We start from the raw sequence: 70,430 nt of genomic DNA on the forward strand, positions 1-70,430 counted from the left end.
TTTTTTTTTTGGGAACTCTAGAGCACAGTTGGTTTGGACCCTCTACACCAGAACCTTCTCAGCTTCCTGGCTTGGCAACTACAGCAAAAGCATCCAGATCTTTCCCATTTCTTCATCTCTCCAGGCTCCTTTTGCTCCCTCATGTTAATTGAAAAAACAACACCCCAATTAATAAACCCTGCAAGAATCCTGAGGGCCTCATTAAAATCCTTCCCTGGGAGGGTGGGAGGCCCTGGCACAGGTGCCCAGAGAAGCTGTGGCTGCCCCTGGATCCCTGGCAGTGCCCAAGGCCAGGCTGGATTGGGCTTGGAGCAGTCTGGGATGGTGGAAGGTGTCCTGCCCATGGCAGGGAGTGGAACAGGATGGGATTTAAGGTCCCTTCCAACTCAAACCATTCTGGGATTCTCTGATGTTGATCCATCCTCATTAGTCTGATTTTATTCCTCTTTCTGCATTATTGACTCCTTTACTTCTGTGGGAACTGGGGCAATTTATATTCATATATTCATCTATTCATGTATTCAGGGGAGCAGTTTTGGTGACTACTGATGGCCCTTCCCAACAACACCTTCTCCAGATGGAAAAGATTTCCCAAAAGATGCTTCACTATTTTGACCCCTGAGCAGTCGATTTGGGGTGAATTTTGCTCTCCAGAAAAAGCCACCATGGATCACATCCGTGCTAGGAGACACCCAAGACAGATTTCCCAGATTTCCCAACAAAACCGAGCCATGGTTTGGCAAATTGTGCACTCAAAATGCCTCAAAAACAGTTTTGGACTAAAAAGCCCTTTTTCTGCATGTTCTGCAATTATTTCACTCCAACACTGAGCTCAATTAATTCCAGAGTACACTTGAGAGAAGAAAGGAGAGAAGATGAAACCTGCACTCTAATTTTCCAGAGCATTAGGCCTGTGGCAAAACACATCTCAGCTAAGCCATCCGTGGGATTTGCTTCCCAATCCCAGGCCAGGGAGTTCTCCAGAGGACACATGGGCAAGGAATCCCAGCCTGGGAATTCCACTGGGATTCAGAAGTGCTTTTTCCTAGAAAATGCCAACCCAGTGCTTTTCCATCCTCTGGGTGCTTCAGGACCCCATCCTGGAGTGTGTTGCTCCAATTCCCCAGTTGCTGCCATGACCCCGTTTCATTGCTTTAATTTGTGATGTTTCCCACGATTTTGTATCGATAGAAATCCTGGCATCTCCTGCTGGGGATCCATGACGGAACTTGAAGGAGTTAAGGTTGGAAAAGCCCTCTAAGGTCATCAGACCCAGCCTTTAACCAGCACTGCCAAGCCCACCCCAAGTGCCACATCCACAGGGATCTGTAACCATTCCCTTCTCCACATTTTATTTTTGCAGATCTGAGCAACCAGTTTTCATCCCAGGAAAAAAAACTCTGGGAGAGGAAAAAACAGGGAAAAGCATCACCTGCAAAAAAAGGGTTTGCTTGGGCCCATCTCTGTGAGGAGCCCACAAATGAACTGTTGCAGGTGGAGGGTTTTTCTCCATGCCTTGGATTGCTCTTGGATGTTTGGAGTTGCACCCTGCCAGGATTGCTGGGAGCGTGCTCCATGTTTGCAAACTCGTGTCAAAAACACATTGGAATCTGCCAGGAAACAAAACTCCAAAGAGAAACTGGGGTGAATCCTGGCCTTTTATTCCAGCTCTGATTAAAAAAAAAAGATAACCTGTCTTGTCATGGGAAGTTTGTCCCTAAAGGAAAAATCAAAACATGCCCTGGTGAGGAGGGTCAGCCATATTCCCACAGAACACCTCGGTTTTGATGGAATCATCCTTCTCTGCCAGAAAAAATCCCTTTGTAACAAAATCCCAGCCCCTGGGAGATAGGATGTGACAGATCCCATCCATCAGGACCATGCCAAGGAGGAGGTGGTACTGGGGCTGCTCCAAGGGCGTGCTGGGAGATTATCCCAAGTTTACCTTGGCTCCAGAAGACCCTTGCAAGTTATCCATGTGTCTCTGAGCTGACATTTAAAGTTTGGGAGGTTCTGGCTGGCTACAGATCTCTGATCTAATTCCATTCCAGTGTTTTCCTTGTCATGAGCTCGTTCCTGGCCTGATCCAGAGTCATATTTTCTCCGGGAACAGTTGTGTTTTGGATCTCCTCCTTGTCAGAGGCTTGTCCCAGGAGGGCTTTGAACCAGAAGGACTTTTTCCAGTTTTCAGGACTCGCAGTGACCTCATCGTGTTTTCTCGGCGCGGAACAGAAGTTGAATGTCAAGAAAAATAAAAAGTATTAATCCAAAGATTAGGCTTGCAGGGAACGTGGAAAAGCAGCAAGCTGGGAAAAACAAGCCAGAAGACATGAGAGTATCAGTTCAATACCACAAGAATTAAAAAAAAAAACCCAACCCACAGACAACCTCCCCCTCAAAAAAATGTGAAGAATTCCCACTGCTTCACAGGAAGTTTGTAATGCTTGTTGTTTTCCTTTCTGAAGACTAATATTTTGATTTTTAAAACTTCTGTCATGAGCACAAGGCCACCTGCTCCATGCCCGAGAACAACCAGCTGGGTTTTGGATAGGATCCCTTTGGACAGACCTGGTTTTGGGAGCTGCCAAACAAACTCTGCTGAGATCCTCACCCACGGGCACAAGGCAGGAGAGGTTGGGTTGTGTCTGCAGCCAGGTGCTGATTTGAGCTGGAAATTTGGAATTTGGGGAGCAGCATGAATTTTCATCCCAGCTATCAGCCCAAAGTGGGGTTTGATGCTGCTGCTGCTTCTGCTCGGGCTGGAGATGACACAAACACCCCTGGGAAGCTCTCAAAAGTCAGCTGGGGCTAAGCTCAGCCCAAAAAGGGTTTTTTAAATGTTTCTTTCTAATTACCATGCTCTTCAGCAACAGCAGAGCAGGAGCAAGGGCTGCTTTTCTCTCCCCAGTCATCTCAGTGCCATCTATCTCCCAACAGTTCGTTTTAATTATGCAATTACAGTGTGTACAAAGCTTTCTGTGAGCTCCAGTGGATAATTAAAACAGATGGGGAGCTTAATGGGACCAACTCCTTTTTCTTCTTTTAATTAATGTGTTAACAGTTTATGGGCCAGCCTGTGGAGATCTGCTCCTCAGCAGCTCTGGGGGGTCCACAAGTCCCCCTGGGGTGTGCAGCCCTGTCATGGGCATGGAGGTGTTGTCCCAAATGTGGTGGTGGTCACCAGAAGGTCCCCACACACCTCATGTGTCACCTCCGTGGTGTCCTGCCACTGGTGAGGCATGGACACCCTCCAGGTGGTGCTGGATGGATGAAAGTCTCCCAGGAATGCACAGATCTCCTGCAGCTCCAGGATATTCCAAGCTCCTCAGGAGATCTTCTCAAGTCTCTGCTGGAAGAGCAAGAGGCAGGCATGGAGATGGGAGTTCCAGGACAAAACCCACTCCAATTCCAACCTGTGGGGATGCAAAGAGTTTTTGGGGACAAGCTGTGGGGCCCAGCAGTGGTGGAAGACCAGGGAAGGGATGGGGCAGGATAGAATCATGGAATCACAGAATGCTTTGAGTTGGAAGGGACCTTAAAGTTCATCCCATTCCTCTCCTGCCATCCTGCCATGGCAGAGACATCTCACTGTCCCAGGCTGCTCCAAGCCTTGTCCAGCCTGGCCTTGGGCACTTCCAGGGATCCAGGGGCAGCCTCAGCTGCTCTGGGCACCCTGTGCCAGGGCCTGCCCACCCTCACAAGGAAGGAGCCCTCTGTTTGCCCAAGGTGACTTGGAATTCCAGGATAAGGCAACAGGAGGCTGTGGAATCTTGGTGGCCTTGGGAATTAGGAGCTGTGTCCAGTTCGAGGTGATGCAGAATCAAACAGGCATCAAATGATGCAGGTGAGAGCCCCCAAAAGAAGGGGAACCCCCAAATTGCCCCTATTTAACTTGCTGAGCTCACAGAACACCAGGAATGCCAATGGTTTGTGAGGGTACTGGAGAAGTTCATGGGATAAGAATCCACCAGGTTCCTGAACTCTCAAAAGCCCCATCAGGAAGCCTCTGAGCTGGACAAGTGAAATGAAATATCCATCTCTGAGTGACTCTCATGGGACAGGGTGGAGAATTAAAGGTCTTTTCCAACCTAAACAATTCCAGGATTAATTTAATCTATAACCAACTTCAGCAGGGCAGTGCATGGTCTGCAGGCAGAAGTGCAAAGCCTGAGAGAAAGAAGGAAGGAAGGACTTGGAGAGCAGCTCCCAGCCCTGTGGGTGGCTGGGGGCACATTTCAGGAGTAGCCTGATAAACTGATAATATTTTATAAACTGGCCCTGATTGCAGCAACAAGCAGATCTGGAGAGGAATCCCCTCCAGCCACTGGACTGGGGATAAATCCCAGCATTTCCTTGGGCTCCACTGGCCCCTGGGATGAGCTTCCTGAAAGAACAGCACTTTTGTGGGAATGATCCCCGAGCAAAAAAAGTGTCACTTGATGCCATCTAACAGGAAAACCTCCCTGCAGAGGTTTGCTTTCACAGAATTCACAGAATTCCCAGAATCACTGGGTTGGGAGAGACCTTCAAGGTCATCGAGTCCAACCCAGCCCCAACCCCTCAACTCAACCCTGGCACCCAGTGCCACATCCAGGCTTTGTTAAACACACCCAGGGATGGGGACTGCACCACCTCCCTGGGCAGAACATTCCAGAACTTTTTCACTCTTTCTGTAAAAACTTTTCCTGATATCCAACCTCTACTTCCCTTGGTGCAGCTTGAGACTTTGCCCAAGTCCTGATGCTCTTCCAGGCTTGGAGTGCTGAGTTCCCACCAAGAGCTCCCACACCAAATTTTTCCTGTCAAAATCACGGCTGAGGGATGAGCAGGGCTGGTCTGAGCGAGCTGACCAGCTGAAATAATAATCCCATGGCCAAGGGGAAAACAAGGAGTTATTCCTGAGAGCCTTAGGGGTGTTGTGTGGATTTGATTTCAGGATTTTCAATGGCAGAGTGCAGCTTCATGGAGGTGCTCAGGGATGTGCACCGAGGGCAGACAGGGCTGGAGGGGACAGGGACACACACACAGATGCTGCAGGCTGGCTTTCCCAACATCTGCAGCCCAGCTGTTGGGCCACAGCTCAGCATTGCACAGCTTTTCCAGCTGAAAAATGTTAATAGCAGGGAGAAGGACACCTCAGGGAGGGAAAGCACAGCTCAGCAGCTGCATTCCAGCACTGGGAGAAGATTTGCATGGCACTGGAGGCATTTGGATGCTGGGGTTTTGGACTTGGAGGAAAGCATCCAACCACAGGGATGTCCTCAGCCATGCCAAGCACGCTGTCCCCAGTGAGGGTCACTGAGCTGGGCCAGAATCAATCATCCTGTTATAAGCCCTGTCCCCCATCCCAGCTGTCTCAGTTGCCCTCCTGCCCCTCTCCAGCCACAACCCCCAGCCCTCCCATTGCACAAGGAGCTCGTTGCTACAACAGGAATTGCAAAAACCCCCATGGAAACTGCTTGTCAGCCAAGCCCAAACTTCGCTGTATATACAGCATAAAATTTAGTTGCTTCAAACTTGCATTTTTTGGCTCAACTCTCCTGGCCACATCCTGAGCCTGAATGGATTGAATTACTGAGCACAAAATAAATTCCATCTGAGCAGGCTGCAGCCCTTGTCTCCCTGAACAAAGGCTGAGGTGTTTGCTCTTTGCCTTTTTTTTTTTCCTTTTTGGAAGAAAACGAACTGACTTTGTCCACGTGGAGGGAGAGAGGCTGGGACACTGGGGAGAGCCGTGTTAGCCACAATTCCCTGGCACCAGCCAGAGCTGGAGAGACACCATCCATTGCCTCTCGGTCAGTCCCGGGGCTGTGATGATACTGCCACCAGCATCCTGATGTGGCAGTGCCACCTCTCTGTGTCCCTTTCTCCTCCTTTAGAGCAGGGACCACGCTGCACAAAGAGGGGAGGACCCTGAGAGTTTGGGAAGGAGGGACTGGGCTGCTCGTGGATTCTCTTTTGTCTTTAAATTGGGCAGGAGAGCGAGAGGGAAGGAGAGAGGGGTGGCACAAGAGCTGGAGGGGAGCTGCCAAGGCAGACACGGCACACAAACCCGGGCAGGGAATGATCCCAAAGATCCCAGCGCTGCCCAACCGGGATGGGGCAGGAGGGGCTTGTCCGGACTCAGGCACGGAATGGGGCGCACAGAGCTCATCCCCAGGTGCACCCCAAACCCAAAGCAGAGAGGAGCCAGGGCGGCCCCTGAGCGCTGTCTCCGGGAGGGAATCTCCGGGCCGGGCGTGGGAAGCGGCTCCGCCGGCTCTGCCTGTCCCGGCGGCCGCTCCGCCCCGAGCGCCGCTCCCCGCAGCCTCCTCTGCTCCCGCACAGCCGAACCGGGCTCTCCTCCATGGAAAACACCTCCCCAGGGGCTCGTCCAGAGGGCCACCAGACCCCTGTCCATGCTGGAATAAACCCTCCAAGAGGTGTGACCTCAACGGAATCCTAAATGAGGGAATCCCCAAAAATATGCTTTAGATAATACCCCCCTGCTCATCTCGCAGCCCAGCTCCTGCCCTGGAACTTCATTTCCCCAGAAGTGTTCTAGGAGAGGAATCTCTGGCGAGTTTTCCTTGTTGAGCCCTGATTTGCTCATCATGAGCCCATGGAAAACACCTCCCCAGGGGCTCATCCAAAGGGCCACCAGACCCCCTGTCCATGCTGGAATAAACCCTCCAAGAGGGGTGACCTCCAAGCAATCCTAAATGAGGGAATAAGCCTATCAAGGGGTGTGACCTGTGACCTCAAAGCAATCCTAAATGAGGGAATCCCCAAAAATATGCTTTAGATAATACCCCCCATGCTCATCTCGCAGCTCCAGCCCCTGAACTCTTCCAGAAGTGTTCTAGGAAAGGAATCTCTGGAGAGTTTTCCTTGCTGAGCCCTGGTTTGCTCATCATGAGCCCATGGAAAACACCTCCCCAGGGGCTCGTCCAGAGGGCCACCAGACCCCTGTCCATGCTGGAATAAACCCTCCAAGAGGGGTGACCTCCAAGCAATCCTAAATGAGGGAATCCCCCGAAATAGGCTTTAGGTAATACCCCCCATGCTCATCTCGCAGCTCCAGCCCTGGAACTTCATTTCCCCAGAAGTGTTCTAGGAGAGGAATCTCTGGCGAGTTTTCCTTGCTGAGCCCTGGTTTGCTCCGAGGAACCAAAATGTTTTGTGATTTGTGCAATTAACTCTCTGCTGAGGACACTTCATGTGCTCAAGGAGAGCTGGAGAGAAAAACTGGAGCATGTGTCTGCCCAACATTCCTTGGGGATGTTATTTATTGACTCTACTATTTATTGACTTCACTATTTACGATTGACTTATACATAGATAGTAATTATTATTAATTTATTATTATGTATTCTAAATATTATTATATTATATATATTATATTTATTATTTATTTATATTATCTTCGTTCTAGTATATTATATTATATTATATTATATTCTCTTATATTCTATTATATTCTATTATCTTCTATTATATTCTATTCCATATTATATTTTAGTTATTTATTTCTACTATACTATTTTCCACAGCCAAGCTTTTTTTGGAGGGGGAAAAAAAAAAGCCCAAGCAGGCTCACCACTGGCACCACGGGGTTTATGTTTTGCTAAGGCTGTGGTGTCCATGGTTTGGTGTCACCCTCCAGCTGTCCCCACTGTCACTGTGCTTTCTCACAGCTTCCAAAGTCAGCTGGGAATAATGGGACAATGGCTGAGGATGTGGGGATCATCTTCTGGCATTGATCACATCCTGTTTGGCACAGTGAAAGGGCAGGAATCTCCTCAGGTCTTGCCAAGAAGTGTTGGATGCCCTGGAGCAGGACCATCCCTTGTGGGTGGGCAGAGCCATCCAAACCCTCTTGCCCATCCAGGTGGGGCTGAGCCACGTGGAGTGAGCTCTTCCTCACACTTTCTCAGGCCTGGCATTTCATGAGGAATTAATAACCACCTAATGATTTGCACACACGCCGTGGAGGCGGAGCAATCATCACCCAGCTCCTTTATCAAACCCCACATCTGCTCAGGAGAGTTTGGCACAGCCCTGGCTTTGAGCCCAGCTCCCCGGGACTGCCACACCCCAGCACTGGGTCACCTTCCCTGGTGTGCCATGGAATGATGGAGCAGCTCCCAGTGAGCTTTTCCCAAATCACAGCATGGCAGTGACATCACCACTTCCACAAAATCCCAGAGTCGTGGAATGGTTTGGGTGGAAGGGACCTTAAAGTTCATCCCATTCCACCCCCTTTCCATGGGCAGGGACATCTTCCACTATCCCAGGTTGCTCCAAGCCACATCAAACCTGGCCTTGGCACTTCCAGGGATCCAGGGGCAGCCCCAGCTGCTCTGGGTACCCTGTGCCAGGGCCTGCCCACCCTCCCAGCCAGGAATTCCTTCCATATATCCAAGCCAAATTTCCTGTCTTTCAGTTTGAAGCCATTCCCACTTGTCTTATCATGACAGTTCCTGATGGAGAGTCTCTCTCCAGCTCTTCTGAAGCCCCTTTAGGCCCTGAAAGGGGCTCCAAGGCCTCCCTGGAGCCTTCTTCTCTTCTCTTCTCTTCTCTTCTCTTCTCTTCTCTTCTCTCTCTCTCTCTTCTCTTCTCTTCATGTCTCTTACTCTTCTCTCTTTCTCTTCTCTCTTCTTCTTCTCTTCTCGTTCTTCATTCTCTTCTCTTCTCTTCTCTTCTCTGCTTCTCTTCTCCTTCTCTTCTCTTCTCTTCTCTTTCTCTTCTCTTCCGCTCTCTCCTCTCCCTCTCCTCTCTCTCTCTCTTCTCTCTCTCCTCTCTCTCTTCTCCCCTCTCCCCCAACTGCCTCCACTGGAAATGGTTCTCCAGCCCTTGGAACATTTCCATGGAGATCTCCTACATCCAGGCTGCCCCAGCCCCTCTGTGGTGAGCAGGTAAGGCTGGAGAGAGGATGTCTGTGAAAGAAAAATACTTAAAATAGCAGAGGGCAGAGGGCTCCCTCCTCTTCCTAATTCCCTGAATCCCCTTTTCCAAGCAGTGCAAAGCTGTCCTGTAAAAGCAGGGCTGTTATTACAGTAAATGAGTTTGCAAACAAGGATGAGAAAAACAAACAAACCCAAGGGCCAGCCCTCCCTCTTGTCATGGAAAGAGGAAAACAGCAACTCCCTGTGGCCTGTGGCCTCCCTCCCAGCCCCCCTGGAGCCACAGCCAGCATTCCAGTAACTCCAGCTCTCCCAGAGGCCTCGCTGCTGTGACCCCATCCCAAAATCCCAGCACTGGGAGCAGGGCTCTGCTTGCTCCGTGCCTGCTGTCCTGCAGGGCTGGCACGGGGTGAGCTCCAGCTCAGCAGTGGGACAGGAAAAAAATCCACCATGGAAGTGGAGGGAGGATGAGGGAGCTTCTCAAAGAGGAGGTTTCCAAACATCAAACACAATCAAATACCCACTGCCATCCAGCACAGCCGAAACAACATCCCACGGGCAGAATTTGGGGATCAAATGGGAAAGTTCATCCAGTGAATATTGGGATTCTGCTCTAGGGAGAGAGTCTGGGGTCTCCTCTGGCCCCACAGCCATGGCACAGATTTGTTGTCCTCAGGGCTTGGCTTTCCCCAGTCCCAGCAGCAGGCACAGCACGAGGTCAGGATGCACCCCAGGAATCCGGGAGCTGGGAAGCTCCAGAGGAATCTTCTGGCAGCCCCAGCAGGAGGGATTGAGGGAGCAGCCCAGCTGCAGCCACATTCTGAGCACACAAAAGCATCCTCCTGACCCCTCATTATCCATGTCTGAGGAGCTGGTACATATTTAAATAATCCCTTCAAAGAGACTGGAGGAGACGAGCACTGAAGTATTGATGAGCCAAGCTGGCACAGGGATTGATCTTGATGGGTTTGTGAATTTTATTCAGAACTTTAGAGAGGGCACCCAGCACACAAACACGAACCCCTCGCTGGGCTCTGAGGGATCCCCATCCCAGGGTGAGCCAAAGGTCCCCTGATCTGACCCCAGGCTGGTTCTGCCTCATCTGCTGCTCTCAGAGCCTTGGAGACAGAGGAACAAACAAGAGATAAGGGCAGAATTTGATGCTGCAGATAAACACCGACTAAAATCGGAGGGGAAGAAAGCAAAGCTTCAAACGAGACTCCAGCTCTGCCTCCTCTGGCTTTTCTCATGGAAATCCCCCACATTCCCACCTTTATGTGTCTGCTCCTCCTAAAGCCAGGACAGCCTTTGCTCCAGCAGAGCATCTCAGCACCCAGGAGAGGCTCTCACCACTCCAATGGAAAAGGTTCTTCCCCCAGAGGGTGCTGGCACTGCCCAGGCACCCCTCCAGGGAATGGGCACAGCCCCGAGGCTTCCAGAGCTCCAGGAGCTGCCAGGGATGCCCAGGGTGGGATTGTTGGGGGTCTGGGCAGAGCCAGGAGCTGCCCTGGATGATCCCTGTGGGTCCCTCCCAGGTGAGGATATCCCACATTCTATAATTCCACAATTCCATGACCCTGACCCAGTGCAGCTCTGCTCTGCTCTCCTCCAGAATTCCTCTCCTGATACAGATCAGAGAATTTTCAGGACTCTGCTGTGAGACTTGCTGTGTCTTGTTTCCAGGCTGGCTTGTGTCTGCTGCCCTGGCTGGGCTTCACAGAGAGGCCAGATGGGCATCAGCAAGGGTTTAAAGTGACCCCCAGTCCTTCCTGCAGATAAACCAGGGTTTGGGGGGGAGCCTTACCAGTCCCACAACTCCTGGGCACTGACAAACATTGAAATCACTGAAAACTGCAGCACAAGCCCAAATTGTCTTCACCTGCTCATTTTAGGGGCAGAGAGGGAGCAGCTGCAGGAATCCCTCAGGAACCTGGAGTAGGATCTCCCCTCCCTGTGCTCCTGCCCTCACCATCAGCTCCTCTTTCCCCAGGGAAACTCTGTCCAGGCCCATGGAACTCCCCATCCTCACACGTGGGAGAACGAGGAGGCAAAGAAAGAAATGTCCATTATTTCCAGGATCTCTTCAGTGCCTGGATTGTCTTTTTCTCCCCCTATTTTTTTCAAAGTCACAGGTCCATCTCACTTGGTTCTTTGGGAGCAGAGCTCTTGCAGCAAAGCCAAGCCTGGTTTCCATGTGGGAGCACCCTCGGACACCCCACACCCCCCCAGATCTGCAGCCCCCCCAGTTAGCAGGTGACTCCTTTCATGACCTCTGATCCCTGCCCTTGTAAATCCTGGGAATGCACCCAGGGAGCCACTGGAATGAGGCCACCTGGGGCTGCTCTGACTCACCATGGACAGACCCCAAATATGGGAGCAGCCCAGAAGCACCATGAGCAGTGATTTACAGCAGGGCTGCAGCTCCCTGCCAGCTCCAAGGTGACTCTGTCTGTGCAGGGAGGACATTTATAGAGCCAGAGCTCTTTCCTCCCACTCCTGAGCTGTCCTGGGAGTGACACAGAGCCGTGTTCCTGGGAAGGCCAGGGCTGGAAGGGACCCTAAAGTACACCCAGTCCCACCCCTGCCATGGGACACCTTCCACTATCCCAGGTTGCTCCAATCCCCATCCAACCTGGCCTTGGACTCCTCCAGGGATCCAGGGGCAGCCACAGCTGCTCTGGGAACCCTGTGCCAGGGCCTGCCCACCCTCCCAGCCAGGAATTCCCAATCTCCCATCCATCCCTGCCCTCTGGCACTGGGAGCCATTCCCTGGTTCCTGTCCCTCCATCCCTTGTCCCCAGTCCCTCTCCAGCTCTCCTGGAGCCCCTTCAGGCCCTGCCAGGGGCTCTGAGCTCTCCCTGGAGCCTTCTCTCTCTCCAGGTGAGCACCCCCAGCTCTCCCAGCCTGGCTCCAGCCCTTGGAGCAGCTCCATGGCCCTTCCTGGACTCATCCCAACAATTCCCAGCCCTCTGTAGGAGAGCAGGGAGCCTGTGATGCATCACCCACAGCTCATGGCCCTGCTCTGCCAGCTCCAAGCAGGATGTCACATTCCCAGACGTGGTTTCCTCTCCCCATTCCATGACTCCCTGACTCTTCTCCTGGGCTGCATTTGAACCCCTCAGCCCTGGGGCCGTGGATTATGCAGTGACTCAGATCCCAGGATCAGGACTCAGAAGGAAATTTGCAATTCAGAGCAGCTCCAAGACTCTGAGAGTCTCAGTTGGGCAAGTGGGAGAGAGCAAAATGTGAGACATGGCATCGGTGACAGGGACAGACACAACTGTGAGTGTTCAGCCAGCTGGATTCAAAGCAGTGACACCTTCAGAGCTTCAGCCCCCACCATTCCCACCAGGAATTCCCCTCCATGGGGGATCCAGGTGCCCCATGGGATGCTGCAGAGCTGGAGAGGATGTGCTAGGGTGGGAAACCTTCTCTTAGACCAACTTCCAGCCCCACTGAGAATGCCATGGGATGCTGGAGGATTTGGGTGGGGGCTCAGAGTCAGCAGGACTTGCAGGAAAACCTGGATAAAGCCAGGCTCCAGGAGCTCCACCTGGCAGCACTTTTTGGATTTACTGCTGAAGGTCTGCAGGCATCCAGTGGGAGAAGATCCCCATCAGGTGCTGCTTCCTCAGCCTTGAAGAAAATAACTGCAAGAACGAGTGAGCAGCTGACACAGAACAAATTAATTTGGGAGATAAAGCACAAGGGGTGAGCTCTGATGAGAGGAGGAGGAGGAGGGTGAAAGTGTCAACTCCCCCAGGGTGAGGGATGTGACAAACTGGGGGAGCTGAGGTGGGGTTTCCTCCAGAAAGGAGCAGTGACAAGCTGGTCACAAAGAGGAAAGGAGAAACAAAATGGGAGGCTCCAGAACTCAGAATTTCTCCTGAGTTTGGGTGGGGATGTTTGTAAGGCAGATGAAGGAAAAAAGAACAAATCACAGGAGAAAAATCTACCCTATCAACACTTTTTTTTTGGGCACTGCTCCAGCATCACATGTGCCATGGGAGAGCCCTGGGGTGCAGAGCAGCTCTGGGAGGTGCTGGTGTCACCCTCCAGGTGGGCACCACAAGGCTCTGCACAGCTCCAGGCCTGGAGTTCTACAGGAAAACCTGGAAAAGCAGCTGAGAGCTGGGCCTGGGGAGCACCAGAGGAGGCAACAGATGGTGACCCTTGCTGTGTGATAAATATTGCAGGAGAGCCCGGGCTTGCCTGTGCAGATGTCTCTCCACAGGCTGGCAGCAGGGATGAGGGAGGCAGGGCACTGTGCTTTGGGAATGGCCATGGCACAGGAGGGGAGATGCTGGAATACCAGGAGGAGCTCCTGGCAGAGCCCAGCCTGGCACAGCTGGTTCTGTTGGTGATGGTGCTCCAAGGAACACAAAAAAGTTGGGAATGAGGTTGGGATGTGCTGGTCTGTGGCTGTCCCAAGAGGAAAGGGAGAACAGACTCTTAGGGAATCATGGAATTGTTGAGGTTGGGAAAGCACTTGGAGATTGATGAGTCCAATCATCCCTCAGCACTGCCAAGGCCACCACTGCCCCATGTCCCCAGGTACCACATCCACATGGCTTTTAAATCCCTCCAGGGATGGGGACTCCACCCCTGCCCTGGGCAGCTGTGCCAGGGCTGGATGAACATTTTCCAAGAAGAAATTTTTCTCAATATCCAATCTCAGCCTTCCCTGGTGCAGCTTAAGGTGTTTTCCTCTTGTCTCTGTTCCCTGGGAGCAGAGCCTGGCCTTGCTCCTCCCTCCTGCCAAGGAGCTGTGGGGAGTGAAAAGGTCCCTCCTTTCCTCCAGACTAAACAGCTCCAAGGGCTTTGAGCAGCCCAAGGGGACCCTGAGCAGCATCACCTGCAGGAGAATTCATGGATGTTGTTCCAGCAGCAAAGTCTGCTCTCATCTGCCTTCCCAAATGCTCCCAGCACCTGCTCAGAGGGGCTGGGAAACATTTTGGGTTCTCCAGAGGGCTTTCCTGAGGAGCAGGATCACGGATCCAGGTCTGCACTGGGACACTCGTCCCAGAACAAACACAGGAGAGGCACCCAAGAGGTTTCAGCAGGAGGCACCTTTGTGCCAAGGCCTGGGAAAAGCCCTGGAAATCAGGATGTGGTGGTGGCCACAGGGGTCCCAGGATGAGGGAAGAGATGAGAATGTGGACTCCATGTCTCAGAAGGCTGGTTTCTCACTTTATGGTATATATTATATTAAAACTAATAATATTATATTAATAGATATAATATTTTATTAATTAATATCTATTATTAGGGGTCCCAGGATGAGGGAAGAGATGAGGATGTGGACCTCATGTTTCAGAAGGCTTGATTCTTACTTTATGGTATATATTAGATTAAAACCAATACTATTATATTAATATATATAAATTATGGATATATATTAACCTACATTATATAATATATATATAGATTATATTATATTATATTATATTATATTATATTATATTATATTATATTATATTATATTATATTATATTATATTATATTATATTATATTATATTAATATCTATTATTAGGGGTCCCAGGATGAGGGAAGAGATGAGAATGTTGACTCCATATTTCAGAAGGCTGATTTATTATTTTATGGTGTATATTATATTAAAACTACACTGAAAGAATAGAAGAAAGGATTTCATCACAAGGCTTGTAAGCAAAGAAGAATGGAATGATAATAAAATCTTGTGGCTGACTGAGACAGTCTGGACAGCTGGACTGGGATTGGCCATTAATTAGAAACAACCACATCAGACCAATCCAGATCTACTTGTTCCATTCCACAGCAGCAGAGAACTATTGTTTACATTGTGGTTTTGAGGCCTCTCAGCTTCTCAGGAGAAAAAGTCCCAAGGAAAGGATTTTTTAGAAACTATCATGGCTACATCAGGGACACAGGGATGTTTTGGCTCCAGCACCACCTGGACAAGAGCTTCCCAGTGAAGGAGGGAGTGCAGTGAAGCCAAGCCAGCGGAGGGAGGCTGGGAGCTGCCCACTCTGCCAAGGATTCCGGGCCAGGAGGGATTTCCTCCATGCTGGAGCCAAGTGATCCTGATCTCCCTTTGACAAACAGGGCTGCATCCAAGAGACAAAGAAAAGGAGCAGTGAGAAGCCAGGCTCTGCTGAAGGTCTGCAGGCATCCAGTGGGAGAAGATCCCCATCAGGTGCTGCTTCCTCAGCCTTGAAGAAAATAACTGCAAGAACGAGTGAGCAGCTGACACAGAACAAATTAATTTGGGAGATAAAGCACAAGGGTGAGCTCTGATAAGAGGAGGAGGAGGAGGGTGAAAGTGTCAACTCCCCCAGGGTGAGGGATGTGACAAACTGGGGGAGCTGAGGTGGGGTTTCCTCCAGAAAGGAGCAGTGACAGGCTGGTCACAAAGAGGAAAGGAGAAACAAAATGGGAGGCTCCAAACCTCAGAATTTCTCCTGAGTTTGGGTGGGGATGTTTGCAAGGCAGATGGATGAAAAAAGAACAAATCACAGGAGAAAAATCTACCCCATCAACACTTTTTTTTTGGGCACTGCTCCAGCATCACATGTGCCATGGGAGAGCCCTGGGGTGCAGAGCAGCTCTGGGAGGTGCTGGTGTCACCCTCCAGGTGGGCACCACAAGGCTCTGCACAGCCCCAGGCCTGTGGCTCCACAGTGCTCGTCCCAACAGAACAAGCCCCTTTCCAATGGGAATGCAGTGGCAGCTGTGGAATTTGGGGGGAATCAAGGCCCAGCAGGGACAATCCCTGCTCTGACAGCCACGAGGTCTCTTAATGCCACACCTACAAGCAGGACCCCTGTGGAAAAAGGTGCTGATGAGATAAGAGACAGAGGTTGACAATTTCTGCTGGCTCATCATGGACTCAGTGGTCTTAAAGGTCATTTCCAGCCTTAATGATTCCATGATTCTCCTCTTCCTTTCCAAAACAAGGAAATTTCCAAGCGCGATCGCTTTGGTCCAATGAATAAAATAAATAAATTTTAAAATCAAGCAATTCAGCACTAGTCTGGTTTAATGTATTAGCACTGACAGTGCTAATGACAAATGTGATTATTCCAAAGCTCCTACATAGATCAGGGAAGTGAAACTGCAGAAATTGGCAACCCTTGGGCATTCTTCTTCTCCACCTGCCATTAAATCAATTTAAAGCTCCCATCTCAATCTATCAGAATTAATTATGTGTTTTCAGGCAGCAATTACTGGAAGAAGTCCTTCATTTTGGGATTGTTCCATCTCCAGGGCCCAGAGCAGGAGGGGGATGCAGGGACCAGGGTATTGGGGGTGGATTTTGCATCCCTCTGGGGTTGTTTTAGCTCTGGAGGGTCTGAAGGTGCTCCTGGACTCTGCCCAAAACAGGGACCTGAGCTTCTCTCATCCACAGCAGGAGCAGACTGGAATATTTCAGCTGGAAGGGACCTGTCACAATTATCAAGTCCAACAGCTTGATCACCTTAGGCTGACCAAAAGTTAATTTTGAGGGAATTTGTGCCTCTTAAACATCCCTGGAAATGTTCCAAGCCACACTGGATGGAGCTTGGCGACACCTGGTCTCGTGGAAGGTGGAATGGGATGGTTTTTAAGGTCCCTTCCAATCCAAACCACTCTGTGATTCCATGGAATACTGACAGGCTCATTAAGGAGCTCTCTGGGCAGCTTCTGCTCCCTGCACACACAGCTCCAGCAGAAGTGGAGTCATTCCTGCCCAGAAAAAATCCATTCCTGGTGCATTTCCAACTCGTGTCATGTGCTTTGGGTTTTTTTGTTGGGTTTTGGGTTGTTTTTTTTCCTCCTGCCTATTTTTTTTTTTTTTAAACAACCAAGTTTGGAAAGTGGCAGGAAATAAAAACAAGAAATTGCTGACAAGTGTCCCACTGTAATTGAGTGAGAACACAGAGCTCAGCTCTACAGATTCCCAGAAATACAGCCCAGATGTGGCTCTCCACGGTGGCTCAGCCAAACCACAACCCCTGAAATGACATCCCTGGCACTGGGAAACTTCCTCAGTGCCCCTTCCACTGGTGCCCAAAACACACCCAGCCAGAGATTTGGGAAAACACAGAGCTGGCAGCAGAGCCTGCAGGGGTCCTGTCAGGGCTGAGGGTCTGCAGCAAGAATCGTGGAATGGTTTGGGTTGAAAGGGATCTTAAAAATCATCCAGTCCATGGCAGGGACACCTCCCACTGTCCCAGGTTGATCCAAGCCCATCCAGCCTGGCCTTGGGCACTGCCAGGGATGCAGGGACAGCCCCAGCTGCTCTGGGCACCCTGTGCCAGGGCATCCCCACCCTCCCAGGGCAGAATTCCTTGCAGAATTCATGGCAGAGGGATATGTTTGGTGTCCCAGCACTGGTGCTTTGCCTCCCAGCCCCACAAAAATGGGGAGAGGGGAATTGTCCCCCGCCCTCTGCGCCCTCCCATGGGACATCACAGCCCTGTGCTGCTGCTGGGGCCCATCTCAGCAGGATTCACCTGAAATGTGAGCTCTGCTCTTCCCAGAGGGATGGGAGAGGTGTGCACTGACCCATCTGAGTGGCTTTTTTAGCTGTTTGAAACCCAGGAGTGTGGTGTCAGGGCAGCCAGAGCAGAGCTGTGCTGCTGGGGACATCCCTGCAGTGCAGGGTGATGGGCTTTGCTTCCAAATTAAATAATGGAAGAGCATCCAATGGTTTTGCGAATTTTTCTCTCCCAAAATGGTTCACTGAGTGTGGCAAGGAGAGGGGAAAATCCCACTACACCACATAAAGGATGAGAGAAATGCCTCGAGTCTCCACCCCTGGAGCTGTGGTGCTCCTGATCCACCATGGGATCAGGGATGGGCAGAGGAATCTGTTGGCAGAAAACACAAAAACACACAGGTCTGGCAAGGCTGGGCTGACCCTGTTGGTTGGGGCATTCACATTCCCTGGAAAAATCCTGAAAAAGCCCAGGATTTTTCTCCTGGGAAGCTGAGAAGCCTCAGAGATAAAGGAAAACAAATTCTTATCTCATTTGCTTCTCCTGTGTTGTGCTGCTTTGGAATTTGTTTGGAGATTGTTCACCCACAGGTGATTGTTCCATTGGTTTTCTGTGAATTGTTTTCACTCTTTGGCCAATCAGGGCCAAGCTGTGTCAGACTCTGGAAAGTATCAGAGTTTTCATTATTTATATTATTATTATTATTATTATTATTATTATTATTATTATTATTATTATTATTATTTATTATTATTATTATTATTATTATTATAATATTATTATTATATGAGTTTTCATTACTATCTTTTATCTTTTTATTATTATTCTTATTATTATTAGTAATGAATTTTCATTATAATCTTTTATCTTTTATTATATATTATTTAGCCATGAGTTTTCATTATTATCTTTTATATTTATTATATTATTAGTCATGAGTTTTAATTATAATCTTTATCTTTTATTATATAATTATTAGCCATGAGTTTTCATTATTATCTTTTATATTTTATTATATTATTAGTCATGAGTTTTAATTATAATCTTTTATCTTTTATTATATTATTATTAGCCATGAGTTTTCATTATTATCTTTTATATTTTATTATATTATTAGCCATGAGTTTTCATTATTATCTTTTATATTTTATTATATTATTAGTCATGAGTTTTCATTATTATCTTTTATCTTTTTCATTATTATCTTTTTTTATTATCTTTTTAGCATTGAGTAAGTATCTTTTCTGTATTCTTTAATATAATACAGGATACTTTAATATAATATATTATTATAAAGTAATAAATTAGCCTTCTGAGAACGTGGAGTCACATTCATGATTGCTGCCTTCATCAGGGCACTTCCCTGCAAACACAATGGTTGGTGAAAGGACCATCTGTCCCCAAACTGGGATTTGTACCAGCCTGATGGTGTTGGCAGAGCCAGCCCAGCTGCACTGCTGGGCCATCTGCTCTGCAGCAGAGGGAATTCATCCCCCCTAACCTCGGGGTCCTGTTCTCCATCCCCAACATCAGAGAGGAGAACAAAGGCTGTGATTTGAGAGGCTGAACCCGCGTGCCCAGCGCCAGGCAGAGCTCAGGGCACAGCCCAGCCTGGCTGCTGGGGGCTCAGCCCCTCCATCCCCTGCAGCCCCTCCATGCCCTGCAGCCCCTCCATCCCCTGCAGCCCCTCCATCCCCTGCAGCCCCTCCATGTCCCTGCAGCCCCTCCATCCCCTGCAGCCCCTCCATGCCCCTGCAGCCCCTCCATCTCCTGCAGCCCCTCCATGCCCCTGCAGCCCCTCCATCCCCTGCAGCCCCTCCATGCTCCTGCAGCCCCTCCATCCCCTGCAGCCCCTCCATCCCCTGCAGCCCCTCCATGCCCTGCAGCCCCTCCATGCCCTGCAGCCCCTCCTGAAGGGGGTGGGCCTCTCCATGCCCCTCTCCGTGCCCCTGGGCCTCTCTGTGCCCCTGAAGATTTTAATTTGGGGTGTTTGACTGTAAATAACCCAGCACTATCCCGGTGTCCCAGCTGGGCATCCTGTGCCACCCTGGGCGATGGATGGGGAGCTCTGTGGATTCACATGCCCTGTGAACAGAGAGAAGCTGTGAGAAAAGCAGAGAAGAAGGAAAACACAATTCAGTTCTTATCTCACTTGCTGTGCCTGTGTTGTGCTAAAGCAGAATGCAGTGTGGAGATGGCTTACCCAAAGGGAGGAGGTTTGGTTCCCTTGGTGCCTGCTCCCAGCCCAGGCGGGAGCTGAGTCCTCCCTTTCCCAGCTGTGTCCTGGGGGAAGGACAGTCCCAGGGGCTGCCCCTGCCATGGAGAGATGACATCATGTCTTAGGTTGGACAGGGGGTGGGTGCTGTATTTCCCATCTGTTAGAGGTGGGCACTGTTGCAACAGGACACGAGGTGAATGATACACACTCTGAAAGCTCCCAGGTGAAAAAGAAGGGATGTTTATTTCTTGACCTCGAAACACACAGAATTCCAAAAGTGACCCTGGATTGGAGGATGAAATTGCCACTTCTCCAATGACACTGGTCAAACCAACAGTCCATCAAATTTCTCCTCATCCAAAAGAATGCAAAACCAACCATTATCTACATGAAAGTGTGTGAGAAACTCCCTTACAAAAATGTAAACATCAGAAGGTTTAGAAGAACTTAGAAGAACAAGAAGACAGGCAGCTCTCTGCTGTTCCTGGGGCAGGTTTCTTTATCCCTGCCACAGCCAACCCTCCCTCCAGGAGATCTCTGCTCTCCATGGCCACTGAGTGTCCCTGCAGGGCTGATCAAATCCCACCATCCCATGGGAGATGCTGCGCCCAGGGGAGGAGCCAAGCATTCCTACCTGGATCCAATCTGCCCTGGGAACAGCCCAGCAGCCTTTGCCCCCTGCATTCCCAGAGGAGCAGCTTTCTGCTGCCCTGCATTCCCAGAGGGAGAGCAGGCCCATCTCCAGCAGCCCTGGAGCTGCAGAGGAAAACTCCCCCCTTGGGCAGGATCCCTGCTCCAGCAGAGCCACAGCTGGCACTGCAGGAGGGCTGAGCCCCCCTGGGATGGGACTGTGCCACCACCCTGAGCCCCCCTGGGATGGGACTGTGCCACACCTGAGCCCCCTGGGATGGGACTTGTGCCACCACCCTGAGCCCCCCTGGGATGGGACTGTGCCACCACCCTGAGCCCCCCTGGGATGGGACTGTGCCACCACCCTGAGCCCCCCTGGGATGGGACTGTGCCACCACCCTGACACACAGGCGACAGGGCAGGCTCTGACTCTGGCAGGGGTTTGTTTTCTTTTTTGTATTATTGCATTTGTATTTTTACTTTTCCTATAAAGAACTGTTATTCCTGCTCCCATATCTTTGCCTGAGAGCCCCTTAATTTCAAAATTATAATCGGGAGGGAGGGGTTTCACATTTTCCATTTCAAGGGAGGCTCCTGCCCTCCTCAGCAGACACCTGGCTGTTCAAACCCAGACACATCAAAAATGATACTCTGCAGATGATGTGATCCACTCCTCTCCACCTGCCCTGGCAGTACTGGGATGCCTGATTGATTCCCAGCCTCCCTGACCTGTTTCTCCTGGAAGACCCACAGCTCTCAGCTGAGTAGAAGTTCCCAAACCAAGAGTGAGGTCTGTGGGTGAAGCCCCCCCTCTCTCAGAGCCAAATCCCTTCCCTGCAGAGCTGCACGCCGATCCCAGGGGCTCCTTCCACACTCTTCACTCAAGGAAAACCTCCTGCCACCATTATTCCCATTCTCCTCCCTGAAAGACTTAACTCCCTGTGCAGCAGAGAAGATTTATTCCCTATATTCCGTGGGAGAGATTCTCTCCAGCTGCTGTTATTCCCTTATCAATAATTCACCGTGCAGCCACACTCCGGCTCGTTCCCGACTGCCCGAGCAGCCAGGAGCAATCCCAGCTCCTCGGATGTTGCTGATGCTCTCAGCAAAGCACAACACCACCAATGAGTCACATCCTCTGGAATCTTCTCCTTCCAGCCTCCCGTGGAGGGGAGCAGTATTTTATTTGCAGGAAGGAATGATGAATCTGACTCCACGTTCTTCAGAAGGCGAATTTATTATTTTATGATACTATATTATATTAAAGAATACTAAACTAAACTATACTAAAGAATAGGGAAAGGATACTTACAGAAGGCTAAAAAGATAATAATGAAAACTCCTGACTCTTTCCAGAGTCTTGACACAGACCTTGACCTTATTGACCCTGACTGGCTAATGAGTCAAAACAATTAAAAAAAACCCCAATGAAACAATCACCTGTGAGTAAACAATCTCCAAACACATTCACATCTGAGCACAGCACAGGAGAAGCAAATAAGAATTTGTTTTCCTTCTTCTCTGAGGCTTCTCAGCTTCCCAGGAGAAAAATCCTGGGTGAAGGGATTTTTCCAGAGAATGTGAATGTGACAGAGCAGCTCCACGGAAGGGCTGCGAGCCTGTGGAGTTGAAATAAATAAAAAAAGGGGAGATAATTAAACTCTATATTTCAGTCTTAGAGGAGGAGCTCATAGAAAGGGACTCTTCATGTGGCAGATCCTGTACAATGAGGTGATTAGAGGAGAAAAGCAGACATGGAACTCTCTGTGAATACAGAGCACAGGCTGAAGCCTTGATCAAGACTCCCCCGTTCGAAGGACAAGCTGGTTGCCATTCCCATTTATCTCCCACAGGATAACAGCAGTGGTGCACAGGGCTCAGGATTAGAACAGCATCATTGCCTTGGATTCATCTCTCCCGCACCATGCACGGCACAAATGCCTCATTCCCACTGGAGAGACGAGCACGGGGATCATCAGGACACAACCTCAGCACCACCAACCACCCTTCCATGGCTGTTACAGCTCCACCAGCAGGGAGATTTACAGCCTGAGGATGCACAAGTGTCATCTGTGACTAAATCAGGCCCGGGCTGGGAGAGGAAAGATGATCTCCCCCTTTGCAGTTGGCACTGGGAAGTTCCACAGCCGCAGCTCGGATGTCCGAGACATCTGTGCAGTCATTGACTGAACCTTTCATCTTCCAGGCTGCCTCTGCTCTGCAGCATCCTGCCAGGGAGCCAGGCCAAGCAGCACTTGGGTGCTCTTTGATCCAGCCAGGTGGATCTGTCTCCCAGGGATTTATTGGAACATGGAGGAAATGCTTCCCACTGCTCTCTTTACCTGCACGTTTCAATGGATTGCAATGCAAATCACAGGAGCCCAGAGTGGCTTGGGTTGGGAGGGACCTCAAATCCCATCCCATTCCCACCCCTGCCACAGCAGGGACACCTTCCACCATCCCAGGGTGCTTCAGTCCCATCCAACCTGGCCTGGGACACTGCCAGGGATCCAGGGGCAGCCACAGCTGCTCTGGGCACCCTGTGCCAGGGCCTGCCCACCCTCTCAGCCAGGAATTCCCAATTCCCAATATCCCATCCATCCCTGCCCTCTGGCACTGGGAGCCATTCCCTGTGTCCCATGACTCTGTGGGACAGCAGGATGCTTTGAGCAAGGCAGAGGACAAATGGCAGGAATACAGAAGTTTGGAGAAGGCCAGTGCCACCAGCCCACCTGGGTAAAGCTGAAGAAACAAAACCCAAAAATCTGAATTTCATCTCTCCTCGAGGGGGCTACGAGAGACCTGGAGAGGGACTTTGGGCAGGAGTGACAGGACAAGGGGGAATGTCCTTAAGCCAATGGAAGATGGATTTAAGTGGATGTTGGGAAGAAATTAATAAGAAATCAAAGTGCCCAGCAGGGAGTTGGCTCAGCAGCTTTTCTTGAGCCTCAGTTTATGGCTGGCTTGGACACAGTGGGACAGGCAGATCCAGCAGGAGCTGCTGCAGCAGCCAGTGCACTGCAGGAGGTGACAGTGGCTCCAAGCTAGTGGATAAGGCTAAAGACACTGTGACCAATGGGATGAATCAATCAGGGCTGTGCAGCTTCAGGAGATGAGAGGAAAGGAAAATACAAATCAAGGCTTAGAGCTTTTAGCTGCTGGGCTGACAGGAAAGGCAGATCTGGGTGTCCCAACATAAAAACGAGTCCAGGAGAGGCCATGGAGATGCTCCAAGGGCTGGAGCCCCTCTGGAGCCAGGCTGGCAGAGCTGGGGGTGCTCACCTGGAGAGGAGAAGACTCCAGGGAGAGCTCAGAGCCCCTGGCAGGGCCTGAAGGGGCTCCAGGAGAGCTGGAGAGGGACTGGGGACAAGGACAGAAGGACAGGAGCCAGGGAATGGCTCCCAGTGCCAGAGGGCAGGGATGGATGGGAGATTGGGAACTGGGAATTCCTGGCTGTGAGGGTGGTGAAGGCACCAAGCTCACGGTGCTTTCAGCATTTTGGGGCAGTTGAGCTTTCCTGGATGGTCACACTGGGGGTGTGAGGGGGGACAGCAGCTCTGCCACACTCCGGGATGGAGGAAGGCTGCAGGAAGATTCTCTGGGATTTATCTGCCTTGGGAGCAGGGAGTGAGGGACAGACAGAGCAGGGGCAGCCCCTGGGGCTGTGCCAGGGCTGCTCCCTGTGTGGAATTGTGCCAGGTTTTCCTGCAGGCTCCTGGCAGAGGATGGAGCCTGCAGGTTGTGAGTGCTGCAGCCCTCGCTGCCCAGCGCTGCTGTGGGCTGATTCCAGGCCAGAGCTTTGGGAATGATTTGCCTCTGGGCTTCTCCCACCTCCTCCTGCCCCTCCTGCATCCAAGGGTGACAGGGATGCAGCTCTGTGGATGCTGGGCACAGGTACAGAGCTCACCAGTGACACTTGGATGGATGGCAGCACCTCCAAAACGTGCCTTCCAAAATCAAAATGAAATTTAAAAAGAAATTAAAATCACTCAGTTCAATCAACTAAACACATATAAGCCCCTGAACTGATACCACTTCAAAACAGCAACCACCTCTCCCAAGCACAGCTCCCACCCCAGGGAGGGAGAAGTGCCAGAAATCACCTCGAAATTGCAGTCAGTTCTCAGTGGAAGGAATTCAGCTGCTCTGCTGATAAGCAGCCACATACATCTCTTAGCTGGAGAGGTAGATCATTAAGGGGAAATGTTTAGAGAAATTTAATCCTTTCTTGCTGCTTCTTATGCTAATAGGGAAAAGCAAGCTGATTTGCAGGAGGACAACATTTAGCAAAATCAAATTCATCAAGGTCCCCATCTGTTCCCGTTCTCGTGCTGACTTTGTCAAAAATCAGCTTTCCTTCAACCAACACCCGCGTCACTTGGAGCCAATTCTGGGCAGATTTGTAAATAAACCACTTCTGCAAAGCCAGCCAGGCAAAAAAAAACATCCAGTGGAAAGGCCTGATAAATAGAAATACATGTTGGGATTGAAGGGATTGAGGAGATGGCCAAGAGACTAAAGGGACAGGGACTTCAATCCACAGCCCAGCTGGGCAGCTCTGCCACACTCCGGGATGGAGGAAGGCTGCAGGAAGGATTCTCTGGGATTTATCTGCTTGGGAGCAGGGAGTGAGGGACAGACAGAGCAGGGGCAGCCCCTGGGCTGTGCCAGGGCTGCTCCCTGTGTGGAATGTGCCAGGTTTTCCTGCCGGCTCCTGGCAGAGGATGGAGCCGCAGGTGTGAGTGCTGCAGCCCTCGCTGCCCAGCGCTGCTGTGGGCTGATTCCAGGCCAGAGCTTGGGAATGATTTGCCTCTGGGCTTCTCCCACCTCCTCCTGCCCCTCCTGCATCCAAGGGTGACAGGGATGCAGCTCTGTGGATGCTGGGCACAGGTACAGAGCTCACCAGTGACACTTGGATGGATGGCAGCACCTCCAAAACGTGCCTTCCAAAATCAAAATGAAACTTTAAAAGAAATTAAAATCACTCAGTTCAATCAACTAAACACATATAAGCCCACTGAACTGATACCACTTCAAAACAGCAACCACCTCTCCCAAGCACAGCTCCCACCCCAGGGAGGGAGAAGTGCCAGAAATCACCTCGAAATTGCAGTCAGTTCTCAGTGGAAGGAATTCAGCTGCTCTGCTGATAAGCAGCCACATACATCTCTTAGCTGGAGAGGTAGATCATTAAGGGGAAATGTTTAGAGAAATTTAATCCTTTTTTGCTGCTTCTTATGCTAATAGGGAAAAGCAAGCTGATTTGCAGGAGGACAACATTTAGCAAAATCAAATTCATCAAGGTCCCCATCTGTTCCCGTTCTCGTGCTGACTTTGTCAAAAATCAGCTTTCCTTCAACCAACACCCGCGTCACTTGGAGCCAATTCTGGGCAGATTTGTAAATAAACCACTTCTGCAAAGCCAGACAGGCAAAAAAAAACATCCAGTGGAAAGGCCTGATAAATAGAAATACATGTTGGGATTGAAGGGATTGAGGAGATGGCCAAGAGACTAAAGGGACAGGGAATGATGAATCAGCCCAGCTGGGAAAATAACCCAGAGGCCAGTGGAGGGTTAATGATACCAGAAATGGGAAATCTCCAAACCAGGATCCTGCATCTCTGCCTCAGCTGCTGTTGCTGCTCCTGGATGAAGCAGGATCTGGAAACAGCTCCGTGCTGGAGCTGCTCTGCTTGCAGGGACCAGCAAGCTCCTCCTGCAGCTCAGGGGGGTCTGGAAAGATCTCTTAAAAATGTCACAGGATCACAGAAGAGAAGCACAGAGTGCCCTGGGTTGGAGGGGACACACAAGGATCACCAAGCCCAACTCCACGTGCTCCTGTTTGTTGTGGGAAGCAGCACTGAACTGGTTTGTGCCTTTGTTCTGCCCATTCCCAGTTACTGGAGCCAGCAGATAATCAATGCCAAAGACACTTTGGAGAAAGTCTTACCTCGAAACTCAGCAATGAGGGATTTCACAGAGTCACAGAACTTTTGGGATTGGAAGGGACTTAAGGAACACCCAGTGCCACCCCTGCCATAGCAGGGGGACCTCCCACTGTCCCAGGCTGCTCCAAGCCCTGTCCAGCCTGGCCTGGGACAGTTCCAGGGATCCAGGGGCAGCCACAGCTGCTCTGGGCACCCTGTGCCAGGGCCTGCCCACCCTCACAGCCAGGAATTCCTTCCCAATATCCAACCTACAAGCCCTTTTCCAGCTTAAAGTCATTCTCCCTTGTCCTGTCCCTCTGTGCCTTGCCCCAAGTCCCTCTCCAGCTCTCTTGGGGCCCCTTTAGGCACTGGAAGTCTTTTAAGGTTTCCCTGGATCCTTCCCTTCTCCAGGCTGAACACCAAACTTAAGCAACAAGGCTGCCTTCCCTTCCCTTCCCTTCCCTTCCCTTCCCTTCCCTTCCCTTCCCTTCCCTTCCCTTCCCTTCCCTTCCCTTCCCTTCCCTTCCCTTCCCTTCCCTTCCCTTCCCTTCCCTTCCCTTCCCGTCCCTTCCCTTCCCTTCCCTCCCTTCCCCTTCCCTTTCCCTTCCTTCCCTCCCAAACCTTCCCAACCTTCCCAAACCTTCCCAACCTTCCCTTCCCTTCCCTTCCCTTCCCTTCCCTAACCTTCCCTTCCCAACCTTCCACAACCTTCCCTTCCCAAACCTTCCCTTCCCAAACCTTCCCAAACCTTCCCTTCCCAAACCTTCCCTTCCCAAACCTTCCCTTCCCAAACCTTCCCTTCCCTTCCTCCTCCTTCCAGGGCAGGATCATTCCCTGTGCTCCCACATTCCATCCGTTCAGCCTGACCCACCCAGGCCTTTTCAGCAGTCCCAGGTCCAAGGTGGGCACATGCCCAGGGGTCACACCTGTCACGTGGCACAGGCCAGGTGGCACCAGCTGGTGGTGGCCCCCCAGGACATGCAGCAGCAGAGCCCAGCCTTGCTGGCAGCTCCAGGGATCCCGCCGGGACACGCACGCCAGGCGTGGGCACCGCGCGGATTTGGCTCCGGGCGCCGCAGCAAACGGAGAGGAAAAATCCCTGACGTGCTGCCCTGAGGAGAAAACTGGTTTGTTATGTTCATTCACAGGGCAGAGAATCCAGAGAGCTGCAGCTGCAGCACAGGCAGAGCCCCAGGGCAGCACCGGGCTCTGCTCACCACCTGCCCATTCCAGAGCCTTTCTTTCTTCCCCTCCGAGCGCTGCACAGAATTCCAGGGAGGAGCACACACAGAGCAGCCCAGCTCTCCCTGGAGCAGCCAAAACGCTGCTCCTGCCCTGGAATTCCCCCTTCTCCTGCCCCACAGAGCCTGCTGCCTTCCCAGGCTCCCTTCTCTGCTGGCTCCCTCTTCCTGGTCCAGCAGGGGACTCAGTGGGGAAAGTCAGGAGGAGCAGGACGGAGCTGGGCGAGGGAAATGCCAGCAGGTTTTGAGGATGCACCTGTGGATGACCTGCCATGGAAGACAGCTCTGGGCAGCTTCCATGGAATTGCTGAGGATGGAAAAGCCCTCTGTGACCATCAAGTCCAACTGTTCCCCCAGCACTGCCAAGGCCACCACTGTCCCATGTCCCCAAGTGCCACATCCAAGTGCTTTTAAATTCCTCCAGGGATGGGGACTTCACCACTGCCTTGGGCAGTTCCAGTGTTTGACCATCCTTTCCATGAAGAAATTCTTCCTCATGTCCAACCTGAACCTCCCCTGGCATGACATGAGGCCATTTCCTCTCATCCTGTCCCTGTTCCCTGGGAGCAGAGTCCCTGAGTCCCTCCTCCTGGCTGCCCCCTCCTGTCAGGGCATTGTGGAGAGCCATAAAATCTCTCCTCAGCTTCCCAGTGTCTCATTGTTCACTGCCAGGCCTGGAAATCCAAGTGATGATCTCAATCTCCACAAAATAAATCCTTCTGTGGAAAGCCCAGGGCAGGAGTTGGAGATTTCAGTCACCTCAGCCAAACCCCATCCTGGTGCCAGGTGCCTTCCCTCTGCACTTCCTCTGGCTCAGCCTTAATTATTCATTTCCTGACATCCTTTCCTTCAGAAAGGTCTCACCAAAACTCTCTCTCCATTAAAAAGAAAGGTCTCTCCATAAAAACTGCTTTTTCCATTTCTTTGGTCCATGCCACTGTGGGCATCCACAGGGTCAGGTGACACAGCTGAAAATATTGACATGTCCTGCTTTTACCACCCTCTTTTAAGCCATGAATTGACTTCGGGTGTCTCTGTAGAAGTGAAAATTCCTTCAGGGGAGCTCAGCAATCCAAGCAATCCTTCTGTAGCATCTCCACGTTGCCACCACGTGGTCGGATGGTTCCTTTCCCCTCCTCTTCTTCTGGCCTCACCTCTTCCACAACTCTGGAGTCAAGTTGGAGCAGCCCTTTAGGAAATGTGCTCCAAAACTCTTTTAAAAATTCCTTTAAAAATAAAAATCTATTTAAGCACACCCAGGCTGGAGCATTAATAGCGTGAGGAGCATTAACTATGAGTCCTAATTATCCTAAACTCCTAATTATCCTAAACAAAAGCAGAGAGTGATGTCCCGGAGCTGCTCCCGAGGCAGGAGGAGGGAGCCCCACCTGCACATTCCCCACCTTGCCCTGCAGCCAGATCCAGCCCCAATTTCACCAGGCTCCACCCGGCTTCTCCCTTTCCTGGGCACGCAGGAGACAAATGAGGCATTTCCAGCGGCCGCAGGAGGGATTTCAGTCAGGAAATCTTGCAGAAATCCTGATTGGAAAGGTTTCTCCACCGTGTTTGTGCCGAGGGGCTGTGCTGGCCGCCTCTCCCTCCCTGCGAGGTCTCACTGCACCACCCCATGGTGGATGGAGTTTCAGTCCCGGCTGCGGAATTCCAGAGGAGCATCCCGACAAACAACTCTTCCCCCGGGGCCAGGGCTCGGTGTTGCCTCTCCTGATCAAGAAAACAGGAAGAGAACTCCAGGGAAAGCTCAGATGGCAGGCAGAGGGGCCTTGGCTGCAGCAGCGCTGCTCACGGGGATGGATCGGGAAGGGGATGGATGGGGAAGGGGATGATGGATCAGAAAAGGGATGGATTGGGAAAGGGATCAGGAAAGAGATGGATCAGGAAAAGGGATGGATTGGGAAGGGGATAAGGGAAAAGATGGAACGGGAGGGAGATGGATCGGGAAAGGGGATGGATTGAGAAAGGGATGGATCAGGAAGAGGATGATAGATCAGGAAAGGAATGGATTGGGAAAGGGATGGATCGGGCAGGGGATGGATCGGGAAAGGGATAGATCAGGAAGGGGATCAGGAAAGGGATCAGGAAAGGGATGGATCAGGAAAGGGATGGATCAGGAAGGGGATCAGGAAAGGGATCCAGAAAGGGATGGATCAGGAAAGGGATCCAGAAAGGGATGGATCAGGAAAGGGATGGATCGGGAAGGGGATCAGGAAAGCGATGAATGAGGAAGGGGACCAGGAAAGCGATGGATCGGGGAAGGGATGGATCAGGAAGGGGATGGATTGGGCAGGGGATGGATCGGGAAAGGGATGGATCACTTGACAAGAGGTGCATCAACCTGGCAGCTCCCTCAGCAAGTTGCCGCACACCCATCAGGCTGACGGAGCTCAAACTCCCGGGATTACACCCAGAGAGTCCTCCCTGAACAACGGAGATCTCGGGAATGAGTTTTGGCTTTTATTGCTCCTCACGCCGGGATTTCATCGATCGGCTCTGGAGTTGTGGCAGCGCCGCTCAGCAGATCCTGCAGCACCCCAAAAACTTGGGGAAGGGGGCACATGGGGTGACATTCCTGCTCCTGGGAATACACAGAGGGCACAGGGAAGGGAGGGGGGAAGGGAAGCGGGGAAGGAAAGGGGAAAGGGAGGGGGAGGGAGGGGAAGGGGAGGGGAGGGGCGCGGGGCGGGGCGGGGAGGGGAGGGAGGGGAGGGGAGGGGAGTGGGGCACGGCCCGGACAGGACACGGGCACAGGAAAGGACAGGGAAAGGCCATGGCCGGAAACGAAAGGATAGGAAAAGGAACGGGAAAGGGAAAGGACAGGGCACCACAGGGAACCGGGAAACCGGAAACGGAATCCCGCAAAAGTCAGGATACCACAACTGGTCCCCCACCTTCTAGGGCCCCATCACCCGGATCATACTGACGTACAGGGAAAGAGGATCTGCATACGCCCGGCGAAGAACCAGGGATTATGACAGCCCGAGATCAGAGGAAGACAAACCCCGGTCCAGCGACACAAGGTGTGCAGGAAAAAGGAATAACAACCTCTTACACGAAAAAAGGAACAGGAAAGGAAACGGGAAGTTGTGAAGGAATAGGGGGGGGAAGACGGACGTGGTGCGCGAAAGGGTAGCAGGAAAGGCATTGGGGAAAGGGTGGCGGAGGATATAGGAAGGAGAAAGGTATGCAGGAAAGGGCTTGTGCAAAGGAAAGGAAAGCGGAAAGGAAAGGAAAGAAAAGGAAGATGGAAAGCGAATAGGATAAGCGAAATGGGAAAGGAAAGGACAAGGAATCGCGAAAAGGAAGAGGAATAAGGCAAGGAAAGAGAAAGAAAGGGAAAGGAAAGGAAATGGGAAGGACAAGGCAGGATAAAGGAAAGGAAAGGAAAGGAAAGGAAAGGAAAGGAAAGGGAAAGGAAAAGGATAAGGAACGGAAAGCCGAAAGGAAAGGAATACGGAAAGGAAAGGACAGGAAAGGAAAGGAAAAAGGAATCTGTATAAGACCACACTTCAAATGCTTCCCAAATATTTGACAAGGGGATGAGAAAAGGAGGAAGAGGGACAAATGGCTACTTATCCTTAGAGAACTATTTATCCCAGAAATCTTTACCCTGAACACATATTTTCCTTGATTCTTGATACATCCACGTGCCAAGGAATTCAAAGGAAAATTCAGAGAGAATCTTCCTGAGGAATCAGCAGTCACACAAAAGTGGGGGATAAGGGCATGGAGGTCCAGGCTCAGCAAAACAAAGACTCTGGAAGGAAAAGGACAGCTGAGAAAAATATTATCTTTCATAGTGGCCTTGCATTGATGGTGTCTCATTTTGCAGTTTAAAACTCCTTGATGGAGTCGTAATTTAATTGAGAAAAAAACCTTTTAGAGACACACAGATGTCACTGGTGCTTTTCCCCCCTCTGATGTTCACAGGGATTTCACACCCTGCCCTCACTTCAAGGACATCCCTCACACATCAGCCACATCCACCTCAACCCCTCCTGCCCAGATTCCTCCTGGTTATTGGGAGCCCACCTGGGGCAGGCAGAATTCCAAGGATCTAAAAGTTGTCCTGTTGGATCTGCCTTGCAGTGAAAGGGAATTTCTGCAAGAAATGCTAAATGGAAGTGAAGTTTGGGGCTGGGAAGTTTCAAGCAGGGAAAAGAGGGGAAAAGGCAGAGATTCTTCTACAAAGCCACTGGATTAATCCAGGTAGGGAGTTGGGAAGGTAAAGAAAAGCTGGTCCAAGAGTGGGGAATCAGCCATGGAATAAAGTCAGGGAAGGGCCAAAATTGAGATGGGATTTGGTGTTTCTAAACCCGTGCTAAACACTGGGATTTCTCCTTCCCCACCCATCATGATCACAACTGAAGCCACTGATGTCCAACCCAACCTTGGGCAACCTGGCAAACACCAACTGCCAACAATTCCCAGACATTTCTTTCCTATCAGGCCATTCCCAACCATTTTATTACCTAAAAATATTTCAGCTTGAGCTTCTCTTTATTTTTTTTTCCTTTTTTTTTTTTTTTCCTTCTGCTGTTATTCCCTGTTGGATGTGTTTCACTGAGTGGAAGAGAAGGGGAGTGAGGTTTCCATGAGCACCCCCTGAGTGGAATTCCCAATTCCTTACCCCTTCCAGGGAGGAGCTAAGAGCATTATTGCACTTTTCCAGAAAATTCCCCACAGCCAGAGCTGCCAGACCCCCAGCAGCCATTCCCAAGGGCAGGGATGGAGGGAAGAACAGGCACTGGGCTGGCTGGAACTCAGAACCCTCTGAGCATTCCTTGTCTGGATTTGCCTCCTTCACTTCAGAGCTGCCACCAGCTGGAATTAAGCTTCCCACTCCAAGATTAATCCCAGAGTGTTGATCCCTTCAGCTGCTGGGCTTGGGGGCAGTGTGGGAGGGCCAGGGCAGGGCCCAGCTGCAGCTCCCACACCCCTCACAGCGTTTCACTCAACCACAGAAAGCAGCCACCAAAAAATTGAATTTTAAACATCATTTTCCAACTCCAGCCTACATTTTTTGCTGCACAAAACCACATTTTATTATCATTTCTGGCTAAGCCTGGCATGAGAGAAAGCTCCTTCCCAAACCATTAAAACCATCTACCAAAATGAGGTACCCACCCAAGCCAGTCTTGACTAAAAATCACTCAGTGCAGCTTTACTTTGAATTATTATTCAAAAAATAATAACCATTTTCAAAAAACCCATTTTTATAGCTTCAGGGTTACAATTTTTATCCATGGAAGCAGCTGTTTCATGACTAAGCAGCAAAAACCTAACCAAAAAAAAAGACACAAACACAGGAATCCAAACCTGGTGGTTATTTTTTACTTGAAGATTCTCTGAAAAACAAAATTCTTGTTACATTATTGTCATTAATTCTTTCTGGAATGAAACAGGCCTGGTCCAGGTGATATGGAAAGGGCAATCTGGTTTGTACAAAATTGATATTTGCAACATCAAAACACACAAAGGACAGGCTCTTACACTCAGGTTACACCACCCAGCCCCAGTAAACATCTTTGGAATAGAGATTTTTAAAACAAACAAACAAAAAAATCAATCAAGGAACTTAAATATTCACAGGACAAAACCATAATATTATGCAAAATATGAAGGGTGAGATTAGCAGAGCTCAGCAGAGGCTGCCCATGGATAATCCAAGCAGGAGTTCCACAGCTGGGAACAGTCACCCCCAGCAGGCAGGTTTGGGATTTGGTTTTGTGCCTAAGGCAGGGAGAAGTGAGCAGCAGGCAGAGGAAAAAAAAAGTAAATTAATGCTGGAAGTTCTTGTTCAAGCAGGAGCCCACAAGTCCAGCCCAACAAAGGAAAGGTTGGTGCTCTTTTGAAATGAGAAGTTAGCCACGAGTCAGCGGGGTGTCCTCTCTGTATGGCACCAAGTTTGGCTGTAACTGAAAAATGAGAAACCTCTGCAGTTAGAAAAGCTACATTTCGATATATCCCAAGTGGAGTGAGCAGAGTTCAGCTTCTAAAACATCTCAACACTTTGTTCCTACCAGCTACAACGTTTCTGTCTCCTCAAGCCCTCTCCAAACTGCAAAACCACCACAGATCCAAGACAGTGCTACTACTTCTCCTCAGTATTTATTCATTTATTGCTTTATTCATGAGTGACAAAGGCTCACAGATGGGAACTTGTAGAGAATTTAAGGCAATTCCACAAAACCAACACCTTAGGGGCGATTCTGGCACACAGTGGTCTTCATTCCAACACCAGGAGAGGATTTAGCTTTAAAAAAGGACAGATTTTAGCCAAAAAAACCCTTTCAAACATCAGTTTATCTTTCTAACACACAGCACTGAAGTCAAGTCATTCCAGAGCACCAAGGTAGAGAAAATAAAAAAAAAAGGGGGAAGAAGCCAGATGAATAATTAAAAAAAAACCTAAATAACTACAAATAAAAACTAAACACTAAAAAACCTAAATAACTAAAAAAAAAAAGCTAAGAACCCATAAAGCTAAACAAGCAAACAAAAAAAAAAAATCAGAAACAGGCTTGTCAAAAAAATCTAAATGTGCTCAGTATTAGGCTCATCCTTCCCTTGCAAAAACTTTGGAATTTGATCAAAATATGGAAAACTCTTTACAACACTGGTCCAATGGGCATGTGCATTCTTTTTATTTCTATACAGAGTGAAAACAAACACCATCCAGACAAGAGTAAACTACTTTTTTGGGTTTTTTTTTTAAGAAAAAAAACCAGGTTTAATGGTCCAAAATGGTTTTGTGAAAACAGGGAAAAAAAAAGGTTCTGTAAAAGAAATGGAAAGGAGTTATTTTAACTTCAGGCCAGGTACAGCCTGCATGGATTTGCAGCAAGATTTGAGTAAGAAGTGATGGATTAAAACCAAGCAGAGCCCTGCTGGCATCCAGGAGGAGGAATGGAGAGGATTTGCACAGAGAACCCTGTGTGTAAACCATTGCCACGTGGAGTCACAGAGACAGACAAGAGCTCAACGTGCTGCTTGTCACTTGCTCCTAGAGAAAAACTACTTTGCCAAGAAGCTCAGAGAGTTTTCTACAGCTTTTTCTGGAAGAAATGGATGCCAGCAGCAGGTTTCTGGACAGCCAGAGGATGCCACTGCAGAGTGCTTGCGCTAAGTTCCATCAGCTCTTTGTAAGAAAAAAGGTTGGGGGGGGTTGTAGCATTCATTGTCATAGCAAAAAGCAGTTTTTGTCACATAAAAAGCCTAAACTAAAGGAATTTTAGTTCCACAACTAAAGGAACTTTTTCCCTCAGCATTTCTTCAGGGCACAGCTAGAGAGATTTATACTGACAAACAGTATAAGAACAGGGAACCCTTGGGGAGGTTTAAGCAACAACCAGGTGAGTGCATTTTCCTTGCGAATGCTCCCTAATGCAGGAATGACTCTGGTTTACATTCTCTTCCAAATAATCCCTAGGGAACAAAGCATTCCAGAAGCCACAGCAAGTTTTCCTTGGCACTTCTCTGCACACAGACAGCAGAAGTTCCAGCCATCTGCAACAGCAACTTTTCCTTTGGAATACCTGATGCCTTTTTATTTTTTTATTATTATTTCCTCTGAATTCATGAAATGCAGCAACATTACCAAGCCAGGAGTCATTCTTCTCTTCAAGCTGGAGGAGTTGACATTTGATGTCCCTTTAAGTGGCTGACTCAAACACTAATCCTGGTGCAAATGCAGCTAAGACTTCTCCAGAGGAGCAGCACTGGGCACGGGGCGCTGCCGGACGCCACTCGGGGATGAGTCTCTCTTGCTCCACTCCCTTCCCTCTGTTTCATCATCTGAGATATCTCCCTCATCTGCTTCTTGCTCCTCATACCTGTTCTGCAGCAGATGAGCTGACTCTGGCCCTTGTTTCCCTCAAGGAGAAAGGAAAAGCACACAAGTAAATACCATTCCCAAGTAAAATCCACTTTTTTAACATCACGGGCAACACTGGGAGCTCCATTCATTTCCTCTCCCTGCCCATGTGGAATTTGGTGTGAAAATGCTCTCAAAATTTTTTCTATCCCTAAAACCAGTTTTAAAAATATCTCAGCTTTACGAAATAGAAAATCCCAACCCATTATAAACCCCAAGGGCGAGGCATCAATCCCAAATGCAAACTTCTACATCCACATCACATCCTGCAGACACCAGGATTTCTTTAATATTTTCTATAAATGAGATTTCCCAAACAGTTTGACTGAATCAGAAGTTTGCTGTGGGCTTACATGGCTGAGGCTGGAGCTGTGGTGGTCTGTTCCTCTTGGAGGGACAGATGCAGTCTGCCAGGAACACCATCATCTGAAACCAAAGGAACCCAAGGTGAAACTCCCAAACCTTCTGCACACTGCAATCGTTTAGGATGGAAAATTTCCAGATCAAGTCCAAGCATTTACCCTCAGGTGGATCCCATCCAGCCTCACACTTGGATTTTGGAGGCTCCATCCTGTCCCCATCCCCATGCTCCAGCTCAGGGTACCCCAAAACCCACCCCAAAATCGAGGTGGAGGCAGCAGGAGTGGAACCAAGCACTGCACTTACAAGTCCCAGGACCATTCCTAAGAACAGAGTTGCCAATCCAAAAACAGCATAGGAGCCCCAGACTGGTATTCCAAGATTTTCTGTTAAATAGCCATGGCCATGCTGGAACAAAAGAGAATCACTTCAGGAAGAGCTGATTTCACATTGAGGAGGAAATGAAGTGGGGATGTAAGCAAATACCCTGATCCACATGGACAGCTTGAACAAGGCTGACATGCTGCTCATCCTGAAACAAAGCAGAGAAGAGGAACTGAGAACACCTTAAAATCTTCAAAAGAGAACACTGAGAACTCTTTAAAATCTTTAAAACACATTTTTTTTTTCCCCAGCTCCTGTGATAATGTCACTTTCCTGCCTGGATAATTCCTTTGCCTGTCCCTTTGCCATAATTTCAGCCTCAAACCTGTGTGAAACAACCTCAGCTCATACATGGACAGCTGTAAATTCCCAAATGTCTTTAACTTGGATCTGTGAATCCAAGTTCAAGTTAATCCCTGTGAATTTCAAGTCCCTTTTCTGTTCTGTCTGGACCAATGCTCTGTGAGAAGCCAGCTGGAACTCCAGTGAAGATATTAAGAAAAAAGCACCAGGAGGTTTTATTAAAACAAAAAAATTAAGCTATTAAAAGAAAATCAGGTTCTAAGAGCTGAGAGATCCTCAGACACTGGAGTTTGGTGTCTGAGTACAGAAAATAACAGAGAACTTGTTAGGGCTGAGTTAATGTCCCGTTTCACACAGTCCTTGGCGTGGGATAAGAGTTTGTAAGAGAACCTCAGAGCCAGGAATTCCTTTCACACATCAAACCTGAATTTCCCTGGAAAGTTTGAACCCATTCCCCTTTTTCCTGTCAGTTCCTGATGGAGAATCCCTCTGTGATTTCCCTGGGATTTCCTCCAGACAGTGGAAGGAATTTTCCAGGATTTAGCTGGGCAAAACCATCTCAGTGCCACAGAAACCCAACAACTTCAAGGGTCAGCAAGGTCCCTACAAGAGTTTAGGAAACAAGAAACCTCTCTGAGCCTTAAAGTAAACCTTGATGGGGACACCTCTGCTGTGGTGACAACACTCAGGTCACCTCTGCTATGGTGACAACACTTGGGTCACCTCTGCTGTGGTGACAGCCCTCAGGTGACCTCACCTATGGTGACAGCCCTTGGGTCACCTCTGCTATGGTGACAACACTCAGGTCACCTCTACTATGGTGACAACACTCAGGTCACCTCTGCTATGGTGACAGCCCTCAGGTCACTTCTGCTATGGTGACATTGTTCAGGTCACCTCAGCTATGGTGACAACACTCAGGTCACCTCTGCTATGGTGACAACACTCAGGTCACCTCAGCTATGGTGACATTGCTCAGGTCACCTCTGCTATGGTGACATTGTTCAGGTCACCTCAGCTATGGTGACATTGCTCAGGTCACCTCTGCTATGGTGACAACACTCAGGTCACCTCTGCTATGGTGACAGCCCTCCCACAGCTGAGGAAGAATTAGGACACACACCCACCCACCCAGCACATTCACACAGCTCCTGCCCACACAGAGCTGGGAACAGGAGCAGGACACACCTCAGGACATCTGATAATGAATTCTTACAAAAAGCAGCCCAAAACTCACAGGAAAGAGGAAGGACCAAACCAGGAGGACACTGGTTCAATGGATTTCCACTCCTCATCACTGATGAAGTTAATGAAGGCAGCTTTAGTCCTTGCTCCCTGGTACCTCCTGAACTCTCCATCTTTGCAGCTGTAAAACAACACCAAAATCCTTTATTTGATATGATCTAAGCACCAAGTACAGCTTTTTTTTCCATCCAACAAACCCCTTCCCACCACCTTCTCTATGTTTTACACATTCACTTTTTTAGAGTTCATATTTTTAGCTGATATTGCCTCTAAAAAACATTTTCCAAACACCTGGACTAAGTCCAAGTTATTTCTAGAGCACTGACTCCACAAACACCTTGGCTAGCTTTAGGCTGTGATTCCATTAAAAAAAAAAAAAAAGAAAGATAATGATCTTCCTAAAGCCCTTGCCACACACCTGCACTGAAGATCAACCTACAGAGAAAGGATTGCAAAACAGAAACACCAATGAAAAGGCAGAATAAATAAGGCCTGAAGGGAAAGGAAAAGAAATCATCTGGCAGCACAAGGTCACAGTGGGTGAGACAGTGAATGTGTCAGTGAAAAGCAGCTCCTATTCTTAAAGAGCATAATAAATCTCATTTATTTGCCTCCCAAAAAAAAAGAGGGGAAATGCCCACTCTCACCCCAAAAAACCCCTGCTGCCCTGCATACTTACTGATAGATGGTAGGGAGGGCTGTGATGATAAATCGTCCACTTAACCCTGTAGGAAAAGTTATTTTGAGAGTATTTTGAGTATTTTTATGGGAAAAAAGAGGCAAGGAATGCTGTAACACCCCAAAATACAACAGCAGGCCTAGGTATCAATCTTTCCATGCAATCTAACACAACCTTGTGCATGTCAAAGCAGCACACACTTAAAAAATGATCCCTGGACAAAGAGGAAAATGGGGAAAATGAGATATCCAGGGATAACTGCTCCATTGGACTGGTTTGGCTGTAGCTCTTCAGAGGGAGAGGCTCTCCTTTGCACACATGATCTGCAGCCTCCAGAAACCCTGAGGAAAATCACCCAAGTGAGGCAAACTTCAAAAGCAAAGCAACTCTGGAGAAAGAGATCAGCATGGGGAAGACCAGGCTTACAAATCCCTCAGGGACAGGAGAGTTTCAGGAGAGTCTCAGGAGAAGGAGAGCAGGAGGGACTGGAATGGCAAGGTTGAAACATCATTTTTTGCTTTAAAACTACGGCCAAAAATCTCCTTGAAATCATGCTCTGGAGAAAACCTCTCATTCTTTTTACCTATTATAGTCCATGCATTTTGTTTATTCTATTCATTCAATTCTATTTATTTTTATCTACTATCTGACACTCTCCTCCCTGTGAGGTTCCTGTGTGAAACCTGGCCCAGGGTGCCCAGAGCAGCTTTCCCTGGATCCCTGGGAGTGTCCAAGGCCAGGCTGGACAGGGCTTGGAGCAGCCTGGGATGGTGGAAGGTGCCGTAGGGAGTGGAATGGGATGATCTTCAAGCTCCCTCCCAAGCGAAACATTCTGGGATTCCATTAAGCAAGACCAGGCCGTTTAGTCACACAGCAACGTGCCTTCGGTAGACACGAGTAAAACGCTTTTATTACCCCGATTAATCCTGCCCGCCTCCCACAGGCACACATCGGAGATGAGCACCCCCAAACCCCCTCGGCCCCCTCACACCCCGGGGGGTTCGGGAGCCCTTCCCAGCCCCTCTCACCCGGCTGCTCGGTCACATCCACTTTGGCCACGTTGACGCCCAGGTCCTCTCCCCACTCGGCGAATTTCTCCCACTCGGGCTGCAGGTTCTCGCAGGCGGGGCACCAGGGCGCGTAGCTGCGGGAGCGGCACAGCGCTGTCACCACGCACCCCCCTCACACCTCCCCGCCACCCCCGGCGCGCCGCTCCCCACTCACAACTCCACCATCCACTCGTCCTGCAGCAGCTCCCGCCACATCCCGTCCGACAGCACCTTCACGGGGCTCGGCCTGCCCCGGGCGGCGGCGGCCAGCGCCAGGCACAGCAGGGCGCAGAGCGGAGCCCTCAGCGCGGCCCGAGCCCGGCCCGGCGCCGCCATCTTGGGCCGCCCCCCCCCTTCCGCCTTGGCGGCGCGTCACGGCCGGGCCCGCCCTGAGGGGAGCGGGGAGGAGGGACCGGGAACCGGGAGCGGCGGGGATTGGGAGGGGCTGGAGCCATGGAATGGGAGGGATTGGAGTCCTGGAATGCTGGGGATTGGGAGGGATTGGAGTCCTGGAATGCTGGGGATGGGAAGGGATTGGAATCGGAAGGGATTGGAATCCTGGAATGGTCGGGATTGGGAGGGGTTGGAATCCTGGAATGGTGGGGATTGGGAGGGGTTGGAATCCTGGAATGGTCGGGGTTGGAATCGGAAAGGATTGCAGTTCTGGAATGGTTGGGATTGGAATCGGAAGGGATTGCAGTCCTGGAATGGTTGGGACTGCAGTCCTGGAATGGTTGGGACTGCAGTCCTGGAATGGTTGGGATTGCAGTCCTGGAATGGTTTGGATTGGAATCCTGGAATGGTGGGGATTGGAAGGGATTGGAATTGGAAGGGATTGGAATCCTGGAATGATTGGGATTGGAAGGGATTGCAATCCTGGAAGGGCTGGGACTGGAAGGAATTGGAGTCGGAAGGGCAATCCCTTCCGTCTCCAAGGAATAGTGGGGGTTGGAAGGGATTGGAATCCTGAAATGGTCAGGATTGGAATCGAAAGGGATTGCGATCCTGGAATAGTTGGGATTGGAATCCTGGAATGGTCGGGATTGGAATGGATTGGAATCCTGGAATGGTCGGGATTGGAAGGGATTGGAATCCTGGAATGGTTGGGATTGGAAGGGATTGGAATCCTGGAATGGTCGGGATTGGAAGGGATTGGAATCCTGGAATGGATTGGCGTTTTTCACCAGATGTTAAGGTTGGGAAATATCTCCGAGGCCATCGAGTCCCAGCTGTGCCCGGTCCCACCTCGTCACCAGCCCAGAGTGCTGAGTGCCACATCCAGGAACTCCCTGGGATGGCACATCCAGGGATGGGCACTCCACCATCCCCGGATCAGCCCCTTCTCATAACAACCCTTCCTGTGCAGAAATTCCTCCTCATATCCAACCTAAACCCTCTGGCCCAGCCTGAGGCCGTTCCCTCTGCTCCTGTCCCTGTTCCCTGGAGCACAGCCGACCCCCCGGCTGTCCCCTCCTGGCAGGAGCTGGGCAGAGCCACAAGGTCCCCCCTGAGCCTCCTCTGCTCCAGGCTGAGCCCCTGCCCAGCTCCCTCAGGAATCCTCCAGCCCCTTCCCAGCTCCCTCAGCCTCTCCTGGTGCTCCAGATCCTTCCCAGCTCCATTCTCTGCACACTCTCCAGCCCCTCAGTGTCCTTCCCAAATTTAGGGGCTGTTGGTTTCTGGGGCTGGGAGCACACACTGCTTATGTTGAGTTTTTCATTAACCATCACCCCCCATCTTTCTCCACAGTCCCTTCTCCATCCAGCCTGTGTCTCTGGGATAGAGAGCAGCCACAGCTTCCCCCTGCTGCTGCCCAGAGCAGCTGTGGCTGCCCCATCACCCCTGGAAGTGTCCAAGGCCAGATTGGACATTGGGGTTTGGAGTAACCTGGGACAGTGGAAGCTGTCCCTGCCTATGGCACAGGGTGGAACTGGGTGGGTTTTAAGGCTCCTTCCAACCCAAACCATTCCATGATTCTGTGATCTTTACTTACGGCAGAAAGAAGCAGCACCTGAGTGTCACCATGATGTTTTCTGAAAAATCCCTTTGCCAGGACTTCTTCTCCTGGGAAGATGAGAAGCCCCAGCTTCTCCCTGGTTTGCTGCTCTGGAGATTGTTTACCCAAACATGTAAATTGTTTTTAATTAATGGCCAAGCACACCCAGCTGTGTCAGGCTCTGAGGAGTCATGAGTTTTTATTATTCAATCTTTTTAAGCCTTCTGATGTATCCTTTCTCTTTCTTTAACATAGTTTAGCATAGCATTCTTTATTATAATATCATAAAATAATAAATCAGCGTTCTGAGAACACGGAGTCAGTCAGATCCTCATCTCTCACCTCGTCCTGGGGACCCTCACAAACACCACACCTGAGTGCTTTACTCTCAAGCAGAAATCAGGGAGAAGGTCAATGTTAACAAGCAGACAAATCCCACATCACCTCACTCCTGTCCCTCACCACCTGGAGCATTTCAGGGAAGGAACCTCTTTTTCCACATACTTTATCTAACACAAATTTTTCCCCAGCTCCTGTGGTAAAGCCACCTTTCCCTTCCTGCCTGGATAATTTCTTTGCTTGCCCCTTTGCCATAATTTCATATCCCACAGTTCAGAGCCCTGGCAGCTGTTGAGTGGTACAGGAAAAAAAAAAGAATAAATCAGCATTTGGGTTTGTTTTTTTTTTTTTTTTTTTTAATTTTATCTTATTTGAGCAACTTTTCTATAGTACAACGTGTATGTTCCTGTCTGTAGGAGAACAGGCATTATTAAGGACTTGTTATTCATTGATTCAGCACTCAGGAATAAATCACTGCTTGCAGCACTCTGCTGACTGCTGTTTTAGGCATAATTGAATTTTTGAAATTTGTTATTGATAATCCATGAATATTCCACTCTGCCTCAGCAGTCAGGTGAAATGCAAAGAGCTGTCTCTGGGTAACAACTGGACTCAATGATCCTGAAGGTCTTTTCCAACCTAAACACTTCTGTGAATTCTGTGATTATCACTGATAATTTGAGATGTGCTGAGGAATAAGTACATTAAAACTCGTTGTGTAACCACGTGTAAATAAATTTACCACTGTGAATATAAAGATTTCTTCAAAGGCACACCAAGCTCCCTATGGGAACAGCTTGAAAGACCCTGAAAATTATGACTTCATACCTCCCCTGCTTGGTTCCAGGAATTATTTTAAGTGTAATGACAGCTCTGAATTACTTTTATCTCAGTTGTTAATATGACATTGACATTGCCTTGTTTCTTTGTAAGGTTTTGAGAACAAGAAAGCCTTAACCTTAATCTTTGAGGCATCTCCCTCCAGCCTGTCCCCCTCAGCCCTCCCAGGAGAAATATCTGCCTCATCTTTCAAGGTTCATGGCAGGATAAAGAGAGTTAATAGCCAAGTGACCTTAAGAAAGAAACACATCTTTCATTATTTTTCATGTTCTTTTTCAGTGCTGCCACACAGAGGCAGAGTTGAGGCTGCTTCTAAAGGGAAGGAGTGAAGGAAGAGAATCCTTTTGGGTTAGGAATTACCTGGATTTCCTGCTGGGGACACCCCATCACCTTCCAAGGCTTTTTCTTTATCCAAGAGCTCATTGTTTAGGCTGTTTTCCTAAGGCAAGGGGGATTTTCTGGTCAGTTTAAACCTTCCCACCAACACACAACCACAAATTGATCAAGGTTGGGGTTACAAAAGTACCACCACCAGAGAGTCTTTAAAGTTCATGATATTTAAATTTCAAATAATTGTTCATTTAGAGTGAGCACTAGTGATGCACAGGAAGAAGCAAAAGCCCAGATAATTGTTTGACAGAGGGAAAATCATGAAAATCTTAACCTGGTCTAGTGGAAGGTGTCCCTGCCCAGGGCAGGGGGTTGGAACAAGGTGGATTTTGAGGTGTTTCCAACCCAAACTATTCTGGGATATATTCTCCTGTCCACAGAGCTGTTGGGTTTTGATACAGGATGAAGGATGATGAAATAAGAGAGCCCTGTGTCATCAAGAAATCATCTTTTCTTGATGATGTCTGTGCCTCATAAATTGAGATGCTGCAGGTAGGAGTGGAAATGGAAAGACTCAGCTCCCTTTGGGCTTTGCTTTCTTTGGAGCTGAAAATAAAAATAAAAAATACTTGAACACTCGAATGCCTCAATGTTGTCCCCAAAGCTAAAGCCACAGAGATTAACAAATTCTACAAACTCACTCCATTCTCTAAGTGCTCAAAACCACTCTAAAAAATTGCACACAAATTGACTCACCGGCTTCCTTTTTTTGCAGAAAGTTAATTCATTTATATTTTAAATCAGAACCAATTGAAGCAGTTCTATTTTTCCTTATTTTATCTTTTTTTTCCTCTGTTTTTTTAGCACCTTTACGTGTCCTGATGAACCAGATGAACGAGCTGCAGGAGCCCAGCACTTGCCCACCTGGGGCTGACCTTTGGAAGGACCACTAGAAGAGAGCAGAGGCTTTGGCCAGGTGATGATTCCAAGCTCTGCAGTCCCTGGATCAGGTACAGCATCAGAGCCCTGACCTCATTTACAGCTCCTGCATTTCTGAAATGCCAAGAGATTATGCAGAGAGCTTCCCTGAGTGTGATCATGTGAGGCAGGAGACATGAAGTCATTGTCCTAAAGCCCAAGGTGAAACCAGGCTGTCCCAAAAATTCCCAGCCAGGCCTGGAGCTGCATTTTGTAGTGCTGCAGGAAGCAAAACTGATCCTGGCTGATTTTTTCTAGGTGGTTTTGCTAAGGTGAAGGGGATTTTGTGGTCACACCAGCACGCAACCACAATTTGAGCAAGGTTGGGGTTACAAAAAATACCAAATGTCTGTGAATGTCATGAGTTGTCCAGTTAGAGTGAACTGTTTCCTGTCTTCATCCATTTGGGAAAGTTGGCATCTAGAATTCCACTGAGAGCAGTTTTCTGGCATCAGCATTAAAAAAATAAAAGTCAAGAGGTAATTACTTCTCTGTGGCTCAGGATTTCATTCCAGGAACTCTATCCATACATGAATGTCTTTTTTTCCTACACAAAAATCCTGTATTTCACAGGAAATAATTCATCCTGGACTGAAACCCCCAGACTTCTCAGGAGCCACATTGGCCTTGGTGCATGTGAACATTCCCCACTGTCCATGTGGGAAGGATTAACAGAATCCCCTCCTCCTGCTTGGAAGCCCCCCTGGAAAGCACATTCCCATCCAACAGGCCCATTCCTCCTGCTCCACAGCCCCTGAGCTGCCCCAGCCAAGCTTCACAGGGCCCACAGTGTTCAAGGGCTCAGGGTTTGGGGAGCAGAGCTTGCTCCCAACATCAGTTTGCTGCTTCCCACTTTGGAAAACCACATGGAAGACCTCAGAATTATTCTCACAATCCTCCCTGAGCTAAGAAACCCCAGTAACTGCTAATTATTCAGTAATTAAATGTCTCTCTGGGGTTGTAATTGTGAGTGTGGCCTCTCCCCATTACTGTGTGCAGCAGTTTCCTCAATGCCCAAGCAAATTCTCTCCTTCCCATTTGATTGGATTACAAAATTGCTTTAAACTCTGTGGAGATGATGAGGAAAAGTGTGGCTCTGCACAGGAGTTACCATGGGAACCAAAGTAGGGAGAGATCTTTGTAAACCAGAAGTCAAGCAGATTGTGTTTCAGACAATTAATATTGTCCTGTTCATTAGCTTTAACTCTTCTGTGCTCTGTTCCAAAATAGTTTTTATCTCTTTTTCTGTATCAAATGCTGTGTCAAAGAGCTTCTGCTCCCCTGAGGATTCATCCCTTCTTCTCCTGCAAGGCCACCTCGCATCCCTGGTTAGCTTCAGCTTCCCCTTCTGCTTTGCCTTTTGGGGCTGGGGACATCTCTGGGGGCATCCAGGTGGGATTTGGTTTGGGATTGGGATATAAATGTGGGGAGAAGTGTCAAGGCTCCTGTCCTGTCACTGTAACCAGGACTGGTGGCTGAGCTGAGCAGCTCCCATTGCTTCTCCTGCATGAACCCCTCTGCTCTCTGTTCTAACACCTTGGACTCCTCTAATCTTCTTTTCTTCTAACTCCATGTTTGGCACTTTAGGGAGGAGCAGCTGAGAAGTGCCCCAGTGCCAGCAGCTGTCCCTTGCTCTGCTCTCTTTCCAAACCCTCTTTTCCCAGCTCTCAGCCCCCCATCCCACCTCCTGACTTCTCTCCCCCCCTGCCCTCTCCCAGCATCCTGCCATCCTCTGGCTCTCCTCTCACAGCACATTTTTAAGCTATCACACCTTAAAAATAATTAGCAAAGGAATGTTCTTATTTTCCTTCAGACCTCTCCCTGTCTCTGTGAACAGGAGGAATTCCCCTCCCAAGGGAATTCAATATTCATGAGTTTAAAAAGCAAACTCCTCCTCCCCTGTGTGCTGCTGACCTCCTTCCCTGTGCTGGAGATGGAATTACTCATTTTCCCAGGGGCTGATCCATCACTTTGTTGTTTCACAAACAATATTTGTGTCCCACCAGAGGCAAAAGCTGAGTTCAGCACACAACTTCTTCATTTTCCAGCTGCTGCTCTGATCAAGGGTCTCAATCCCGATGTTTCCACCATCCAACCTGCAGCCACAGTTCATCACCTTGGAAAAGGCGAGAGCCAAATCACCAAATTTCCAGTTTCTAATAAAAATCAAGGAAGAATGAGACAACCTCAGAGAACCCCCAGGGAGAATTAGCATTGCATGAGGCAAACCTCCTCCTTTCCCCAGCTCCAGTCTGCAAGTGCTGAACTGATTTTGGCAGAAACCTTCCAGAATATTTGTTCTGGAATCTATCAGTGGGCAAGATTTCAGCTCAGGGAGATGAGAAGAGGCTGGAGGCAGAGGCTTGCAGTGAGAAACGTTGGGCAGCCAGAAATTGAGGTGTTGCCATTTCCTCTGCAGATCTTGCTGCAAAATATGAACAAACCAGAGAGTGCAGAGCAAAGAACATGAGCCAAGGAGAGCCAGATCAAAATGATCACTTCCTGCCCTCCAAATCCTTCCTTGTCCAGATGTCAATCCCTGCTGGTTCCCCACCCCTTTGCACCAGCCTGAAGGTTGCTCTTGGTTCTGGGAGAACAGCAGATGTTGTGCTGACTGAAGCCCATTTTGCTGTGTTTTAGTGACAAAAAACCTGTTGCCCTGAGGCCAGCACAGGAATCTGCCTCAGGGTGGCCAAAGAGATGGAGGGGGAAATGATATCAAAACAGTTTCCTTGTAAAATGTCACTTTTGCAGGAGCAAGGTCTGGGAAGGCATTTTTGTGCTGATTTAGGAGCTGCAGGGGAGCTGATTTAGGGGAGCTGATGTTTGTGCTGATTTAGGACCATACAAGCACAGGCCTTGTTCAGACAAGACCAAACCTAGGCCATATTTAACTCCACAAAAACATTCCACTCAGGTCCAGTTTCCACCCTCAAAAATCCACGAGGCAGGGGAGATGTCAGCACACCTCACATTTCCCTGCCACCATGGAAAAGGAAGCCTGAGCAGCCTGGGCAGCTGGAAAAAGAACCAGAAGTTGTTTATTGTGGCCAGTGCTCTGTGTGGATGCATCCCCAGGCACCTGCAAGCCTGTCCCACTTTGTGGGGCAGTAAAGATCAAACCTCTGTGTTCCCTGCAATCCCTGAGGCTGGAGGAATCTTTCTGGGAAGCTGGGAAGGAAATGATGCTGCTTGTGAAGCCAAAAATAGTTCTTTAGATGACTTAATCTGTAGCAGGCCCTTTGCTTCACTGTATCAGCTAATGCTGATGAGAGGAAGGTCATGACCTTCTGGAAGATTCTGTTGGATTATTGGATCAGATTAAATTAGATTATCTTCCTGGATGTTGAGGTCACAAGGGGACAGAGGGATAGGCTGGTTTTCCACATATCCCCAGGCATCCAAGTGCTCTTCATGGGGAATCACCTCACTCCTCCTTTTCTTTACATCCCTGTTCCATTTACTTCTGTCAGGGAATTGATGCCAACCTCTTTCTAGCCATGTCCTCACTGCTGGGACCAAACCCCCAGTGCCAGGCAGTGCCACAAATAAAACCCTGGAAGCATTTGTGCCCTCAGAGAGAGCCAGGCTGGCTGCTGGCAGCAAGCCCTCTGCTGCCTCATTTTAAAAAGGGAGTTTAAATCAAATTGGTGGTTTTTTGTTTTTTGTTTTTTTTTCTTTAAACAACTCAAATGGAGAGCTCAGCTTCAAAGAATCAAACAGAGCAGCACAGAAACAGCTGCAGAGCTTCTGAGGAGGCAGAGAATGACACTCCTGACCCTGGTGAGGCCAGCAAGGCACACAGAGCTCCCAAAGTCAGCAGCTTTGAGCACAGGGGAACGTTTCTCCTTGTGGTTTTTCCAGCCAAAAGAGAAGCACGGTGGTAGCATGGCAAGAGAACAAAACTGTTCCTCCAGAAGGAACCAGCATGTCCAGCCAAATATCTCCTCACTGACACTGGTGGGCTCTGAGTCAGGCTCACAAGAGGATGAACAGCACACCGTGATTGTCCATGGAAGATTCTCCCCCACTTTTCTCCCTGGAGAGGCCTTCTGTGAGTAGCCCCATTTCTGGCTATTTGCATTGATGGATATTTGCTCTCCTGGGCTGGGATTAGGATGGCAGGAACTTGGCTTGGACCCAAAAAAACCTTCTGCCAAATTACAAAATACTGCCCAAACCTATGAAGAAGAAGGTAATGAAGAACAGCCTGCCTCTGCTTTAAAACCTCTATTTTGTTATATATATATAACAAAATATATATATAATATATATATATATATATATATATACACATATATAATATATAATAATAATAATATATATATTACTATATATATTTTATATATATATATATATATAGTAATATATATATATATATTACTATATTCTAAAACTCCAACTCTAAGTTTTCTACTTTGTGATATTACACATTTCTAATCAACTAGACACTCGTAATCTTAGTGTTATTAATTAATTTTGGAAGCTTGTTCCACAGCCTCAGGTCAAATGCAGCGTCCTCAGAGTCTGTCAGCACAGAAAGTCTAAAATTCTCAGCATCCAGGACTCCAACAGCCACCCAAACCCCCTGAGACTGGAAGAATTTAGATCTCGCTCTGGCCTTTCTTATTTACATTTGTTTCTCCTGGCCACGTGGTTTTGCCTTCATTCAGTGGGTGGGCATTTGCCACACTTGTTCTGCCAGACAGCTTGTAAGGGTTGCTAAAAACCCCTCCTGTTATTTTTATAACTAATATTCCCTTTGATGCCTGGGGATTGCAGTGCCAGGCCCCAGGGAGCTGCAAGGCACCAGCTGTGATAAGGATGGACGTGCTGGCTCGCTCACAGGAGGGCTGGTTTTGTCACACTGTCACACTGTCACACTGTCCCTTCCTCTGCTGCTGGCACTGAGGGCCCGAGGGGTTACACTGAGCTACCTGCAGAGAGGAGCTGGCTGAGCTTCATGTCCTCTGTAAATTCAACTGGAAACCTATTTTCACTAACAAAATATGGATTTATTCACTCCTCTGCAGTAAAAGCAGAGTCACTTTAATCTGCTTTCAGGGCATAATTGAGTCAGTGACTCTGTAATGAGAGCTCTGTCCCCTGTTCCTCAGAGGGGGTTCTCTCTGGCACATTTATCCACATTCCTGCTGGGAAGAGCCCTGAACGAGCTGCCCACGCTGTGACTGCTGTGTGGGTTTATGCAAAATGTTCCTTCACCCACCATCCCTACCTGCCTCTGCCTTCAAATGTCATTGAGAAACCAGGCCAGAATCCAGGCTCAGTGGAAAATCCTCTCTGCCAGGAGTCTGCTCCAGCCTGGACCTGCTGACCTGGAGGTGGCAATCCCGAATCTGCTGCAGAGTTTGAAAAGTGGTGGGGGGTTTGTTTGGCATTCAGAGGAAAAGCATGGGGGACATCTGGTTATGTGAAATCATGAAGTCATTGGCTTGTTTAGGGTGTAAGGGACCTTAAAGGTCACCTTGTGCTATGACAAGGGACACCTCCCACTGTCCCAAGGTGCTCCAAGCCCTGTCCAGCCTGGCCTTGGACACTTCCAGGGATCCAGGGGCAGCCACAGCTGCTCTGGGCACCCTGTGCCAGGGCCTCCCCACCCTCCCAGCCAGGAATTCCCAGTTCCCAATCTCCCATCCATCCCTGCCCTCTGGCACTGGGAGCCATTCCCTGGCTCCTGTCCCTCCATCCCTTGTCCCCAGTCCCTCTCCAGCTCTCCTGGAGCCCCTTCAGACCCTGCCAGGGGCTCTGAGCTCTCCCTGGAGTCTTCTCCTCTCCAGGTGAGCCCCCCCAGCTCTCCCAGCCTGTCAGAGGAGCTCCAGCCCTCAACAATTTCCATGACCACCCCTGGGCTCACTCCAACAGATCCTTGTCTCCCCCCTGTGCTGAGGATCCCAGAGCTGGATTGATATTCCAGGAGCACAGGGCTCCTGCCCCACAGGAGGAGAGGATGGGAGAGAGTCTGAAACTCAAACATCAAACACAGCAAAAGAGGGATCCAGGGGTTTCTATCAAACATCTAAACCAGAAGCTGGAGCCAGGAGGAATTTTGATGGAATGAATCCATAAAGGAGCAGCTTTTCCTAGCACTCAGGCTTGCCTCTCATTTCCATTTATTTCTGCTTTTCCTCACATCAGGAACAGCCCTGTGTGCTGTTGGAATCACACTCAACCTCCAGACAAGCAAACAAACAGGCAATAAAATCCTCCCCAGGAGAAAGGGGTTCATTTTCTGGGTACACAAGAGAAGGCAGAGATGGCAGGGAGAGGAACTGGCACTGCCATGCAGCTGAACTCTGCTCTTTAGCAAAATCCATCCCTCCCCTTCCCTCTCTGTGCCTGAGCAGTCCCAGGCATCCAGCACCTCCTGCACAGACCTGGCTCATCCTGCCTCTTCTGCTTCCTCCTCTCCTGTCTGCTGGCTGCAGTGAGATAAGTCAGGTTTAATCACTCCCAAGTCTTATTCATCTTCTTATTCAGTGTTTGTGGGGTTGCTGCAGCAATTTCGTGCAGATCAGTAACTCCTGAACACTTTAAAAGTGTTGATTTCACCACGTTCAGAATGGAATTATAGAATCATAAAATCATGGAGTGGTTTGGGTTGGGAGGAACATTAAAAACCATCTCATTGCACCCCTGTCATGGGCAGGGACCCCCTTCCACTGGACCAGGTTGCTCCAAACCCCATCCAGCCTGGCCTTAAACAGGTAGGAGATGGCAGGGGGATGGTTTTAAGGTGGAAAAGGGTAGATTTGAGTTGGATATTGGGAAGGAATTCTTCCCTGAGAGGGTGGGGAGACCCTGGCACAGGCTGTCCAGAGAAGCTGTGGCTGCCTCATCCCTGGAAGTGTCCAAGGTCACACTGGACAAGGGTTGGAGCAGCCTGGGATAGGGGAAGGTGTCCCTGCAAATGGCAGAGGATTGGAACAACATTACCTTGAAGTCCCTTCCAAACCAAACCATTCCATGACTCTGTGATTCTCCAACATCAGAGCCCCTTCCAGTGCCTAAATGGACTCCGAGAGAAGTGGAAAGGGACATGGGACAAGGGTCTGGAGTGGCAGGACAAGGAGGAATGCGCTTCCCACTGCCAGAGTCCAGGGCTAGATGGATTAAAGCTGGAGATTTCCAGACTGAGAAGGGGAGAGGAGACAGCTGGGACACGGCTGTGGGAACGGCACAGGTCACAGCAGAGCTGAGAGCCCAGCCCCATGCCAGAGAACCCTCTGGTTTCTGTGGCTGAGATGACCCCTGAGGTGTAAGAAAATCTCTTTTTTCCAGCCCTGCAACCAAAGAAGAAGTTGAGATTTGGCAGTTCGGCTTTTCAAGGTTGTTTATTTTCTCTTATCTGTTACATTCTTTCTCTGACCTGCTGAGATCTGTCCAGCAGGTCAGGCTGTGGCACAGTCCCTGCCCTTGGGGTGGTGTTAGCTTTTTATACTATGAACTATGTGCACTTTATTTACCATCATTTTCCAATACCTATCACCTATGTCAGACAGTCTGTCTCTGCTCTAAACCAATCCAAAAGTGCCACCATCACAGCAGGAGATGGAGGTGAAGAAGAAGGACAGGACACACCCAGATTCCTCCATCCTGCCTCTTGAACCCCCATTCTAAAAACCCCAAAATTCTACTTTTTCACCTTGTGACAAATTCACTGTCATTCTACTCAAACTCTTGTGGCTGTTAACTCCTCACACCAAGTTGGGAATTGTTTCTATGGCTAAAATCCAAGGAACAGGTGGTTTTGACTCCATGCCAAGGTCTCTGAGCTCCCTGCCAGGGTCTCGAGTAACCCAGGGCAGCCACAGGAATGTCCTGGGTCCTGACAGAGGAGTGCCATCCTGCTTTGTCACCTTGTCACCCTCACATTGCCAGGCACACGGGGCTGGTGCCCTGTGCTAGCCCTGGTGCCACCATCCTGATCTTGATCCTGTGAAAAACACCAATCACTTGTTTTTAAAATTTTAAAAATTTAATAGTAATAAAATGGTTTTAAAAATAGTAATACAATTAGAGTAATAATAATTTGGACAGTTTGGATTAGGACAATATGAGACAATAAAAACAAAGAGTTATGGACAGTCCAGGTACCTTTTCTGGGCAAAATAAGCTCGAAAAAGGACCCATGCTAACAGAGGGTTAACCCTTAAAACAATAACCTGTTGCATATTCATACAGCTCATCCATGGTGCATCAATTCCATTCACACACAGGATTCTGTCTGGGCAGCTTCTTCTTCATAATCCTAACGGGGTCTCCAATCCTGAGCAGGCAGGAAGAAGTTTATTTCTCCTGATAATGGAGCAATAAATTCTCTTTCTCTGAAAGATTTGGGTGTCCTGTGGCTGCTATCTCAGTGCATGTCCTTTCTTTAGGAAAAAAGTACCCTACATAACATAGTTTCTATTTTAACATTTTGTTATAACCTAAAACTATATTTAGGTCCAAAATTAACACAGCATAACTTTCTAACACAACACATATAATATTCATTTGAATATATGAGAAAAGCCAATCATAAAATACACATTTTTCACAATCCTGATCCCCATCCCGTTGTTCCACCTGCAGAGAAAATCCACCCTAATTGAACCCTTCCCTCAGTAATTGGATTTCCACTGCAAACGAAGTCATTATGCTGATTGTCCTCGTGCTCTTGGAGATGAGACAAGAGGCAGTGAGTGGCAGCTCTGGCTCCTGGATCCCTGTGGTGGAAAGTCAAGTCAGGAGAGGAAGAGTTGGTGTGTGGAGGTTCAGGAGGCCACTGGCTCCAAATGTTCTGCTTCTGCTCCGAAAAGAGGGCGGGGTAGAGGCTCTGAAGTGGACAGGGGACTTCCAGGAGCATGTCCCAGCTGTGGTGGCATTCCCAGGCACGGGGTGTCCTCCCTGTCCTGGCTGAGTGACAGCACTTCCCAGTCTGTGGTGCAGAGCTGCTCAGGGAAGGGCTGGCTGTGTCCCCCTCTGGGAATGCAGAGAACTCCAGCCCTCAGGAATGCAGGGTGGAAAAAGGAGCAGGGGAAGGATGGGCACCGAAGGTGTGTGTCAGCAGCAGAGCTGGGATCAGACCCAAGCTCCTCTGAGCTTCCTGATTTTGGAGATCTCTGCTGAGCTGGTGCCAAAAATCTGCTCCTGACTGGTGGAAAAGAGGTGAAGGCAATTTTAGGGCACTCTTGGAACAACCACAATTCCAGCTGGAGTTTCAGCAGGGCTTTGTCATGTGGTTTGATCAACAGCTCATGTCTGCCTGTGCCATCTCCTCCCCCTTTTGTTTTTCAGGTTCTTTAGTCACACAGGGAAATGTCAGGCTTTAAAAACACTCACAGAACAAAATCCAAAGCCCAAGTGAAAAGCAAAATGCATCTGCAATCCCAAGGCTGTCTTTCTGGTTGGTTGTGAGTGAAATCCTTCCAGCAGTGCCAGCAGGCCACACAAAGACAGAATCCCATTGGGAATGGAGGTGCTGGTTGGATTTGGGATGGGTGAAATACACAGCACAAGAGGAAATGGTCACAAGTTGCACCAGGGAAGGTTTAAGTTGGACATTAGGGGAAATTTCTTCATGGTAAAGGTTGTCCAGCCCAGAGTGGTGGTGGAGTCCCCAAAGGTGTGTGGATGTGGCACTTGGGGACATGGTTTAGTGGTGGCCTTGGCAGTGCTGGAATAACAGTTGGACTTGATGATCTTGGACTATTTTTCCAACCCAGAGCTGATCCCAGTTCCCAGGGAGGCAGCAGGGAGCTCATGGATCCCATCCCAGCTCTGGGGTCACTCTCCCTCTTCCCTCCTGTCCCCATGGCCAGAGGTCAGTGGGAAGAGCAGGAACCCTGGGCATGGCTGGCTGGCAGCTGGCAGCAGCTTCCCAAACCTGGTGGCACCAGAGCACACAGACAATTTATTCCATGTCCAACCCAGTGTCCATCTCCATCCCCTCCACCTCTCCACACACCAGGATGGGCAGATGGACTCATCCCCGTTCCAACCAGCAGCCAGGTGGGATTGGGAAGCAGGGCTGGATTCAGGCTGCCAAGAGGCAAAGCAGCAATGCCAGGAAGAGCCTTTGAGGAAATCTGGGATCCCAGCCACTGCTGGAATGCTGAGCCTGGGCCTCAGTGTGACTTGTGGAGCCCTTGGGTGAGGAGAGGCCATGGCTCAGACAGCACCTCACTGGTGCACTGAGCATTCCAGAGAGGGTTTGGAAAGCCAGGTGTGTGCTGAGGAGGGCAGGAGCCTCCCTTGAAATGGAAAATGTAAAACCCCTCCCTCTGAATTGTTATCATTTTGAAATTAAGGGGCTCTCAGGCAAAGATATGGGAGCAGGAATAACAGTTCTTTACTAGGGAAGAAAATATAAAGAAAATATACAAATAAAAATGCAGTAATACAAAACAAACCCCTGCCAAAATCAGAGCAGGCCCTGTCCCCTGTGTGTCAGGGTGGTGGCACAGTCCCATCCCAGGGTGGCTCAGGGTGGTGGCACAGTCCCATCCCAGGGGGGCTCAGGGTGGTGGCACAGTCCCATCCCAGAGGGGCTCAGGGTGGTGGCACAGTCCCATCCCCAGGGGGCTCAGGGTGGTGGCACAGTCCCATCCCATGGTGGCACAGGGTGGTGGCACAGTCCCATCCCAGGGGGGGCTCAGGGTGGTGGCACAGTCCCATCCCAGGGGGGCTCAGGGTGGTGGCACAGTCCCATCCCAGGGGGGCTCAGGGTGGTGGCACAGTCCCATCCCAGGGGGCTCAGGGTGGTGGCACAGTCCCATCCCAGGGGGGCTCAGGGTGGTGGCACAGTCCCATCCCAGGGGGGCTCAGGGTGGTGGCACAGTCCCATCCCAGGGGGCTCAGGGTGGTGGCACAGTCCCATCCCAGGGGGCTCAGGGTGGTGGCACAGTCCCATCCCAGGGGGGCTCAGCCCTCCTGCAGTGCCAGCTGTGGCTCTGCTGGAGCAGGGATCCTGCACAAGGGGGGAGTTTTCCTCTGCAGCTCCAGGGCTGCTGGAGATGGGCCTGCTCTCCCTCTGGGAATGCAGGGCAGCAGAAAGCTGCTCCTCTGGGAATGCAGGGGGCAAAGGCTGCTGGGCTGTTCCCAGGGCAGATTGGATCCAGGCAGGAATGCTTGGCTCCTCCCCTGGGCACAGCATCTCCCATGGGATGGTGGAATGTGATCAGCCCTGCAGGGACACTCAGTGGCCATGGAGAGCAGAGATCTCCTGCAGGGAGGGTTGGCTGTGGGAAGGATAAAGAAACCTGCCCCAGGAACAGCAGAGAGCTGCCCAGCTCTGACAGATGGACATTGGACACACAGCCCCAGGCACATCTTGCATTTCCAACCTAAGGCACAGAGCCTGTAGGCAATGTGGAGCAAACTGGGGAAATCCCCTCCAAAGACCTTTGGGAGAGTCAAAAATCAGGGAGACAGGGCTTGGGAAGGAGAATTCTGGAGACTGTCCCAACAGATAAACCACATACAGGTGAGGGAACACACAGGTGCTGGGAAGAACAGCCAGGGAATAAATCAAAGACATTGTCCTGCATGTGTGACAGCATCATCCTGATCTGAGGGAAGGAGCAGCTCTCCTGTAAGGAAAGGCTGGGAGAATTGGGATTGTTCAGCCTGGAAAAGAGATGGCTAAAAAGTGACCTAATCATGGTCTTCAGGTCCCTGAAGGGAGCCTACAAGGAAGATGGAGAAGAACTTTTGGCAAGCGCTTGGAATGACAGGAAAAAGGGAATGGCTTCCCACTGCCAGAGGGCATGGTTAGATGGGATATTGGGAAGGAATTCCTGCCTGGGAGGGTGGGGAGGTCCTGGCACAGAGAAGCTGTGGCTGCTCCATTCCTGGAAGTGCCCAAGGCCAGGTTGGACAGGGCTTGGAGCAGCCTGGGATGGTGGAAGGTGTCCCTGTCATGGCAGGGGTGGAACTGGATGGGATTTAAGGTCCCTTCCAACCCAGACCACTCTGGAATTTTGTGATCTTAAGCAGGCACCAGGAGATATGAACCACATGCAACAGCATTTCCCTGATCTTATCCAAATGTGTCTTTGAGATCTGCCTGAAAATCCAGGGAAAAGTGGAAGTTTAATATCCACATTATCCAACAATTCAGAGGCAATGCAGCCTTGCTGTGCCATTCCCAGGGGGGAGAGGTGAGTGCTGGAGCCCTTTTTGATCTAATGAAAACAATGCATAATGATCCCTGACGGCAAGGAGCTCCAGCCAGAGAAAAATTCCAGCTGGAAATTGTTGGTTTTCTCAGCATTTACAGAGAGGGGGCAACTGAGAGGCATTTTAAAGGATTTTATTCCCTTATCAGGCTCGATGAATAGTGAGACACTAGAGATGTAAAGCTCAATGCCATTCCATCAGAAGCCAACCCATTTCCTTCTCACAATACCTTATGAATGTTTCTCAGACTATTAATTTTTGCCACACAATGCTGCTATTACTTCTAACACCAATCACCTACATTTTTTTTTTCCCACATGGTCCTACGGCAATGCATCTTTCACAGTTCAGATTCTCTGAAATATTTGGTCCTTTTGCAAAACCATCTTTTGGAACTTGTTGAAACTTGTTTCTAGTTCAGTCTCTCTCTCTCAGCAACGTCATCTCTCCTCCATGGCCTTCCCGAGCCAGCACACCTTATCCCAGAGTTTGCACACAGGTGTACAAGGCTGTGTGAGCTTTGCCAGGCTGTGAGAGTCCTGTACAAATCCATTTCCCACAGAAAGGAGAGGCACTTTTTTAAGGGAAGGGGATGAATCCCTGGAGCAGCCTGCCCAGGGATGGGATGAACAGGCTCTGGCAGCCTCACCTGGATCTCAGAGGGAGAGTCTGTGTGGAACCACCAGCTGTGGGCAGACACATCAAAACTGCTGCCCTGAAACCTGGGATGTGTGCTTTCCATGGAAAACAGTCCAACATAGGATCACAGGTTTGGGTTGGAAGGGATCTCAAAGCTCATCCCAGTGGCAGGGACACCTCCCACCATCCCAGGCTGCTCCAAGCCCTGTCCAGCCTGGACGTGGGCACTGCCAGGGATCCAGGGGCAGCCACAGCTGCTCTGGGAATTCCATCCCAGCCCTCCCCACCCTCCCAGCCAGCAATTCCCAATTCCCAATCTCCCATCCATCCCTGCCCTCTGGCACTGGGAGCCATTCCCTGGCTCCTGTCCCTCCATCCCTTGTCCCCAGTCCCTCTCCAGCTCTCCTGGAGCCCCTTCAGGCCCTGCCAGGGGCTCTGAGCTCTCCCTGGAGCCTTCTCCTCTCCAGGGGAACATTCCCAGCTCTCCCAGCCTGGCTCCAGAGCAGAGGAGTTCCAGCCTTTGCAGCATCTGAGGGACAAATCTACACAAGTCCTTATTTTTCCATACTCTATTTCCATATTCTATTCCCCCACAGATGACACCAGGATGTCACCCCACACACTTTGCCCCATGGATTTGTAAAGAAGGGGCTGTGTCCACCCAGCTGGGGTTCCACTGGTGACTGAGCCACGTCTCTGTTTGCCCAGTGACCCAAAAATACCAAATTTATCCCATCTTAATCCAGCAGAACACGGGCCCAGGGAATACATTTGTAACACTTTCACTTAATTTATTCACACAATCAGATTAGTAAATGAATGTGTGCCCAGCCCTGTCTCTGTTCCTGTCCATGGATATTTCTCCCTGCATCTGGATGTCTGACAGTTTGTTTACATTATCACAGACATGAATAACTTAAATTATTTGGCTTAGCATCCTCAACAGCCTCTATTTTAGCCGCCTGCAGTGGCAGCTCCCAGGGAATTTTAATCAGCCATTAACAATGTGTGCAGGATTTGTTGTTGTCAGCAGAAGGATGGGGGGACAGACATTTCCTGAGGGGTACAAAAGGATTCAGGATTTATTTTCATGTAGAGCTGAGCTGCCTGGCAAGGTGGGTCATCCCCAGACCAGGGCACAGACCTTTCCCTGACTCCTGAGGGAATGGATGGGCCAGGGAAGTTTAGGTTGGATTTTAGGGAAAGGTTCTTCCCCCAGAGGGTGCTGGCACTGCCCAGGCTCCCCAGGGAATGGGCACGGCCCCGAGGCTGCCAGAGCTCCAGGAGCTGCCAGGGATGCCCAGGGTGGGATTTGGGGTGTCTATGCAGGGCCAGGAGCTGATCAATGATCCCTGTGGGTCCCTCAGGATTTTCCCTCAGAATATCTCAGGGTGTTCTGTGCTTCCATGACCTGGCAGGGGCTGTGCTGTCCCCTCTCAGCTTATTCTCCTCAAGGAGACTCATTTAAAAGAAAAGGGATCATGGTCATGCCCAGTTATTTTCCATCCTCCTGGCAAGTTCCTCTCCAGGTTCCTCATGTTGCCCACCATCAGCTGTCTGGAATTCCCTGGTTTGGAGCTGCAGCATCCAAGCCATCACGTGAGTGCCACTGGGGCTCTGCCAGAACTGCATTTCCAGCAGCTCTGAGGCTCCTCAGGGCCCTGCTGCAGCCTTGGAGCAGCTTTGCCCCAAAGCCCTCTGTGCAGGAGGGTTTGTGCCCATGGGGAGCCCACATGTGCTGGTGGCTGAGTGCCCTGAGGAGTTCTCTGCTCAAAAAGAGAGAAAAGCAATTCCAGGTGCTCAGGCTGGTTTGGGATCAGGTTTGTGCTGGTCCCAAATGAGGGAGAAGCATCAGGAGCACATCCCTGTTCTCAGGATGGAGCAGAACTCCCCCTTCCCAGGCAGCTGCCTCTCCCCCACTCTCACCCTGGTGCCAGAGTCTCCTCCCAAAAGCAAAAATCATGGGGAGCTCCCAGGTCCTGCAGATCCTGGGACACCCAGCAGCCCCCAAATCTGGGGGGTGAACAGGAGCCCAGCCCCAATGACAGGGCAGCCCAGATCCCTCCTGCTTCCTTCCCTGCTCCGTTCTGCTCTGTGTGGAGCTGTAATTAGGAGGGAATTGGTTCCAGGGTGCTCCCAGGGGGACACTGCCTTCACACAGTGCTGGCAGCTGGCAGGGAACGCTGGCAGGGCAGGTTCATGAGGAGTGACACAGCACGTGTGGGTGGTGGGAAGGTTTTGGGGGGTTTGGGTTCTTCATCCCATCTGATGGGCTCCAGGAGAGGCCACAAAAATCATCAGAGGGCCAGAGCTGCTCTGCTCTGGAGCCAGGCTGGGAGAGATGGGAATGTTCCCCTGGAGAGGAGAAGGCTCCAGGGAGAGCTCAGAGCCCCTGGCAGGGCCTGGAGGGGTTCCAGGAGAGCTGGAGAGGGACTGGGGACAAGGGATGGAGGGACAGGAGCCAGGGAATGGCTCCCAGTGCCAGAGGGCAGGGATGGATGGGAGATTGGGAACTGGAAATTCCTGGCTGGGAGGGTGGGGAGGGCCCCTGGCAGTGTCCAAGGCCAGGCTGGACAGGGCTTGGAGCAGCCTGGGACAGTGGGAGGTGTCCCTGCCATGGCAGGGGTGCCACTGGATGAGTTTTGAGGTCTCTTCCAACCCAAACCATTCTGGGATTCTACAGGCAAGGATGGCAGAATTTGTCTCATGGCCAGATCAGACAGCAGCAGACCTGGAGGATGGGATTTCAAACAGAAAGGCATTAAAAAAAAAGGGATTTTATTAGAACATTTCAGAAGGGAAGTTTTCACCAGAGCCAGGGGACTGGGACCAGCACGTGCAGAAATGGCCCATCCAGTTCTCCCCAAGCCCAGCAGCTCCTAAAAAACCTTTTACAACCAAATCCTGAACCTGAGCAAAGCCACATCTTAACCTCGCTCCTTCCACCACCCTGCAGAGCACAGAGCAACATCCCAGCAGGAAAAGCACCCACCTGGCCACGGGTGACACCCAGGGGACACATCCACCGTGCCAGGGGGTGTGAGACACAACCCCCCCGTGGCTGTGCCAGGCTGGAGGAGAGGCAGGAGGCTCGGAAGGAGCAGCTAAAAGGGGATTTGCGCACTCTCTCCTATTTTTGCAGTGCTTTAGTCACAGCACCACGTCCTCCCTGGATATTTTTATCTGTTGCAGTTGGGGAGCATCCTCGGAATGCGGCTCCTTACGCAACATCCCCTGCACGCTGCTGGCCCCCAGCCCCTGCTGCTCTGACTCCTCAGGGGTAGCTCTTCTTCTTCTCAGGTTCTGTGCTGCTTCGGTGTGTGGGTCTGAGGGGATGTTAGGGGATGGTGAGCTCTTCCCACACGGTAGGGAGACAAAATTCCTGCTCCAGCTGGGGGCCAAGGACAAATTGTTGCTGTGTGGTTTCAGGGTTTACCGCAGAACCTCGGGTCCCTCCCCTGATAATTCCCTGCCAGGTGTGTCAGTCACCTCTCCTTTCCCTCCCTGACCCCTCCCAGCACTGTCTGTCAGTCCTGGAATTCCAGAAGAGCATTGAGTGATTGGCAGATCCAAAGGATGCCCTCTACCCCTGGGGGGCACTGGGCCATCCAGGTGTCCTTTGTCCCTTGAGACCTCCCCTCCTGTACCTGCCTGGTGGCTCCCTGCCCCTTCCCTGCCCCTCTCCCCGGGGTTAAAAGGAGCAGCACCCACGGGGTCAGGAGTTCTGCTGGAGCTGGGGCTGGGTTCAGAGAACAAAGCTCTGGATCCAAAGCTCCATCAGAGCCGACTCTTTCCTTCCCCATGGCCTTAAAGCTTCTCCAGCAGAGGGAAACCTGAGGAGCAGATCCTGTTATGGGGGAAGCTCCATCCCAGAGCCACCAGAGCTCCTGCAGGCCTGGACTTGTCCCCACGTGCCCAGCTGGAGCACCCAGCCCATGGCCAAAAGTGTCTGTGGGGTGAAACACCACCCAGCCATGGCCAAAAGTGTCCCTGGGGTGAAACACCACCCAGCCATGGCCAAAAGTGTCCCTGGGGTGAAACACCACACAGCCATGGCCAAAAGTGTCCCTGGGGTGAAACACCACCCAGCCATGGCCAAAAGTGTCTGTGGGGTGAAACACCACAGAGCCATGGCCAAAAGTGTCTGTGGGGTGAAACACCATCCAGCCATGGCCAAAAGTGTCCCTGGGGTGAAACACCACCCAGCCATGGCCAGAGGTGTTTTTAGGGTGAAACACCACAGAGCCATGGCCAAAAGTGTCCCTGGGGTGAAACACCATCCAGCCATGGCCAAAAGTGTCCCTGGGGTGAAACACCACCCAGCCATGGCCAGAGGTGTTTTTAGGGTGAAACACCACAGTGCTGCTGTTTGGTTCAGCACCAAGGACCAGACAAGCTCCTGTCCAGCTGTATTGGTAATTATTCCAATAAAAAATGATCCCAATCTCAGGCCAGGAGCACAAACCCCGTGGGCTGGAGAGAGAAAAACAAGCAGGGTGGGAGTGCCTGGGCTAAAGCTGGGCTGGGACAATGAACTGCAAGGTGGGAATGGAGCAGAGCTGATCCCAGGGAGAGACCCCGTGCCCGGCCGGGCATTTTGGGGCCATTTTGGGTCATCTTGGGTGCAGCCCTGGCTGGGCTCTGGTGCTGCCCAAGGTGGATCCATGGAGGAGATCCTTGGAATCAATCCCTGCTTTATTCTGGGACTCCCTCCAGCCTCTGCTCCAGGGCAGCAGCTCCATGTCCTGGGAGGGGACGTGGGGAGCTCAGGAAGAGCCTGGGGAGAGCCAGGAGCGTTTTGTGGCCTCACTGCTCTGGGTCAGAGGAAGGAAACACCTTCCTGGTGTTTGTAACCTTTGGAATTTGAGCTGTTTGCCCCTGCAGAGGCGGTTTTGGAGGGAAGCTTGGAAGGACTCATCCTCCACATGGATGGAGAAGGAACCACTGCTCCCTGAGAGTTTCCCTTCACTTATAAAATCCTCAGGAATGCTGGCAGAGCCACCTGTGACTTCAGCCTGCCTTAATCTTTCCCTCCTGCCCTTCCAGAGCATCCCTGGAGGTGGCACCTCCTGCTGGGCCCCTTCCCTGTCCCTGTCACCACATTTAAAAGCTTGGTTGGGAAGGGATCAGCTGAGCTGCCTCCGAGGCAGGCTCAGGTTGGCAGCACGTGGAAGTGCAAAAAGTGGGGTTTTTTTAAGAATTAAAACCATCACCAGTGGGGCCTCTGACTTATTCCTCTGCCTGGAGATTAAAGCTTCCTGGGGTTTCTTGAAATTTTGCCATGAAAACTGATTTTTCCTACAAATACAATGAGTCAGTGATGCCTGGGAATTGTTGTGTGGAAGAGCTTTCTTCCAGAGTCATCCTCTATTAAAAAGGCAAATGTCTTGTTTATTCCTTACTTGGATAAAGGTTTTTCTTTTCCATTTATTATTTCCTGTGAGTCAGGGCACCTTGTAAGGTTGTCTCATTCTCCAGCTGGTTATTTATATATACAAGGGGTAGATAATGACAACCATTAATTGGGAATTAAGGAATTGCATTCAGTCCTTCCTTGCTGCACAAAGGCAGAAGCTGTAATGAGCACCAGGAGAGAAGCTCCTCACCAGGGCTGCTCAGGGCTTAAGAAAAATCCTTAAAAATTGAATTAATGGCCTGTTTTGGAAGCCATTGTAAAGGTGATTGAAACCATTTCAGGCAGAGCTTGGTGCCACACAGAGCCTTCCCAGACCCCAGAAAATATTTTCAAAATACAGATTAAAGTGAGTAACCTATGAAGATTTTTTCAAAACCAGAAATCCTCTGCATGAAGCATGGGATGTAACAAACATTGTCCAGAGCAGCTGTGGCTGTCCCTGCATCCCTGGAAGTGCCCAAGGCCAGGCTGGACAGGGCTTGGAGGAACCTGGGACAGTGGGAGATGTCCCTGCCCTTGGCACACAGAACTGTGTGGGTTTTAAGGTCCCTTCCAAACCATTTTGGGATTCTATGAAAGCTTTTCCATTTTTGCTCTGTTTAGATAAACAGTGAGGCTCCCCTTAGCTTGTAGGAATTTTTTCCACAGCCAGGCAGCATTTGCAGTGTGGGGACATCTGTCAAAAATGATTCATTCCTTCCCCTCCTCTCTCCGCTGGTATTTTCCTCCCAGCCATAATAACAAAACTCATTTTTCTCTCTTGATCTTCCTCACACTTCAGTGTTTGGGGTGTTCCGTGCCCCAGGGGGGGACTGGGGAGGAGAGAGATGGGTGCCCCTCACAGGGAGGGAGAGCAGGAGCCTGGCACGGGGACCTGCCTGACAGCCACCTCCTCTGGAGGGCACAGAGCCGTGGGACCATGGAATGGTTTGGGCTGGAAGGGACCTCAAATCCCACCCAGTGCCACCCCTGCCATGGCAGGGACACCTCCCACTGTCCCAGGCTGCTCCAAGCCCCATCCAGCCTGGCCTTGGGCACTGCCAGGGATCCAGGGGCAGCCACAGCTGCTCTGGGCACCCTGTGCCAGGGAGGTGACAGAGCCAGGCTGGCACTGCCTCCAGCTCTGTGTGACCAGGCAGGATGTCCCCAAACCAGCACAGGACCAGCACAGACCTTCTCTGTTCTTATCACTTGGACATTTACACAAAAATGCTCTGAGAGCTGGAGCTGCTCTGGAGCCAGGCTGGGAGAGCTGGGAATGTTCCCCTGGAGAGGAGAAGGCTCCAGGGAGAGCTCAGAGCCCCTGGCAGGGCCTGGAGGGGCTCCAGGAGAGCTGGAGAGGGACTGGGGACAAGGGATGGAGGGACAGGAGCCAGGGAATGGCTCCCAGTGCCAGAGGGCAGGGATGGGTGGGAGAGTGGGAACTGGGAATGGGCTGGAATTGCCAGAGCAGCTGTGGCTGCCCCTGGATCCCTGGCAGTGCCCAAGGCCAGGCTGGACACTGGGACACCCTGGGACAGTGGGAGGTGTCCCTGCCATGGCAGGGCTGGGATGGGAGGAACTTTAAGGTCCTTTTCCAATCCCAGCCATTCCAGGGCTCTCTGATATTTAACTCCTCTCAGCCCAGCTGTGGAATGCACATCCCCAGAGCCCCCCAGCCCATGGAGGGCTCAGGGAAGCAGCTGCCGAGCAGATCTCAATAAATAAATCGGGAGCTTTTGGCTCCTGTTCCCAAGCGCTGCAGGCAGAGCCGGCTTTGCTCCGCTCGGGCGGTGCTAAATTTTCCCGAGGAGCTCAGAGACAGAGAAGACAATGGGGAAGATCTCAGGCAATGGGATCCTGTTCTCTGCTCATTCCCTGTGCCCACCTCCCGCTCCTCCCGCCCCCGGGCACTGATGGAGCTGCGGCAGCGCCAAGGGCTGGGAGGCAGAGGGAGCTGGGAATTGGCTTCTCCTGCCTGCACAGCCCGCTCGGACAGGGCATGCTCCTGTGAGAAACAGCTCTTCACTTTTCATGGTTTATGGGGAAAATGCATATTTTATGATTGGCTTTCCTCAAATATTCAAATGGATGTTATGTGTGTTGTGTTAGAAAGTGATGCTGTGTTAATTTCCTTAAGCAGTGTGTTAAATATAGTTTTAGGTTATAATAAAATGTTAAAATAGAAACTGTGCTATGCAAGATATTTTTTTAAAGAAAGGTCTCGCACTGGGATAGCAGCCCCAGGACACCTGAATCTTTCAAAGAGAATTTATTGCCCCACTATCAGGAGAAATGAACTTCTTCCTGCCTCCTCAGCCAGGGTGACACCGTTAGGATTAGGAGGAAGAAGCTGACACTGCCCAGACAGAATCCAGTGTTGGAATGGAATTGATGCACCATGGATGAGCTGTATGAATATGCAACAGGCTGTTGTATTTAAGAGTTAATCCTCTCTTAAGTGGATCCTTTTCTGCGCTTATTTTGCCCAGAAAAGGTACCCGGACTGTCCATAACTCTTTGTTTCTGTTGTCTCATATTGTCCTAATCCAAACTGTCCAAATTATTATTACTCTAATTGTGTTACTATTTTTATAACCATTTTATTACTATGAAACTTTCAACATTTTAAAAACAAGAGATTGATGTTTTTCACTCTCTCCATCACTGCTGAGCAGCCCCAGTGCCGGCGCTGCTCCATCCTTGAGGGATCACTCCTGCTCCCAGCCCCCCTTGCTTTGGGCCTTTCTTTCTTTCTAATAAACACTGAAATCACTTTAGCACCAAGAGCCTGCTCTTGTTTTTAACAGATCCAATCCCTGAGCCAGCAGAGCTCACTCACTGGAGAAGGGTCAATGTCACTGTAGGACAGGAAACAACACGAGCACACACTGCTGCTCTCAAGGTGAAAAAAGGGAAGTTTATTTTCTGACTCCAACATTTATTGATTTCCAAAAGTGACAGTGGATTGGAGGGTGACAGTGCCACCTCTCCCATGACACTGGACAAACCAACAGTCCATCAAATTTCTCCTCCTCCATCAAAGAATGCAAAACAACAAGTTATTTACAGAAGGTGTCTGAGAAAGTTCGTCACAAGAATGTAAACATCAGAAGGTGTCACTGACAGGTTTTATGAAAAATCCTTTCCTTAGGATTTTTTCCTCCTGAGAAGCTGAGAGGCCTCAAGAACAAACTGCAAACAATTCTTATCTGCTGCTGTGGAATGCACCAGGTGGGTCTGGGATTGGTCTCTGTGGTTGTTTCTCATTAATGGCAAATCCCAGCCCAGCTGTCCAGACTGGCTGGGTCACAGACAAACCTTTGTCATTCATTCCTTTTCTATTCTTAGCTAAGCCTTCTGATGAAATCCTTTCTTCTCTTCTTTTAGTATAGTTTTTAATGTAATATGTATCATAAAATAATAAAACCAGCCCTCTGAACATGGAGGCTGAACAACTTTCTTGTTGTTTCTCATCCCTCATCCTAAGACCTCTGCAAACATTGCTAAAAGAAGGCTTAGAAAATCTTAAAAAATCAGGGCAACAGGCCACTCATTCCCTTTGTGTTCACTGCTGGAGACACTCCTGGCCCAGGGTCCACTGTCAGAACCCAGGGAATTCCTCTGGCTGCCCTGGAGGACTCAAGCTCCTGCCCAGGGGGGCTCAGAGACCCTGGCACAGAGCCCCAGACCTCTTTGCCTTTGATTTAACCCTTGGAAAAAACAATTACCAACCTTTATAGGAAGAATTACAAGTCAAGAGAGTTTAAGTAGTATAATAGTTAGTTTATCATGGGGTGAAAAATAGATTTTTGGGGTTTTTAGAATGGGGGTTCAGGGGGCAAGATGGAGGAATCTGGGCATGTCCAGCCTTTCTCCTTCTTCTTCTTCTTGGCCTCCATCCTCTGGGTGATGTTGGCACTTTTGGATTGGTTTAAGGCAGAAGCTCACTGTCTAACACAGGTGATGGGGATGGGGAAGTTATGGTAAATAAAGCACAGGGAGTTTTTAGTGTAAGAAGCCAACACCACCCTGAGGGTGGGCAGAGTGCCTCTGTCTGACCTGCTGGACAGACCTCAGCAGGCTGGAGAAAGAATGACAGAGACAAAAAATAATAAACAATCTTGAGAATGAGAACAAAAAAATCCTGACTCCTTCTCCAACTGCCGGGCTGGGAGAAGAGACTTGTACACATCTCAGAGTCACTGTGACCAGCAGAGATTCTGAGAGTCCACCACCCCTCCATTCTGAAATGGACACTGCTGCCGTCCCAGAGCATCCTTCCCAAAATCCCTTCCCTTCTCCAGCCTCCCATCAGCAGCTGCTGCCTCTTTTTGGTGCCCACTGCAGATGGGATCATTTGATCTCCAGATTTCTCAGTGCAGCCAAGTCAGAGCTTGCAATTTCCTTTCAGCTGCATTAAGTTCCTGCATGATTTCCAATTCACTCCTCTTTTGTGGGGGATGAATAGAGAAGGGTGTTCTCTGTCAAAGAAGGTTTATTAAAATGCAAATAAACTTCAAGCTGAAGGTCCATTTCCACTGAAAATCACTTACATCAACAGGGAATATTAAATTTGGTCACAAGAACTGGGAAGCAGAATAAGGAGGGAACAAAGCATCTCTGCCACAAAGAGACCTTTATCTGTGGCTCAAGGCTTCACCCCAAATTCCAGAGCTGCCATTTCCCATGCCAGGTGTCCCACCTGCCTTCTTGGAAAAGTTCAGGCCAGGTCAGCCACTTTTGAGGAAGAAATAAAAGCTGCAGGGGAGGGTGGACAAGTCCATGGGTGAGGACTCTTGGCAGAATTGCTAAATTCAAGCGCTGGCACCTCTCCATCCATGGCCAAGGCTGCCCAGAACTGGCACCCAACAGGCAGAGCAGGGTGGGAATGGCCATGGATTGCCTTCCAGGGAGACTGGAGGGAGCTGCTGGTGATGAGGAGGAGGGAATGGGGGAGGGAGTCACCTGTGAGCTCAGAGGGGAGCAGAGCCCCAGCTTTCCTCCTCCTTCCAGCTGCAGCAGCACCTCTGACTGAGGTCACAGCTCACCAGGGACCACCAGTGCTGCCCCTGGAGCAGCTCCCACCTCCCACCAAAGTGCCTGGAGAGAGGTTGGGGAAAAGAGCCTGAGGTGACAGGACACAGGGAGTGGCTCCCACTGCCAGAAGGCAGGGATGGATGGGAGATTGGGAATTGGGAATTCCTGGCTGGGCTGGAATTGCTAGAGAAGCTGTGGCTGCCCCTGGATCCCTGGCAGTGCTCAAGTCCAGGCTGGACAGGGTTTGGAGCACTGGGATAGTAGGAGGTGTCCCTGCCATGGCAGGGGGGTGGAACTGGATGAGTTTTAAAGTTCCTTCCAACCCAAACCACTCCATGATTTTATGTTTCTATGAATCATGGCACAGAGACCCAATTCCTGCCATCCCAGGTGGGCACTGCCCAAAATAACCCCCTCAAAGCTTCCCAGCAGCCAGTCCTGGAGGATCCACAGGGAAGAGAGAAGGGAACAGATCCTGGGGGGGTGAGCCCTGCTCTCTGCTGGGGATCCAGCACAGTCCCTGCCTGCAGGGCATTCCCAGCTCTGCCACACCCCAGGGAGCTGTGGCACTTGTTGATTGATGTCCCTGTGGCCATCTGCAGCCAGGGAGGCCAAAGCCGTGACCAGAATCCATCCAGGTTGCCATGGCAGCAGGAACAAAAAATTATTAAAAAAAAAATAAAAAAAACAAGAAAGGTGGGAAAAAAAGCATGTCTTAGGTATGGGAGAAGGAATCTCCAGCAAAATAAAAAGCCAAGATGATCTCAGTGCCAACACAGACCTGGTGGAAGCTCCTGTGGGAAGAGGGAGGTGTGGTGGCACAGGGATGGATGATGGATGGATGCAGAGCAGTCGTGGGAGGAGGAGGAGGAGGAGGAGGAGGAGGAGGAGGAAGGAGGGTGCAGCATTACCAGTTTGTCACTCTCCTTCAGGGAGGAGAAAAGCCCTTTAGAGCCTTATGGGATGTCTGGATCAGGTGGAGGCACTGCCACAGCCCAGACACTCAAAAAAATTCCCTTTTTTACAGATAGAAATGCTGCAGTGTTTCCTTGTTCTTTCCCAATTGCTCATGCCTCACCCCTGGCTCTGGGCATCCAGAGCCCATCAGAGCAGATTTGTTCCTTACCTGGGCTTCTCCAAGGTCTAAAAGGACTAGACTGACTCATTTTAATTCCCTCCATTTTCTTTTTTAGGTTCATTGTTCCAGTCCTGTTCCCCACACCCCTCTCTGCTCCCAGCAGTTCTGCACTAAGACACAAAATCATGGAATTACAGGGAATGGCTTGGGTTGGAAGGGACCTTAAATCCCATCTCATCCCACCCCTGCCATGGCAGGGACACCTTCCACCACCCCAGGCTGCTCCCAGCCCCATCCAGCCTGGCCTTGGACACTTCCAGGGATCCAGGGGCAGCCACAGCTTCTCTGGGCAAAGAAGTGCACAGACCTTTCATTTTCCTGGCATTTTAGCAGCCTTTCCACAGGGACTGGCTGTGGATGAAGTCTCCACACACATTATGCCCTTTTTGCTTTGCTGGAAAGAGCCTTTGGAGTTTATTTCCAAAAAATCAAAGCCAAAAGAAGGGAGGAAGAATAAAAATCTTCAAAAAAAAATCCAGCAAATCTCATGGAGCACCGGTGTCCTGGTGTCCACATTTTCCTTTTTCCATGGTCCAGACCTTGCTTTCCCCTCATCTCCTTGAGGAGGCTCAGGCTGGAGAGCTGCCTCAGCTCCAGCACAGCAAAGGCAGCCAGGGAAAAAAGGGAAAGGTTTTTCTTGGAGAGGGTTTGGTCCCTGCATCAGGGGACTTGCAGGTGCCATTCCCTTGGCAGGATCCCAAGGCCTGGAGCAGCACCCCAGGGAAGGAATCACACATCTCTTCTCTCCTGAAATCCTGCTGGATCCACCCTGACACAGAGAGGGTGCAGGGAGGTGGTCACACAAAATGGGCCAGGGGTTGGATCCTTCCCACATCCTCTCCTCTCCACCTGCTCCAACCTCTCCTTCCCCCATGTCTGAGCCAGGTGGGATGCATCTCTTCCCTCCCTGAGCCCAGGCTGGATGCTTGGAGTGCCAGACCCCCTGAACTTGCAAGGAATGTGCCTGTGGTTGGCGTGAACACCCCCAAAGAAGGATTTCCCACTTTTTTGGGATTAACCTTGGCATTGGAACAGCAGGAGGTGGCAGTGGTGTGTGGGAGGAGTAGCCTTGGCTATCTGTGGATGGACAATGGATACACCCCAGGATAATTCCAATGTTTCCACTGCCACCTGGGATGAGATCAAATCACAAACCCCTGAATGTCTCACTGTGCCAGTTTCTGTCTGTTTTGCCCTTTTCCTGAGATTTACAAGGCTGCTGTGCCAGCCAGAGGTGAGTCTGCATGAGGAGTGGGCAGCCAGGAATGGGAACCAGCCTGGTTTGCTTCTCTCACATCTCCTCAGAGCTTCCACCACCACCCCCTTGATTCATCAGAGCGTGTCACTGCAGGCAGCTGGCAACACCCACGCCAGGATCCGTGCTGGGAACAGGGGGAGACCTTTGGGAAGCAGAGATTCCTCTGGGAAGGGTCAGGGACGGCCATCCCAGCCAGGGCTGGAGCATGGGATCCACCACCCCATCCCAGAGGGGCAGCTGGAGGATTTGGGAAGGCTGTCCCTGCTGCTGGGCTTCCCACAGCCTTCAGTTCTGGAGCTGTTATCCATTCCTCAAGCTGCACTAAGGGAAATTCAGGTTGGATAACAAGAAAAAGATTTTTACAGAAAGGGTGATGAAGTTCTGGAATGTTCTGCCCAGGGAGGTGGTGCAGTCCCCATCCCTGGGTGTGTTTAACAAAGCCTGGATGTGGCACTGGGTGCCAGGGTTGAGCTGAGCTGTTGGGGCTGGGTTGGACTCCATGACCTTGGAGGTCTCTTCCAACCCAGTGATTCTGGGAATTCTGTGAATTCTGTGAATATGGAAGGGTTGATCCTGTCATTGCCTCTGGCAAAGCCTGACCACCACTGTGGCTTCAGGTCAGGCCAACTTTTGTCTGCCAGGACCTCACATCTGGCCACCAGACCTGGGATCTGAGGCTGAATGACCCCAGGGAAAGGGATACCTCTCACAGCACCTGGCCAGGACATCCCCTCTTTCCACCCTTGTTTGCATTCTGATGAGAATCCTCTTCCCATGCTGGAGATCCTGGAAGAGAAATCCCAGTGACACGAGCAGCAGGAAAGCCAGGCCAGGCTGGAGCAACTTGGGCTGGTGGAAGAGCAGTGAGCTGGGTCTGGATGGTCTTGAAGGTCCCTTCCAAGCCAAAGCATTCCAGGATTCCATGAGCTCACCTTGAGGAATGGTGGCACCTTCTGCTGACCTCGGCAGGACATTCCCAGCCTCTGGTGGAGGCTCTGCAGCAGGAGGATTGTCCTGGAGCCT

At 50.2% G+C, this 70,430-nt stretch overlaps 1 protein-coding gene and 1 long non-coding RNA gene across 4 annotated transcripts; one reads left to right on the forward strand and one right to left on the reverse strand.

The window, feature by feature from the left end:
• Positions 1-32,690: 32,690 nt before the first annotated feature.
• On the reverse strand, positions 32,691-41,391 carry TMX1 (thioredoxin related transmembrane protein 1). 3 transcript variants are annotated; one of them, XM_018907044.3, is made up of 8 exons: positions 41,265-41,391; positions 39,254-39,369; positions 38,226-38,271; positions 37,539-37,667; positions 36,101-36,146; positions 35,921-36,022; positions 35,608-35,680; positions 32,691-35,253 (listed from the first exon to the last, which is right to left on the reverse strand). In XM_018907044.3, the coding sequence occupies exons 1-8, from the start codon at positions 41,294-41,296 to the stop codon at positions 35,075-35,077; spliced, it is 723 nt and encodes a 240-aa protein (XP_018762589.1). In that variant the 5' UTR covers positions 41,297-41,391; the 3' UTR covers positions 32,691-35,074. The 3 variants fall into 3 exon arrangements, with proteins under 3 accessions (XP_018762589.1, XP_050831464.1, XP_050831463.1); XM_050975507.1 differs by lacking the exon at positions 41,265-41,391 and adding an exon at positions 39,450-39,629 and having other exon boundaries at positions 32,691-35,244; XM_050975506.1 differs by lacking the exon at positions 41,265-41,391 and adding an exon at positions 39,450-39,629.
• LOC127059698 (uncharacterized) lies at positions 36,153-37,531 on the forward strand. The gene is made up of 3 exons (XR_007777747.1): positions 36,153-37,019; positions 37,107-37,222; positions 37,339-37,531. It is a non-coding gene; the product is annotated as an uncharacterized LOC127059698 (long non-coding RNA).
• Positions 41,392-70,430: the final 29,039 nt, after the last annotated feature.

This window comes from Serinus canaria, chromosome 5, assembly GCF_022539315.1.
Source record: "Serinus canaria isolate serCan28SL12 chromosome 5, serCan2020, whole genome shotgun sequence".
NCBI lineage: Eukaryota > Metazoa > Chordata > Aves > Passeriformes > Fringillidae > Serinus > Serinus canaria.

What these genes read in the sequence shown, in the direction of transcription:
- TMX1 (XM_050975506.1), bottom strand. Translation starts at nt 39,610, where the DNA reads ATGGCGGCGCCGGGCCGGGCTCGGGCCGCGCTGAGGGCTCCGCTCTGC. An exon ending in GACGAGTGGATGGTGGAGTT is followed by an intron (nt 39,370 to 39,449) that starts GTGAGTGGGGAG and finishes CCGCTCCCGCAG; the next exon opens with CTACGCGCCCTGGTGCCCCG. An exon ending in GCCCTCCCTACCATCTATCA is followed by an intron (nt 37,668 to 38,225) that starts GTAAGTATGCAG and finishes GTTGTTTTACAG; the next exon opens with CTGCAAAGATGGAGAGTTCA.